The sequence below is a fragment of the Dermacentor andersoni genome, chromosome 9 (assembly GCF_023375885.2).
Source record: "Dermacentor andersoni chromosome 9, qqDerAnde1_hic_scaffold, whole genome shotgun sequence".
Classification (NCBI taxonomy): Eukaryota; Metazoa; Arthropoda; class Arachnida; order Ixodida; family Ixodidae; genus Dermacentor; species Dermacentor andersoni.
The window spans coordinates 100,994,435-101,066,523 of NC_092822.1; the positions used below are offsets into that span (position 1 = coordinate 100,994,435).

A 72,089-nucleotide genomic window follows, 5' to 3' on the forward strand; every position below is an offset into this window, starting at 1 on the left:
AATCCTCCACAAAGAAAGCAACAAAATCCCATTAAAGAAAGGTGTCAGACAGGGAGATACGATATCTCCAATGCTATTCACAGCATGTTTACAGGAAGTATTCAGAGACCTGGAGTGGGAAGAATTGGGGATAGAAGTTGATGGAGAATACCTTAGCAACTTGCGTTTCACTGATAATATTGCCTTGCTTAGTAACTCAGGAGAACAATTGCAATACATGCTCACTGACCTGGAGAGGCAAAGCAGAAGGGTGGGTCTGAAAATTAATCTACAGAAAACTAAAGTAATGTTTAACAGTCTCGGAAGAGAACAGCAGTTTACAATAGGTAGCGAGGCACTGGAAGTGGTAAGGGAATACATCTACTTAGGGCAGGTAGTGACCACGGACCCGGATCATGAGACTGAAATAACCAGAAGAATAAGAATGGGCTGGGGTGCGTTTGGCAGGCATTCTCAAATCATGAACAGCAGGTTGCCGCTATCCCTCAAGAGGAAAGTGTATAACAGCTGTGTCTTACCAGTACTCACGTACGGGGCAGAAACCTGGAGGCTTACGAAAAGGGTTCTGCTGAAATTGAGGACGACGCAACGAGCTATGGAAAGAAGAATGATAGGTGTAACGTTAAGGGATAAGAAAAGAGCAGATTGGGTGAGGGAACAAACCCGGGTAAATGACATCTTAGTTGAAATCAAGAAAAAGAAATGGGCATGGGCCGGACATGTAATGAGGAGGGAAGATAACCGATGGTCATTAAGGGTTACGGACTGGATTCCAAGGGAAGGGAAGCGTAGTAGGGGGCGGCAGAAAGTTAGGTGGGCGGATGACATTAAGACGTTTGCAGGGACAACATGGCCACAATTAGTACATGACCGGGGTAGCTGGAGAAGTATGGGAGAGGCCTTTGCCCTGCAGTGGGCGTAACTAGGCTGATGATGATGATTGCGGTGTAGCAAGCTACAAAAGAAACGCTGCATAATTGGGATTTTCAAGATTATCTTTCTCGCAATACACTAATATTTCGCGGTGAAGCCTAAGCAATGTACTGCGGTGAAGCATACTAAAAGTGAAAAGGGGTCACTGTCACTGGACATAATAAGAGTTGTTTAATTATACACTCGCGCACCCGCCGCCTCTAATTAAGTGGTCATACCATGCTGGCTGGTAGCGGCCCCCAGTGGCGTAGCAACAGGGGGGGCCGGGGGGCCGTGGGCCCCGGGTGCAAGGGATCAGCGGGGGGGGGGGGGGGGGGGTGTCATACGCCTGAAGACGTCCCTCTTTCCGCCGGCTTGACTGGGCGCAAATGGCAAAGAATGCTCCGGTATCCAGTAGCCCGAGCTAACGTACCCGATGCGTTGCGCCGAAGAATTGTCGGCTGCAGCTCTATTAACACCCCACGAAATAATTGCACGAATGTGCGGGCCAAAAAATGTAATTCGCAAAATGGTCGCTAAACTATTCGCCTTAGCGGAACGTTTCATGTGGGGTGCGCTCATGCCGTGCCTTCATGCTGGGAGGAGTGGCTAAACATACAGTGAGGCATAGTAGGGCGTTAATGCTCTTCGGTCCCTTCCGTTCAGAACGCACAGCGAAGACGAACAAAGACAGTAGCAAGTGGGCATTCAACGAGCGCGCCCGGCGCTCGTGTTTAAGGTGAAGCGTTCGTTGAGAGCGACGTTGCATAAGTGCGGCCGTCAAAAGTCGCGAATGGGATTCTCTGGATCGTCTTCAGACTCGGTGCGGCCAAAGAGTTTGGCCGCATGTGACTCGACAGGCTATAGTCGCGGGCGCCGCGATGTTCAGCTCGCTTTTACTTCTCCTCTCCCGCTCGCTCCGAGAAGCCGCTGCGAAACCTGCCGTTATGTTTCACGTTTTCCTTCTTACCCTCGAACGTTTAAGAAAACTGTTGTGTTGTGTGACTTTATGTCACAAGTACAGAGTCTGTGTCAGCTGCACAAAATTTTTCAAAAAAAAAAACGTGAATTTTCTAAGGATATTTACCAATATTCTATGAAGTTATGTGTCTTTGTGATTACTAGGAATTCGGTAGCGTGAAAAATATGGCAGATAAGTAATAACCATATCCTTAATAATCCATCAATTAGTACTTATAGAGGAAGCACTTCAATTCCAGAATTGAGGACTCAAAGTCAGATAATTAACTCAACAAAAGCTTCTTAAACAAAATCGTTTTGGGTGCTACAAGCTACAGTACCGTGGCACTGCAGGCGGCGCCCAGTATGGCAGTAGCGAAAGAAATATGAAATAGTGGACCAGTGAGGTTGATCCATCAACCCTCTCCATTGCGAGTGCAGACCAACAGGTTTCGCTTGCACGGGCTTCACTGCGGTCTTTTTTTTCCTTTTTTTTTTAATGGTGACGCCAAGAATCGACGCGAAGCGTGCTCTATACTGTTCCCAATCTTTTGGTGGTACCGCAGCTCGGATAATCACGTTTGTCCGTATAGCAACAAATAAAAACAAGGCTTTATTGATCAGAATGAAGAGAACTCGTAATTGTCATAACATTGGCGCCCGCGCAGCAGGGAGCCAGGTGGCGTTTTCCGTTTTTCTAATATGGTGGGCAGATCAGCGTCACTCAGACACAATTTAATTTTCGTTTTCGTTCAGGGCTACCCACAGCCAAAATACTGCGGGCCATAGTACCTACGACGATTTTTGTGAAGTTGTTGTTGGGCAAGATATGAATGTCGGCCTTCAATTTTGCAAATGAAATGTTGCCGCTAAAATTGGTAGTTAAAACATGGTTAAAACTTTGTAAATTTTTTTTTTACTTGTGACGTGACCCGTATTTTCTACGATGCCGCATTTGTATTGGCTGCCAAGCCTTACAGTTTGACAAGATGTGCACATGCGCTTATCACAAGTTATCAGTGCAGCACCCTGTGTTATTTGGCGCAGAAAAAAACAGCGTGTACTGGCCTCGAGCTGCACCACTGGAAAATCTGGCGCCACCGTAGGCGTGACGTGCTATTAGGGATCACGTGGACATAGCGGCCGCGTCGGCTGCTTCGGGAGCGCCGAAGCGAGCGGAAAACGAGAGTTTAAAGTTCCCTCGTACGCTGCGGTCCTCATTTAGTGGCGAGATTTTCCCGCTTCGAGTGTCTCCTTTACAACGCTTGAAAGCACTACAATAGGTAGTGGCTGCCTTTGAAGGCGCGCAACATGGTAAGCTACTGCTCGGTGCCGCAGTTCCAAACGTACGCAACGGAGCCCGGTGTCAGCTTTATTCACAAGTAGCCGCAGGACAAGAAGCTGCGTGAACCTTGGCTCGCGAAACTTAGAACCGGAAAACAGTCATCGGCTACAACTCGGGTATGCAGCAAGCACAGACGCGAGGAAGATTTCTGCTACGGCGCCGGGACTGCGATGTTCGGAAAACGCGCACTGAGAAGCTCGCCCGAGTCCGCTGCCCGACTATAATGTCATGACGGTTTGGTCTATGAACTTGTCGATGCTATAGATACTTGCAAGTTCACTGGAGGGGAAAGGGAGTGGTAAGGAGCACATTAAAAAAGAAGCATGGCATATGGTCATGTTTGTGTTATGAAGTAATGCACTGGATTACAAAAAAATAAGCAGCGGGAAATCGCACCCTGAGAACACTGATAAACATATAGTGCGACGCAACTCGAGAAATAATATTGAAACGTCCAAGAATTTAGAAAACAAAAAAGATTGAATCGTCGCGACGGCGATTCAATCAGTCCCCGTAGGCGTCGAAGTCTCTACAATGAATATTTTTGAACAGCTCTGATAGCACCCACGCAACAATGGTTGCTTGTATACTGTCAAATGCTCATATTCTGCGGCCTAAAGCTCATGGCAAGGTGCGAAAACGCGCACGCGGCGAAAGCGAAACAGTACGCGGACGAGCATGCAGACGCGCAGTCGGTCGCTGCGAAGCTGTGTGATCGCTGCATTCAGGCTTCATTCTATTACGCTCCATTTAGTTATACAAACACTATAAGAACATATTTCACATAGTTTGCTCTCAGCGTTTGCCTATCTTTCACGCAAGAAGACGGTTCGGGAGACTACATCGCGGCGACCGTGCACAGTGGCGTTCACTGTACGTATTCGGTAAAAAGATAGCGTCTGTAAACGATTCTGTGCTTTCAGTTTGCTCAAGATTATTATTTAGACAGTAAAAAACTTGTCTCGTTTCAAAAGTATTTACAAAAATGTCCGGGAGAGCTCCCGCGTGGCGTTTTCAGTGGGCGCTGACAGCAAACCCTATGAGGAGCGCGCCGCGTGATCCCTCATACTACGCCAGCGAGGCGCTTCCGATAGATGGCGACTCCGTAACTCCTCGCCGCCAATACCTACTGCATTCGCGATCTCTGGGAAAGAAAGCGAAGGAGAGGGGGACCCGGGGGACGTGCGTGGTATCCAAAGCGGCTGTACTGGTGCTGAAACCAGGAAACTGTCGATATCCTCGCCTTCCTCGACTACACCCGGGGGGGGGGGGGGGGGGGGTGACAGAAGACCTATGGGCCCCGGGTGCCAGATGACCTAGCTACGCCACTGGCGGCCCCCTCCCACTTTTAGTATGCTTCACCGCGTAACTAAAATGTATTGCGGCGAAGAAGCCGTACATTTGTATTGAGTGAATAAACTAATGGTTTTTACAACAGTACAGAAATAAACGCGCACCATGCATCAGTCTACCACACGGAAGAGCGTCGCAACATACGGTAGCTGATTCCCACACGCCGCCTAGCCCACTTATCAGTCTTAAAGGGTATTATGGGTAAATCAAAATTTCAGACACACATATGTGTTTGTTTACGTTCGCACTCTTTGCGTAATAAGACTCCCAGAACTTCCACAACAGAAAGCAATTTACAACACACAAACGCAAAGAACACAGACATATGTCTTGTTTTCAACTCGGCCGTCATGCAAATGACATAGCGCGGAAAAACGTGAACATGCTGTGTGTTAGCGTCGTAAACTTCATACTAGGCAAGGAGCTAGCACACCACAATCCCGCGACAGCCGCTAATGAGACCAAGACGGGAGCACATGCCTGTGAACGCGCAAACGGAGCCCCTAAGCCACTCAGCTCCTCCGCCACCCCCGCTGCACGGCTGCACCACTCGTTTCAAGCACAGCACACCAAACACACATTCAGCGCTGAACAGTGGGCGGTCGACGCAGTTGCATTTACATGACTTGCAGCGAGCAGCACATCCCTCGATGTCTGTTAAGCAAAGTCGGACACGGCGACGCCACATCGCAGTTCGCAGAACTTCGCCACTTCGATATTTCAATTGTCACCACCGCCGGGTTCTCAAGAAAGCACGGGTCACACAACGCAGATTCTGTACTGCCAGAGCTCACCGAGGCCAAAGCCGCACTGCCGCACCGCCACTACTCACGGCTTTCCGCGAAGTAACACAGAACCTACAACTGCTACAACCAACACACAAGCAACGCACGCACAATCACATCAGCAATGTTGAACAACGCGCGGTCGAGAGAACGATCGCGCCGAGGACGAACACGCCACGGCGTCGCTCGGCGCCAGCATCACGCCTTCTCAAAAATCCCTAAAAGATGCTGTCCCTAGGCACCTAGGATCAGGTCACGTGAGGGATTTTTGTACGACAAATACGCCGCGCGAAGCGGTTGCTCGCATGGAGTTCGACTTCTGGGTGACGAGCGAATGCGACAGCCATTTTCATCGCGTCGCTTGTCGCGGAAGAAATCGCTTGCATAGGGTTTATACTTAAAGCGCGTTAACAATGAAAATGTCCACATGTTATCAAAGCGTTTGCTAAAGTGATTGTACCCGTACATGCACGATACAGCTATTAGAAATGGCAGTGATTTCCGCTGGGGACCCACACCACCCACACATTCAAAGGTAATGGCAAAAGCAAAGAGCATTCAACAGGTCGGTTCGTTCACTTCGAAACCCAATAGTGGCGGCGCGGTGGGGCCACTGGCATCGGCACCATCAAATGGCGCGGGCAACGGACGCGGCTTGTTTACGATGTGGCTTGTTTTCTGTGCCAGTTTAAACATTTCACAGCAAGCTTGGAGCTCAGAAATATGCGGTTTTGCTTTGAAGTTCTCGGAAACTGGTAAGTGTCTTTCGCTTCCAGTTGTTTTCTCACTGTCAGTGCGCCTAAACATAATCCCATTGCCGTGACCTCGGTGATGTGCCACTGATGCACTCTCTGGAAACCAAGTTCTTTCGTACGTATGGTTGCAGAATACAGTAGTGTCGGAGCAACTTGGCCTACCTACTCGTTAGAGGCAGGACCAAGCTAAATAACAGTAACAATAAAAAAGACAGCTCTTCGCCGAACAAGTAAAATGCCGAAAGCTTGTTATTGCGCGAAGTTGTGAGCGCCTCAGAAAGCTGATATGCGGCGGTGCTTCTGTATTTGGCTGATTTGACAATGTGCAGTTTGCGCACGCCGTATACTTGGTAACCTGAAATTATCACCTCACTGCAAAGGTTCGCTTAACATCTTTTTGTTGTTGCTGGTGTTTAACACTGCTTTTAACACTGTTGCTGGTGTATCGACGTGTTGTATACACGACCAGACACCGTTCGAGAGCGTAATGTTGCCGCTGTTCGCCGTAAATGAGTGATATACTTACTTCTAAGTTCTTTATTAATGCGCCAAGAGAGCGTTAAGAAATTTTACTAATTGAACGATAACAGTGGTCTGATCCTCTCTGTAAAACACCCGATATTTATTTGCTACACTGGTGTTCTGGCTGTAATACACAATCTTCGTTACTGTTGGTCTACGATTTCCAACTTTGCGGTCATATGTTTTAACGATACACTTAATTTCTTCATTCGTTTTGCCATATCGATATTGGCTCGGACGTTGCCGTTGTCACACGGGCGCTCTCGAAGGCGATCGAGCCCATTTGATAATGAATTTCTTCCTTGCGCAAGTGGAGGAAGAGAACTAGTCGCGATCGCGAAATACCGATCTGGATCGGGCTCGATCGTGATCGAAAGGGCGCCGTGTGGCACCGGTATAACGTTGGCGTCGCTCTTTGTTGGGCTGAGGGATCAAGAACGGAAAACGAAACAGAATGTTACAAATATTTGGGTTCTAAACCATCTTTTCATCCTGTTCGTTGCGACGTGGTTCGGTTACATTGAACACTATATTTCTAAGCGTGGCACAAATGTCACAAGCCTTTGCTTGCCTCACTGTCACGGAAGTATGGACGCACTTTCCCGGTGGCACTATGCAGGTTTGCTCGATTTGGACTTGGGGATCCGCTTATGCATTATTTCATTTCCATCTAGCAATTAGTAACAGCCGAAATTCTATAAGAGCTATTTCTACCAGAAATAAATGTATATGGTATTACTGGTAAATATGGCTACAGTGTACACGCAAGCACAATCTCACGAATGCCATGCAATTGGGCCAAGAATGTTCCCATTCCTAGGTACGTGCCATCAGTGTTCAGTGGCGAAGCAAGGATCTGGGTCAGCTATCTAAACCCAAGGTTGAACTAACATTGCCATAAAATCATATGCATGATAAGCTTAGCATCGCATCCCGGAAATGTATACAGGTTGCTACAAGAACAGAGCCAGGATATGTATGATTAATACTTAGTATAAAGAGCATTCAGTGCACTTTTGTTTCATGCTTACATTGAAGTGCTGCATATTAAATTTAAGATTCTTGCCTTTATGATCTAACTGTTCTGGAAAAGGAAATCACACAGATTTTGATAGAAGCTAACAAAAGAAAAGAGAACTGTGGAAGACTTACTTTTGCACCATTGTTGGTGCTTGGCTTTATTAAAATATGTCTGAATACATGTTCATTTAAATTTATGTCTTGATCAGCTTGTATTCCTGAAATAAGTTGTAATGGAAAGTATCTGTTATCATTTCTTCAGTGTGTCTTTTCGCAGTATGTACATGTATTTGCTATACTTTTAGTTGCCTAAGTATTTGTTATAATAACCATTACAACTTAGTGGCTGAGTTGAATGGTTACAAGGAAAGCATGTGGAACTTCTTGCATAGCATTTCTCCTTCACACTGTTTTGTCACTTCAGTAACAATGCAGTATGCATTTTGGCCCTACTCGGGTACTGTTGCAAGCCTTAACCTGTCTCCTTATTCTCTTCTGTTTTGTCTTGTCCTGTCTTGCCCACAGATTTTTCGAAGGTGAAAATTTTGCTGATCTGATGCACATTTTGGAATCTAAGTGAAGCAAAGCTTTAGGAAAGTGGTTAATTAACTTTTATGCAACTAAATCTGGTTCATACATTTACGTTTACTTCTATTCAATGCAACACATTTCGCAGTGTTTATGCACTGCACAGGTCACAACTTTAATCTCATGCAATGTATTTGTTTAGGTTTGTATTAACTGTGCAACATTACAGGGACTAAGAAAAGAACAGACAACACTTCTTGTGTTGTATATTCTCTTCGCAGTTAATACGAACAATTACCAACTCGCCCAGCTTTCAGTACTTGTGCTATTTGTTTAGGCACTACACTGCTTACAAGCTGTGCCGAAATACAGACACCAGAACGGTGATACACATCCGGAAACATTGATGCAAAAATGTCATGTGGATGAAAGCAATGTTAGATGCTTGTAGAAGAAAGAATGGTAATGACAGGTATATCCCTAGCAAAAATCCTAATAAAAGAACTAATAGCCTATGAGGTTATTGACACTAATGCAGTCTATTAGGTCTATTAGTGTATTAGTCTAACAGATCTGTTGGTGTATTGGTCTGTTAGTCCAATAGGCCTATTAGGGTATTAGTCGAATAAGTCTTTTGGTGTGTTGGTCTAATACGTTTATTGGCGTGAAAGAAAAGGTAGCAATGCACCAGATACAGAATGAAAAACAGGCATAGGTGCTAAAATTCCTAGAAGCATTTATCAGCATAGCATGTATATTTACAGATTCCTCTTTGGAGCCCCGCAGGGGCGTCTGCGTCAGCAGGCGTTTGGTGTGTTGTGACACGTACCCGAGCACACGAGGGTTGGACCCTCCCGCATCTTTCCCCGTACGCGGCTTAGCCGTGTCCGGGGAAAGGGGGATCCTGGAGGTTGAGCCAATGTCGGGTGTTCGGACCTATAAGGCCCCCCGGCGGAGGCAACACACCTCTTTGGCCTCTGCTTCACGTAGACGGCACCCCCGGACCGACCCTCCCAGGGGACATCGGTAGTTGCCTTTTCCTGTCTCTCTCTCCCTACAACCTTCGTCTTTCCCTTACTTTCCACCATTCCTGTCTTCTGGCTTCCTTTTCCAATTTTTCCAGGGAGTGGTTATAGTGGTAATGTACAGCTGGTGTTTGCAGGCCATGTTTCACCGGCCCTGCAGCATCCACTTGTAGGACTCCACGATGGGTGGCTGGCTTTACTGCCGAAATTACAATTTCCTATGGCTACTTCCTTTCCCCCACTATCTGATTGCTCCCTGAAGAGGGGCGCACCGATGATGTCTTAGAATTTTTTGCCCGTCAAAAAGAAACTTTCCCTCGCTTCCATGTCATCCACTCCAAACAACCCGACAAACCCATGCGAACAATCTCACCATTCCTCGTATCTAAGTCTCTCACCCAAGTTTTTGGTACAGGTTACAAAGCATCCAGAATGGTAAGCGGTGATCTCCTCTTGGAGCTCCGCAACCAGAAGCAATATGAAAAGCTACCCGATCTTGTATCATTTGGCGACGCCAAAGTAACAGTAACTCCGCATCGTACTATGAATATCACCCGTGGTGTAGTCTACGATGATGATCTCTTGGAGCTGACTGAAGCAGAACTCCTGGAGGGCTTCAGTGAGCAGAACGTCATCATCGTTGAACGAATTAAGATGAGGCGTGACAATAAGGAAATACAGACAAAACACCTGATACTTACTTTTGGCACAAGTGTTCTGCCCGAGTCCATCGAGGCCAGGTATATCAAGCTCCGTGTTCGGCCATACATCCCTAATCCCCTGTGATGCTTCAAATGCCAGCGTTTCGGTCACAGTTCACAGAGCTGCCGAGGCCGCCAAACCTGCGCGAAATGCAGTGCTCATGAGCACACTTCTGAATCTTGTGTAAACTCTCTCCGCTGTGTAAGCTGTGATGGGGAGCATGCTGCATACTCACGGTCGTGCCCATCGTGGAAGAAAGAAAAGGAAATAGTTACCATTAAAGTAAAAGAAAACAAGTTTCAAAGAGGCACGCAGGCGGGTATCCTTCCTGCCAAAAAACACCTTTGCCGATGTGGCGCGTCAGGGGGCAGCGCCATAACGGTTTCCGGGGCTGTCCAACCCACACCCAGTGAGGTGGCATTGATGCCATCCACCCCCCCGGCGGCTGCAGCTAGCACTGCTACGCCAGCCCAGCAGACGGGGCCATCTACCCCGAAGGTGGGTGCAGCCGAGGCTGCCCCAACCTCCCCGGCCCCTTCCAGCGCTGGCAAAAGCTGGCGCAGCGAAATCCCTCAGGGAGCCCCATCGACCTCCAAGCTGGTAGGCGCAAGGGTCTTGCCTTCGGAGGCAGGACTCACTCGGAAAACTTCTCGCACGCAAGAGCACGTGTCCGGCGCCTCACAAGAGGCAGTGGACACTACACCTATCCTTAACGCGCCAAGCGCCTAAGGAGCGGCGAGGCTCCCTCGAACGAAGGGCAAAACCCCCATTACAGGGCCTCGAAAGAGCTCTGTAATCTAAGGCATCACTTCTGTTTCCATACACACAGCACTAATTTACTTTAAATATGGATACACAAATTATTCAATGGAATGTCAGAGGTCTTCTTAGAAATCTTGACGATGTGTAAGAACTTATCCACAAACACAATCCAAAAGTGCTGTGTTTACATGAAACACACTTAAAAACGAAACACAAAAGCTTTCTCCTACAGTATGTTACATTTCGCAAAGATCGCAATGATGCTGTCACATCATCGGGCGGCATTGCCATTGTTATTCATAAAAGCATAGCGTGTCAACGTTTGCAGGTACAAACGTCCCTCGAAGCAGGGGCGATTCGAGCTGTTCTCCTAAACAAACTCATCACCATTTGCTCGCTTTACATATCCCCGCATTACCAATTAAACAAACATGAATTTCAGTCCTTTATAGATCAATTGCCAGAACCTTATGTTGTTCTTGGCGATTTCAATGCAGACAGTAGCTTGTTGGGAGACTCTCGTAACGATGCGCAAGGTCGTCTCGTTTAAAAGTTCTTTTTTTCTTCCGGTGCATGTCTGCTGAATAAGAAGGCACCCACATATTACTGTCTTGCAAACAGAACCTTTTCTTCAATTGATCTTAGCCTAGTTTCCCCATGTATACTGCCTGAACTCGAATGGGAAGTTATCAACAATCCTTACGGGAGCGACCACTTCCCCCTACTGCTAAGATCATCTAAAGAAAACGAATATCCACCACAAACTCCTAGGTGGAAGATTGAGACAGCTGATTGGGAGAAATTTTGAACTCTTACTAGTATCTCTTGGGCTGACATGTCTTCATTTGAAGTTGATGCTGCAGTGGAGTTTTTGCAGCCTTCATAATAGATGCCGCATCTAAATGCATATCAGAAGTAAATGGCTTGGCGTGCAAACGGCGTGTCCCGTGGTGGAACGACGATTTTAGGATCGCACGGAAAAAACAGAACAAAGCTTGGGGGTTGCTACGCGCCCCTCCCGCTGCGGAGAATCTTGTTAACTTTAAGAAAGTAAAGTCCCAAGGCAGGAGAACCCTCCAATAGGCCAGAAGAGAAAGTTGGCAGAAGCTTTCATCAAGTATAAACTCATTTGCAGATGAGGCCAAAGTCTGGAACAGGTTTAAGGACGGGTCTTTAGACCCAAAATACCTTAAAAAAACTAATTTTGGAAAATAGCATTTCTCTAATCTACATCTATTATTCTCCCTATCTGCCAAGTTTCCAGTCTCCTAAGGTCATATTTCAGCCATACGAACAACCTAAAAACAGATAGGTCTCCTGATTTTTGCGTGTGTCGACGCTAAAACGACACACATTCAATGACGTCGCGCTCATGTACAAGTGCCTTGAGGGCGGCCATCTTGGTCTCATTTGAAAGAACGCGGTTTCGGCTTCAAATATCGCGCGCTGCCACTTTGTTAGGCTTGCTGGTTCAATACGAAAACTGGCAGCAAAAATAGATGAAACGTGCATTCTCATTCGCTGTCGCCTGCACGTGACGAGATAACGCCACGTGATTGGCTGGGCGCACTCCCGAGCTATCTGCTAGCCGCAGCAGAGGCGCGGGCGAGACGAATGTTCGATACGACTGTTGTGTGAGTACGCACGACGATGCCTCCTCCGCACCGAAAGTTTGACTCTAAGCACAAGTATGGAAAGAAAAGGAAGAAGTCCATGCTCAACAACTTCAAAAAATGCCCCACCGCATCATGCGCAAGTCGTTGACGACGAACGACCAACGGCGTCAAGCGACGAAACTAATGGAGCTGACCGAGTGCTTGGTGTAAGTGGTGCGACAACGAGTAGGTGCGACGAAAACGCCAGCCGCATCCATCGTGACACCGTTAGGCTGACGGCTTCAGATTTGGAGCTAATCGACAGGACATCCGACGAGAAACTACAAGAGCTCACGTCAACTGCAGCAGTGAACCATAATTCGGAGATCTTGTCCGCTAGCGATGTCGCCGCCGGCCCACTTGACGATACTGTTTTCACCGTGGTGTTCCTGGAATCGGTGAACGCACTGCTGGAGCATATGAACTGTAATACATGCGGCGGTAGCGCGAAAATCAGCCGGAAGGAGCGCGAATATGGCCTTGCAATAAGTCTGGTGCTCATATGCTCGAAATGCAGCGACAAAGCATCAGCGTGGAGCTCGCCGCGTGTGAATGGGACTCAGAAAGTGAATCTGTTTACCATTAATATTCTGGCTGCGCACGCGATGCAAAGCACCGGCAATCGGCATACTGCATTCAATGATATTTTCGCAACAATGAATATATCGCACCGCGGGCTGCATACGAAAACGTGGCAGGGGTATGTCAAAATGAAGTTGACACCTGCCGCGACCCATGCAGCTGAGACGATTACAAGAGAAGGTGCGAAGCCAGTCCGGCAGCTTTACAGCCAATTAAACTTCGGCAACCCAGGCAACGTTGCTGTATCGTACGACGGGTCTTGGATGACTTGCGGGCACAGTTCGCACATTGGTGTTCGGTGCCGTCATCGAACTTTTTACGGGACTTGTCCTGGACTACGTTGTGCTGAGCAACTTTTGTGCCGGTTGTCAGCGTGGACCAAAAGTTGGTGACCCTTCATATGATGAATGGAAAGCCAGTAATGAGTGTCAGAAAAATACGGATAAGAAGGCTGGTGAAATGAAGGTGGAGGCTGGCCTCATTTTATTCAAAAGATCGCTGGAAAAGTACGGGCTAAGATAACACAGCTGTGCTGACAGATGGTGACAGCCGTACTTTCTTGGCCCTAAAGGAGGCCAAAGTATATGGCTTTATAGAAGTTGACCAAGAGGATTGTGTCAACCATGTCCATAAGAGGATGGGGACAGCCCTACGTAATGCCCTGTCAAAGCACAAGGGGCCTGGCTCAGAGCCACTTGGTGGAAGAGGAAGGTTGACTGGAGATTTGGTCAACAAATTGAGCTCTTATTATGGATGGGCTCTGAAATCCCACACTGGTGACATTGAAGCCATGGAGAAGGCCATGATGGCAAGCTACTATCACGTAACATCAAATGATGTCATCTCGAATCACAGCCTTTGTCCAGAACGTTCCGATTCCTGGTGCCGGCAAAATGCTGCAAAGGCCAAACGTCAACCTGTGCCGAAGCACCGCTACAATTTACCTACTCCTGTAAGCAAGGCGTTACTGCCAATCTACCAACGGCTCTCTGACAAGATGCTGCTTGAACGTTGCCAGCGAGGCAAAACACAAAACAACAACGAAAGCCTGCACTCGCTAATATGGGCGCTCGCACCGAAGGAGCGGCACGCGTCACTCTTCAGCGTTGAGGCTGCAGTGGCGGATGCAGTGATGAAATTCAATGCTGGCTACAGGAGAACCTCGGCAAGCATTTTGCAAGAACTCTCGATGAACCCTGGCGAAAAGTGTATGCATCGCATGGAGGAAAAAGAGCAGCACCGATCAGCCACATCTGAACACAAGCGTGCATCGCAGAAAATGTGCAGTGCTTATTCAAAAAGCACCACAGAGGTACTAATGCCCAAACTGACTATGCCGCAGAGCCTACTAATGTTTTGGGAATGTGTATGTGCACACATTTGTTACTCATCACAATTAAATGTGACATTTATTTGTTTTCTTGATTTTCTCGAAATACTAATTTTGCACACCCAGCAAGACATTTACTGTGATATATCAGTAGCTATCATAGATACAATATTAATTTTTTTGTAGCATGAAGCTAGATGTTTGGAGCACCAAACATAGAAAGCAGTCTTTCAAGTTTCTTTGTTTAAAGTTTTTAAAATTTGTCTTTTGTGTGACTAATGCATGGCCATGTTCAAAACAATGGAGTTCAGTGCACTATAAAGTAGGAAATATTGATCCAATCATAAAAGTTCTTTCAATGTTGGGAAGCTTGTGCTTTCTGCTATTGGACCATATGTCAGTTGTCTATTTTTGTGCAGCGGTTATTTGTCTATTGTAAGAACAAAAGACATTGTAAAAGACATTGTTTTCTTAATTAGGTAACAAAATAATGAACCTACAGAAAAAATAACTGCATTTTTAGAATCAGGAGAAGAAACTAAATAAGCGTGCCAGTTTTTATCAAGTTTGGTTCATAAGTAAGTAATGATAACTTTTAATCACCACATCCCCCCTTAATAGGATTAAAGGGTGACAGACATATTCCCTCCCTTTGGTAAACACACAAGGCGATACCCTGCAAGACCAGGCAGATTCACTTGGGGAGCATTTTGAGAGCGTGTCAAGTTCAACGAATTATTCAAAATCTTTTCTCAAATACAAACAAACAGAAGAATGTAAGCCAATAATAAGAAAATCGAGACAGAATGAACCCTATAACCGGCCTTTCAGTATCGCCGAGTTGAGAGCTGCATTGAACACATGCAAGAGCACTGCACCGGGACCTGACAGAGTCATGTATGACATGATCAGAAACCTGCATACTGACACACAAGTTACACTACTCACACTTTTCAACACTATTTGGGCTGCAGGATACCTCCCATCCACATGGAAAGAAGCGATTGTGGTTCCTGTTCTTAAGCAGGGTAAAAACCCTTCCTCGGCTGCAAGTTACCGTCCGATAGCTCTTACAAATTGTCTCTGTAAGCTTTTCGAAAACATGGTTAATCGTAGACTCATACATTTCCTTGAACTCGCCAATATGCTCGATCCCAATCAGTGTGGCTTCAGAGAAGGACGATCGACAACCGATCACCTTGTGTGCATTGAAGGAAATATCCGTGATGCATTTGTTCATAAACAATTTTTCCTACCAATATTCCTCGTCATAGAGAAGGCGTATGACACAGCATGGCGTTACGGGATCTTGTGAGACTTGTCGGGATTGGGCATCCGTGGAAATATGCTGAACACAATTGAAAGCTATTTGTCAAATTGTATCTTCCACGTGAAAATCGGCAACATATTATCGCGACCTTTTATACAAGAAACTGGTGTATCCCAGGGAGGAGTGCTCAGTTGCACTCTTTATCGTCAAGATGAACACACTTCGTTTCTCACTGCCACCAGCTATTTTTTATTCTGTCTATGTAGACGATGTACAAAGAGGTTTCAAATCCTGCAACCTTACAGTGTGTGAAAGACAGGTACAGCAGAGCCTAAACAAGGTGTCCAAGTGGGCAGACCAAAATGGATTTAAAATCGATCCGCACAGAAGTTCTTGTGTTCTCTTCACAAGAAGGAGAGGCCAGGTACCTGATCCCTGTGTAGAACTGGGTGGACAACAAATTCCCTTGAACAAAGAGCACAAATTTCTAGGTGTTATTCTCGACTCCATGCTCACTTTCATTTCACACATAAAATGTCTTAAAGAAAAGTCTAAAAACCATGAACTTACTTAAAGTTCTATCCCACACTGCATGGGGTAGCTACAGGAGGTGCCTGTTGAATCTTTACAGGAGCCTAGTTTGATCACGATTAGATTATGGTGCTGTAGTATATCACTCTGCTGCACCGAGCGCGCTAAAGATGTTAGACCCTGTTCATCATCTGGGTATCCGCCTGGCCACTGGCGCATTTAGAACAAGCCCGGTCGAAAGTTGCAGAGTCAGACGAGTGGTCACTACATTTTCAGAGAATGTACATCAGCTTTACCTATTTTCTCAATGTGCGCTCCAATAAAGAACATCCGTGTTTCAAAACTGTTGACTTGACGTGTGAAACACTTTTCTGTAATAAACCCTCTATGAGACTTCCTTTCTCAATGCATGCAAGAGAACTTAGCACGGAAATGGATGTCCCAGTTCTCGAACATCGCCTAATGCCTCCAGCTAAGCTATTACCGCCCTGAGAGTGGCAGGTGATAGACTGTGACGTATCCTTTGTAGAGGTCACAAAGCACGCACCTGACCTCGAAATCGCTATGCATTTCCGTGAACTTCAATCGAAGTACAGCTGCTCCGAATTCTACACAGACGCGTCAAAATCACATGCTGGTGTATCTTGTGCTGCTGTTGATCCCTCTGTCTCTAAATCTGACTTATTGAACCCGCAAACAAATATCTTCACTGCAGAAGCCTATGCAGTACTGTCTGCAGTAAAACATACAGAAATTAAAACTCAACAGAGCAATTGTATACACAGACTCGCTAAGTCTCGTAAAAGCATTAATTTCGTTACAAAAGCATAAAAATCCTGTTTTCATTGAACTTTACTCCCTCTTATGCAGTGTTTATCTATCACATATACATGTAGTAATATGCTGGGTACCTGGCCATAGAGGTATCGAAGGTAATGTACTGGCTGATAAAATGGCCACATCAGTCACATCACTAAACACTTTTCCTGCAGCTGCTGTCCCTGTCACAGATCTGAAGCTTTTCTTGTGCAAGTAACTGCAACAACACTGGCAATGCATGTGGAACGCAGAAATAAATAATAAACTGCACGTTATAAAGCCACAGTTAGGTTTTTGGCCCTCCCCTCCAAAATCACGGCGAACAGATGTCCTATTTTTCCACCTCCGAATAGGGCACACATTTGGTACTCACAATTTTCTGCTTACTGGAAATGAACCGCCAACCTGTGGTCGATGTGGTGAGAGGCTGACCGTCCTCCACGTCCTCTTAGAGTGTCACAAAGCCGAATCTGAAAGAAAGAAACATTGTTCTCTTGCATATCGTTATTGCATACCTCTTCACCCAGCTATGTTTCTTGGTAAAGAACCATTTTTCAACACCAAAGTATTCCTCAATTTTTAAATGAGTTTGTCCTACATGTTATGAGCCCAATAAATTCGTAGCGCATCCTCTTCCCAGAGGATGCCGCTGTGATAGTTGTCTTATATAGCACATGCCTCGAGGCCCTTGCGTCTCAAGGGCTCTAACGAGGCCATGGTGCTCTAGTGAAATTTAGAAACTTATGCATTTTTTATATTGTATCATTATTTTGAAAGGCACCTTAATGCTCATAGTACACGTCATTTGTCATCGCCATAATTTTATTACACTTACAGTTTACGCACTTTACAGTGACTATATTTTAGGCCCCTTTACAGCCACGTCACATCAACTTCATAGAACCCATCACTCCACTGCGAAATCACTAACACTTGCATGGCGCTCTTTGGCCATACCTGGCCCTTGTGCCAATAAAAACCACACATTCATTCATTCCTTTTTCGAGATCTTCTTCAGGTCAGCAATCTTGATTGCGAGAGCTTTAAGTTCACCACCTTGACCAGAGGACGTCCTTTTGAGGGAGAGGTTAAGCAAACCTGGGCAGAAACATACGTATAGCAAAATTTAAAGTAGGGTTGCTTGTCCTACCACTAAATGTTTAGGCTGGGAATATATGCTTCTAAATTGAAGTAATGTGCCCTCACAATTACCAAACTAGCTTTAAAACAAAGTGTGATATGCTTAGCTCGAAATGTTTATCATAATAAAAAATGATGCAACCTGACACGACAAAACAATTAAAAGCCCACAAAATCAACATAAAATATTCTGTGCATTACATCAAAGCTGTAGGCAGATAAGGAACAACTCTAGGCAGAACTCTTGCACAGCATGGTCAGAAACAAGCATGTTATTGCTGCAGTGCACACAACAGTCGACCCAATGACACTGTACTGAACAAATCTGCCGTTAGAATAAAAAAAAAACTTTATACTGTACTATAGAAGAAATAAGTAGAATAATTACTTCCAAATGGTAGAATCAATGTTGGGGAAAACTCTTCATGTCGATGCACGCTGATAGATCCACAAAGCCGCGAAGCAAAGGGGTAAAAACAGTAGCCTTCCATTGTTTTGAAGTCACACAGCATTGATAGATGGAACTATCAAAATATAGTACTTCACGAATAAGATTGCAGAGGTGCCGTGCCAATACCTCAGATTCTTTAAAAACACATCGTTCATTCACTAAAAATCATGCATGCCTCGCCTTGCCTTGACATGGCAGCCGCCAATGCACATGTGCTGTGCGCAACTACAGCTAACTACGGTCGCAGTTTTGCATTCTCGCCCACCGTGTTACCTTTGCTGCAATACTGTTCTTTGGTGTCAGTAAATATTACGGCCTTTTATATGCATTATAAAGTTATCAATTTGGGTTGCAAGTTTAACACTACTATATGTGCACTTTGACAAAATATTTGGGGCTAACGAAACTTCAGCGGTAAACAAATGTTGCCGCTATTGCACCATCGTTCGTAAGCTCACCGGGCACCATGACTCTGCCTTGCAGATTATGGCTGGTTGTTCATTGTGCTCTTTTTTTTTGGGGGGGGGGGGGAAAGTATTAGATGTGCTATGAACACTAGCTGTTTCCTCAACCACTTATCGTGACGAGACTGAAGAGAGGCCTAGTTATGCAATGTCGTCAGTGAATCAAAATTGGCACAACCATGCAGTCGCGTGTCGCTTTCGTGTATGTCGCTGAGAGACAGGTGCCAGCTTCACTAGCTTAGTGCGCTGAAACTAATACAAACATGCGAATGCAGTGTGCTGCACATTTGTTCAGCGGAATTTTTAACGATTGAACAAATAATTAAAAACGCCTCTCTATGCAAGCAAGCAGTCCCCTATATAGTCTTAATTTTTCATAAACTTTCACCCTCACATTGAACAAGCAGCAAACAGGAGCAACAGAATCCAACAATGCATGTTGTATAACAGACCAACAATCTGTACAAGGTCAGTAGGACGTAGTCTAATAGAGAAACTGATAGACAAGCAACACTTTTGTAAAAGATTAATATCTCTAATACACAGCACCTGTAGAAAAAGAGGAATAAACGAAGGCAAGCGGGCCCTGCGAGAGAAGTTGGAATGATGAATAGCTCTCTGTCTGGTTTCTTTGCGTCTCGTTAGTATTCTACATTTTGGTGCCGGAAGCCTCTGTGCAGACTCATTTCTTTTATTGCACATCTCCAGGGACCTTCTACTCCACCGCTTCGCACTGTGGGTGCTGAGGACTGACTGGATAACGCATTATTCATGATCAGCCGGAGACCAGACCTTTATATCAAGAGCTAATCAGATGGATTCTCTCAAGACCAAGCGCTCGGCTCGATGAGCATAGAATACAAAGATTCTGCAGGAAGCTCGGTTGCTACTGACAGATCCTACCGTGGACAAGCCCAAGCTTTCAGGTATTTTTTACCATCTATTTGCTAGCAACAACGAACCCTCAAAGCTTAACAATGCACTCGAAGAGCACATTGCCGATGATGAGCTCAAAGCAGAATACATAACTACTGCAGAGTATAACGATCAAGCTATCAGCATGCTTGCTGAGATTCGCTGCAAGATCGTCACTTTGGAATGCATCGACAGTACAGCAGAGTCTGCTCCTCCGAATGCAACCCTGACAGTTCCTGATGCTATTGGCCCAAGGCTTCCAAATCTTGATATGCCAACATTTAGAGGTGACATTCACAAATGGGCAGCCTTCTGGAAGCAGTTCGAACAGACTGTTCATTTGAACGACGCTTTGCCAAAATAACAAAGTTTTTTGTTTATGGCATTATCTTGCGGGGGAAGTGGCAGCCATCATCGCCGGTTTACTGACTTCCAAAACTCACTACGCAGAGGCTGTAGAACTTCTCAAAGAACATTTTGGCAATCGTAAAAGGATAGAGCAGCACCATTTGTCAGCACTTCGCAATCTACCTCATGAGAGTAGGGAGGCGACATACGAGGCTTCTGGCAACATTATGATGCTGTGCAACTAAACATCCACTGTCTGACTGCATTGAACGTACCTGTTCTCAGTTTTTCTGCAATGCTGATTGATATTCTACTGAACGCATTACCATATGAGATCCTTCTAGCATGTACGCGAGGAAAGAGGAGCCAGACTTTAATGTTGAATTCCAATGGCGGAGTCGGAGCAGCCGACAAACTCCGCGAGCAAGCACTCGACTCTGGCGTAGAGGAATGCCTCCAAATCCGCGAGTGGAACACAACCTGCGCCACCGGAGCAAGGCGGAAGCGGAACTTCTATCGCCGAGTTACCCAGGATCCCTTGCATGTTGTCATTTCCTTCCGCTGTTTGCTCCCAGCACCACCGCACCGGTCACTTGTCTCTTCAGCGCCGTTCACTTGTTGTTTATTTAAAAGTGCGGAATGGACATCTCGTCTAACGTGCAGCAGCTTTTGCTTCCTCGCGAGTCGCGACCGATGGCGCCTCCCAACAGACAAACGTGGTAAAGGAAATACGTCACGCCGAGTTCCGGTCCACTCTGCCGATTTTGGCGGAGCATCTTTTTCTGCTCCACAGAGTGACTCCCGCTCTGAATCCACTCCGACTCTCTCATTGGAACACTACTGTCGGCCTCGCTCTGTCATTGGAATAAACTTGCTCCGAAACAAGCAGAAAAACTTGCTTCAACTCCGCCATTGGGATTCAGTATAAGAGAACATGGGTCTGATACGAACCTCTCGGAGCCAGCACTGGCAGCTGCAATATCAGAAGCAGATTTAATAACACTGCTCCTGTTCATACATATTTAGTTAGAAAGTTGAGAACAGTGCAGCCAATCGTCACAATGACTTGTTGATGACTGTGCTAAGAGAGATCTCTAGGTAGCAGCATTACTTCTGTACTGCACAGTGTGTCATACAGCTGGTGCGAGTATTTTTCCTGTCAATCAAAGAAGCATGGCGCATGCGCCTGTGATTCCAGCCTCTCTCTTGTTTCTAAAATAGAGAAACTAGCCAAGGACAACCGCTGTTATAGATGTACATCACGAGGCCACCAGGCATGGTCATGCCACGTCAAACTCACGTGCTCAGCTTGTGATGAAAGACACGTCTAAGTATGTGTGACCCTAACTACAGAAAGGAAGACACTACAGCAAAAAACTTCGCGGCTAGCAGAGGCTTCAGGTAGCACAGCAGGGATAGTTTCGTCGAAATCAGTAATGCTATGTGACAGAGATTCTATAAATGTTTGCGCAAAGATGGACAGAGATGTGTACCTGGAGACTTTTCGCACCTTTGTCATTAAAAATAACAAGTCAAGATACATCAGAGGGATTCTGGATGGAGGCAGTCAGAGATCATCACACAAGACCTCACTCTAAAACTGCAACTGCATGTACTGGGAGGAACCCGAATTGCATTCATGTTTGGGAATGCATCCCCAAGTGCTGCTGAAGTATGAAACATTGAAGTACCAGTGCAAAGCCAACACTGTTCTGGCATCCATATCGTTCAAGAAATAGTGGTTCCAGTTGTCTATCACGACATTGCCCCGCCAAAAGCTGATAACTTCATTCAGAAGTTGAGATTTGAAGGAAAATGTCTTGGTGATGAAAATAAATTTCTTGAAGCGGAAACAGAAAACGGCCTCAACTTGTTGATTGGAGCAGACCATCTTTGGAAAATCATGACGGGAGAAATTGTAAGGAGCATACAAATTCCAGGATTGGTCACAATCAACAAGGTGTTGGCATGGACACTGCAAAGGCCCCGTCTCCACAAAGCCTTTTTTGACTGCAACACTAACCTGACGGTCTGCGTTCTGCGAGTGGAAACGATTTGTAAGGATGAAATAACCTCACAGATTCTCCAGTCATTCTGGCAGCTGGAAGCAATGGGTATTGCAGATTCTAGTGAATGTGCCTCACATGAGTCCGTTGCACATTTCCAAGGGAGAATTTGCAAGAAAAATGGCCAATACACTGTGGCTCTGCCTTGGAAGGACGATTAGAAACAGCTACTTGGAAGCAACCATGATACTGTGTTCACATGTCTACAAAAACTGGCTAGGAGGCTATCAATGAATGAAGAATTATTGGAGCGATACAACACTGTCATCTGGCAATACCTTGAGCTAGGTCGTGCTGAAGTGGTACCTAAGAATGTTCCTATTGATCGGGCCACCTATTATATGCCACATCAAGGAGTTATAAGAAAGGAATTGCTGACCACTCAGCTCCGGGTCGTGTTTGATGCATCATCACACGCTCAAGGCTTCCCATGTCTCAACGACTGCCTGGATAAAGGGTTCAACCTAAATCTAGAGTTGCCACAAGTACTACTTTGCTTTTGATGGTTCCCGATCACCATCAACTCTGATATAGAGAAGACATTCTTACAAATCGAGATACAGGAGACCGACCTAGATGCATTCTGGTTTCTCTAGTTTGATGCCATTCCGGTCAGCTAAAACGGTAATATTGTTGAATGGCGCATGACCCGGGTACCATTTGGATCAACATCAGGCCCTTTCTTGCTCATGGCAACCATTCATCACCACTTGGACAATGCTTGTGAGGATAAAGCGCTCACTTCTGAAGAAGGCCTTTTATGTAGACGATTTACTGGTGGGTATGGAGACATTCAAAGAAGGTCTGAGCATCTATGAGCGATCGAAGGCAATGTTGAGAGATGTAATAGTGAAGCTCAGAAAATGGAAGACCAATAATCAGCAACTACAAAACATTTTCGACAACCAGGAGGAGCAAGTGGAAGGTGCATCAAGGGAATCAACTACTGTTTTGGGAATGCAATAAGATACAGAAACTGATTACTTCGAATTGTCTTCCAAATCTGTGGCCCGGTATTTAGCCTCAGCTCAGCCCGACAAAAAATGTACACTACTAAAGACTGCTTCGTGAATTTTTGGCCCTCTTGGTATTCTGTCATGTTTCACCGTCACTGCAAAGCTTTTGTTTCAATGCTTGTGGGTTTTAGGCCAGTCCTGGGATGACGAGTTACCAGAGGAGATCACAACATCATGGACAGCATGGTGCACAGACATAATCCAGCTTGGCTTCATCAATGCCCCGCACTGCCTGAGAGATGGGCTATATGGAGCAGCCGAGAAGGCACAACTGCATATATTCGTTAATGGCAGCCTGAAGGCTTATGGAGCATGTGCTTATTTGAGAGGAGTTGATGGTGGCGGAAATTCAGCTACAGCACTAATAGTAGCGAAATGTCTAGTAGCACCTACACAGACTTTAACATTGCCGAAGCTCAAGCTTTAGCTTGAGCCTGAGCTCTAGCTTGAAAAAATGCCAAGCGTAATTACTGCAAAAATAAAATTTAAAAAATGGAAGTGATACCAGACGAAACTGGCAGGTTATTAAAGAATTCTTAAACATCAGTACAACTAAAAATCACATATCGTGTGTGAACCACGATTGTGCTAGTATTACTGACCCTCAAGATATAGCTAACGTTTTCAGTGACCATTTTAGTATTGCAGACGGTAGTCAGCCTGATTCAACATTGCTTAGTTTTCCGCGCCGTTCGCATCCGTTTTACCTGTTCCCCACAACATCGCTAGAAGTATGTAACATTATCAATTCTTTTAAAACAACCGGTCCGGACCTCGACTTGATATGCCCCTCTAGCATTAAGCTTGTGTCTAATGAAATCTCACCTGCGTTAGCCCATATAGGAAACAGATTATTTATAGATGGCATCTTTCCTAATCGTTTCAAGACAGGTAAAATAATCCCAGTATTTAAGAAAGGTGGCCATAAGTGCATGAGTAATTATCGTCCTATCTGCATTTTGTCTTTCTTTAGTAAGGTCATCGAAAAACTAATACATAATCGCTTAACTAAATACTTATCCAAATTTAATCTTTTAACTCCTGATCAATTTGGTTTTCGTGACAATTTTTCAACTGAATTACCGCTTATTACTTTTACTGAGAGGGTTAAATTAGCCATCGATCAAGGCCTCTTAGTCAGTGCTCTCTTTGTTGATTTCACTAAGGTGTTTGATACAATTAACCATTGTATTCTTTTAAGTAAACTTTAATCGTATGGCATTTCTGAGCCGCCTTTACAAATAATTCGCAACTACCTAATTGACCAACAATATATAGTCGAAGTTAATGGTGTCTTCTCCTCATCAAAAACTGTAAATACAGGCGTCCCTCAGGGATCAATACTTGGGCCACTTTTATTTCTCATATTCATTAATGACTTGCCAGAAATATTAACACATGCGCACTGCCTTCTTTATGCTGATGACACCACTGTTTTCGCATCAGATAAAAATTTATTCGCATTGCTAGATAAACTTAATGCTGACCTAGTGAATGTTCATTCATGGTGCGTAAAAAACAAGCGAACCATTAACCCATCTGAGACAACATTTATGGTATTCCATTCTTCAAAAACTTTGCATATTAACTCTATTGTAGTGTCTCTAAATAATAATGTATTTGCAAGATCCGCGTCTACTAAATTTCTTGGTGTAATGCTAGATGAGAACCTAAAGTTCCAGTGCCATATTCAATCACTTATTCAAAAAATCTTATTTGGTATTCACATCATCATAAAAACTTGCTCTTTTTTTCAGCAAACCATTCTCATGTCTTTATATTACGCGTATATACACAGTCATCTCTCATACTGCCTGCCATCTTGGGGTAATACATATGCCACACATATTCATCAGCTAGAAGTTTTGCAAAAGCAGGCATTACGATTAATTGCATTCCAATCGCATACATCTGCATCTGCTCTCATATTCCGTTCCCTAAATGTTTTACCTTTATGCATGTTATTCAACCATGAGCTGTCACTACTTATGTTTCGTCTTATAAATACTGAGTTTAATATTCCAGGTTTTACTCGCTGTAGCCTCATCAATTATAACAACACAAGATTTTCAGCACAACTCAATCTTCTCCTTCCAAAAGCAAGAACTAATTATGGGAAATTTACCGTCGCCTTTAAAGGCATTTCTGTTTGGAATTCAATACCATCTGATATGAAGACATCTACATTATTATCATTCAAGCGTAGAACAAAGGAGCATTTCATGAACACTTTATCTGACGGGTAGTATAATTTAACGAACCTAGAATTAATTATTTTGTTTGCTTTACCATTACGCAATGTACTGTTCAGTTACCAAGTTACTGAATTTTGCCTATAATTGATACTTCTCGTTGTTAGCTTTACGTGCCATTTATCCTCGTTTGAATTTTTCTGTTATTTTGAAGATTTCAATTATTTGTCTTCTTTTTAACTGTGAATATACTTGTGATATTTTTAATAGATTTTTTTCTTTCTTACCTTTTATTTCCGATGATGATGTAGAAATTGTATAAATATGACATGACTCACTGTTTGCCACGATCCTACTATCCCCTTTTCATGTCTTGTTAGGAGGTCCCCCTGACAGTTTTTACTTCGGTACCTCCGAATGTGTACTTATACCCATCTTGTATTTGATTTCGTCAAAAATAAATATTGTTTGATTGATTGATTGATTGATTGATTGATTGATTGATTGATTGATTATGGCCGCTGTTGTGACTTTGGGGCAGAGGACGAAAGACGGACTCTTTCCACAGACGAAAAAGAAACGAAAAACTTTATACAATATTTACAGATAGTGGATGATAGCGTACAGGTAGCAGTAAGAGCGTATCAGACCAACTGGGCAGCTGGAAGCAACTCTCTCTTCTCACAATGGGCCGGTTCTCCCTTAAGTCCCTTCGGCGACCCCTCGTCGGCAGTTTCGGCGAGTTCTCGTCAGCAAGAACCAGGTGGGGCAGGGTGATGACGTCGCCCGCATCGAATTGTTGATTCGTCGCGGAGATGGCTGGGTGCTTCTTGAAGTCGCCTCCAGTGTCGAATTCTTGATTCGTCGTAGAGATGGCTGGGCGCTTCCTGAAGTCTCCTTCGTTGTCGAATTCTTGATTCGTAGCGGAGAAGTGGAGCTCCTGTTGCCTCATGGTAGCCACATGGTGCATGTACTACAGTAGCTCCCGTCGCCTTGTGGTCGCCACGTGGTGCTCGTAGTATGGCACAACACCGTGGTAGTAGGAGCCAGATCAGAAAAATACATCCGCTCATCGTGGGATTCGACCCATTTTCTCTGCGTCATGTGGACAGACTCAAAGATTGCACTATCCGGGGTGACCATGACAAGCTGGGTCTGTTTGTAAAGCATAGAGTAACTGAAATCGCAGGAGTTGCTGATCCACTGCTCTGGCACTGCTGCCAATGATAAGACAACCAGCCAGATTCATTGATTCATTGAGTCGGTAAAGACTCTATGTGCATGTCGCAGTTGGTGGAGCAGACCTGAATGGTCCTCCCAGCCAAGATCAACTTGGCCTGCAAAATTAGATGTGAGCACACAGATCAATGAAGAGCCAGACTGTGCCACGCAACACATACTAGTTCAAACACCGAGAAAAGTGGACACCCTGATTGACTTAAGGAAGTTTAGCAACCTGCATAAGCTCCTGCACGTCACCACCTGGGTATTTCGATTGGTGGATTGATGCCCTTGTACTCAAACGTCGCTCTGTAAAACTATTTCGAAAGAGTAGCTAAACAAGGCTGAAATGTTCTGGATCGGTCATGTTCAGCTCGAAGTATTTGTGAATGACATTGAACACCTTCGGCTTAGAGACACTGTTAAGAAACACTCCGTACTATGCGATCTCCATCCTTACCTGGATCAAAGTGGGCACCTTTGATTTGGTGGCTGACTTGAAAGAATGGGCGCTACAAATGGCGAAAAGCATCCTGTTATTCTATTGCAAAGGCATCTCTTCACAACCTTGGTTGTTACAGAGGCACACTGCAAGCTTTACATAGAGGTGTGAGAAGCATTATGATGTATATTCGGCAGAGTTACTGAATTATACATGCTCGACAAGAAGTTAAACGAATCACTAATGCTTGCTTTCTGTGCAAAAGATATAGTGTGAAACCTGTCAATGTGCAATGTGCACCAATTCCTGAAGACAGGTCTTTCACATCATGGCTGTTTGAAGTGGTGGGACTAGTCTTTGCGGGCCCACTATATGGAAAGCAACATGAGCCAGATGAGGTTACATCCAAGGCTTATATTCTGCTGTTCACTTGTGCGACCATGAAAGCGGTACACCTTGAAATTACGAGTTGAATCTCTACAAGCTGCTTCTTGCTAGCGTTCCGTAGGTTTCTGGCTTGTAGAGGCATGCCTGTAACACTGTATTCTAATAACACTCTTGCATTTCAGAGAGCATCGGGACATTTGGAACACCATGAAGAGCTGTCTGTTTACATCTTTGGTCTTGACACATCACATAGAGGGGAAGTTTATTATGCCTAGTGCGCCCTGGTTGGGAGAGACTTATCCGATCAGTCAAGCCATCTTTACGCAATGTGCTGGGAAAGAGCAAGTTCAACAGCGAACAGAGGCTGTGCTGCTGGAGGTAAAAGCAGTTATCAATTCAAGACCCCTAACCTATATGTATACGGATGCTAAGAGCCCTCTCCACTATGTACTGGTCATTTACTGGTTGGACGTTCATTTTTTGCCCCGCATGAGCGAAGCAACAGTGACTACGAAGCTCGAAGTGCTCAGGTGACTCGACGTCACAGAAAGTAGCTGCAATACCGCAAGAAGCTGGTCGACCACCTGTGGATCCGATGGAAGAAAGAGTACCTCTTCATGCTGCGGGCACTTCAACCCATCGTACCCTTGTAGCAGTCTACAAGTAGATGAGGTGGTCCTCATCGAGGAGCCTAACATCCCTGGAGGTATTTGGCCACCTGGGCGAGTTGTGGGCATCTTTTTTGGTCAAGATGGAATAATCCGAGCCTGCCGTGGGAAAGCGCAAAATGGCAAGATTATAAGAAGGCCAGTGCAGAAATTGTACAAGGTTGAATTGACAATGCTACTGGGGTGTGGGAGTATGTAGAAAGAGAGGAATAAACGGAGGCAGGCGGTCACTGCGAAAGAAGTTGGAACGATGATTAGCTCTCTGTCTGGTTTCTTCACGTCTCGTTAGTATTCTATTTGTCTTATTGGTAAATCAGTACAACTAATAGAAATTTCAATTGCTCAAATACAAAACTTATACATCTAATACGAAACTGTATTAGACTAATACAAACTGCTGTTAGAATTTTTTCCAGGGTAGTTGTCTCTGCACAGAAGTATGGCACATATCTAAACATTTATTATTTTCAATACTGCTGCTCTCAATTGAGAGCATAGCATGTGGGCATAACAGGGCATAAAAAGGGAAAAACATAGGTCATTAATGGGCAAATATAAAGTTAAATCAAATCGGTTGAACCAAAATGCACAACAAATAATAGTATTTTGTAACTAGGTAAATGAATACTTCCCCTATAAGACATTGCGTACCTAATTAAAGATGGAACATTTTGACACAAATTTGCTTTGGCGCTATACGCTTCATTTACAGAAGGCAGAGCTTTCAGATGGAATGTACATGGCAATTTCAGATTGCACAAATTAGCAAAAAAGAAAAGACAAGAAAAAAAGTTGAGGGCAAGGTACTGTACAGAAAGAAAAGTTGAAGATTTAAAGAAAACTCAAAATTACGGTTAAACCCATCTTACACCGACTGTAAACGTTAGTCAGGGTGTGTACCAACCGGGAAAACGGGGAAAACCGGGAATGCTCAGGGATTTTGAATAGTCTGGAAATGCTCGGAGGAAACTCGGGGAATTTGTGCTTCCATCAGGGAAAATTAGCTGTAATATTATTGAAAGCGAACGAAAGTCGTAGTAGTGCTGGCTCGAGTAACAGAGGGATCGTAACGAATCGTATTTTGACGCCGTGTCGCCGGCTGTAGGAGTTTTTAGTGTACAATCAACGACCTACTTTCCGGACGCCTGATAATTCGGGCGGCTTCGCGGAACCACCACGTACCCCACAGAGTCAATGTATAAGAACGTCTGAAATTTCGGACGCAAGAACGCTTCGCCGTCCGACTTTCCGGACATGTTGCCGTGACCGCAGGTCCGAAACGGCATTAAAGCCACCACTGCCGCCGTTTTGATTACCTCGCCGCCTGGAACCGGCGCTCTCACCCGCAGATACGCTGGCAGCCGTAGCCACTACCGTCACTACCACTAAGCACCTAGCGTCAAACGCTAGGTGCTTCGACGTTCTTGCCGTTCAGCGTTGTGTTTTTCATTGAAATAATTCAATGCTGTTAGCATTGGCACCGACTCCGCCTTTGTGGTCTTCGCGATTGACTTCGAAGCTCGGAAAGTACGGCGCGTGGCATAATGCCCGGTTCCGAAAGTCAGCTTCGCCTCAGTGCAGTAGTGTTAGGCGGTGAAGCATACTTGAAAGTATTGCGGTGAAGCATAACAAACTTGAGAAGGGACAATTGCCACGGGACAGTTTGTATTCCTCAATTATGCACGCGTCAACCTGCCATCTCATGTCACAGTACGAGCACTGATATGCCTAATAAGTGTACTGGCAGGCCTTTTCGAATGTGCCTGTGGCGTTTTGAGCCCTTAAGGGCAGTAAAAGCAACGCATTCATTTTTTCCAAGTGCCCGATTTTTCAGACATTTTCATGGCATCTAGGGAGTCCGAAAAATCGGACGTTGACTGTAAGAGTGACCAAGATGATCCTTCCAATGGTTCATGGGATGAACGCGCGGTGGAAGAAGGACGAGAACAGAAAGGACCTATGCAATGAGAAATGAACTGGAAAAGAAGCATGCCACCACTTCTTTCAAGGTTGAGCTAAAAGAAACAAAGTTTTGGCTGACGCCGAGATGCAGGTGTCCCTCATCCAAACCAAAATAGACTCTTTCAAACAGTGAAAGGCAACGCTGAAGCGTTGCGCGCGGGCTGAGAGTATGTCGGGACAGTTCAGGTTGACCGACCAGCTGTTGAACGAGAATCTCACTTGTGACAAAGTTCAAGCCTCATACCAATGAACTTGCTATCAGTTGATAGAAATAGCTCACATCCACTTCAGTCACACCGTCCACATTTGTGGATGTGGCCTATTTTTGCCATTTCTGTGCAGTGTTAGCAAGGAATAGAGGACAAACATTAACCTTACGGTAAATTGAACATTATGATAACCTAAATTACTTCCATTTTACTTCTGATGATTTGTATCATTACAGACCACTGCTTTGGTGAAGGCACTACCGTGTTTTACATGACGTTTGACGTGGAGCATGTCGGTAGCAACCTCGAAATATATCTTTTTCCTTCTTTGAAATGCTTGAGGCCAATGAATGACTTGTGCATGTAATTCGAGCAGGGGATTTAATCCTTTTTATGAAGAAACGTAGCATGACTGACTTTACAATACTCAATTATTTAGTTACTTTGTAATTATAATGACTCATCATGAAATGCTCCGTCATTCTTTTGCTTTCACTGGAGTCTCAAGTAACATCTATGTTTCATGCATGTATCGACAGCCAATCAATTCCAGACTGAAGGGGATATTCGAAAATATTTATTTCTGCATGCATCTCCTTTTTATTCTTATTTGATAATGTTCAATTCGATTTGCGATGAGTTTTGCAATTTTTTTTTTAAATATTTTATTCGCTGTGCACTTTACTAACCCCTCCCTTCTGATTTATTTTTGAATAAAATAAATGCTTCTTCCTAGATTAAGTCATTTTGTTTATTTATTTAGCATGCTTACTAGAGAGTGACAGCATCGGGCAACATGGTGTCAGCCTGTCTTGGCATAAAACAAGGTTCTATGTCACTCAGGGAATTTTGCAAGGGCACTCAAGGAAAACCTGGAAAACTCAGGGAATTTGGAAATGTCAACTTGGTAGACACCCTGTTAATGCTATTAATACCTATGCCATATGGGCACAGAAAATGACATTAACTTGTTTAAGCCTTAAATTTTAATGTCATTTGCTGGTTGCCATATAGACATGCTTAGTGGCATTATAACTTGTTTCCATTTGCGGCATTTTGTGTACTCATATCTGACTTGACCATCAAATGCATACTCTCATTCTCTGTGTCTGCACATTCTGATGATACTGAAGGAATTTGTTGTGAAAAATTATTAATATATCCTTGACTTTTTTTAAAAATAGCTCTTTTTTCATGATGTAGTGCTTTCTCACAACCATCACAACTCACTTGGCCATTGGATGCGTACTCTTGTTCCCAGTTTTGCCACAGTTGCCGTGGTCCCCACATTCTTACGACGATAATGAACAAACTTGTAGAGAAAAACAACTAATATGTTGTTCGTTTTTCTTTTTAAAGCAGCTGTTTTCACTTTTGTCTAGGTCAGTAGGCCATTTTGCCGCCTCGAAAAATGTCGCTGTTCATGTTGTTCCCAGTCAAAAACAAAGCAAGAGCGCAGCATTTGCTTATCTACCGTTCTGCAACCTGTGCTGCAACAGCAACCTGTGTAGTTGGCAGCTCTCTCAAGCTGTCATTCGTGCACATTTTTTTTGAAGCAATGGGGAGACACAAGGACTGTGCGAACTGGAGCGACAACAAAACGGAAGCGCTCGTCAATTTATTGGAGAAAAACCTAGGCCAACTTTGAGGCCACGAGTGCAACGGTAAAGTGTATGCGGCAATTACTGCAGCACTGCCAGAGTTGGGCTTCAATAGAACAAAAGCCCAAGTTCATTCAAAAATTGAAAACCTGCACTCAAAGTATGGGTAAGTTATTTTTTGGCAAACTTCTGCTTCTTGTGTTTGCAATAACGATGCATTGTAATCTGCATGTCGATGCCAGCACAACATAAAAAGGGCTTTTGTATGAGTGTGCACCAGTGTTATTTGCTGGCTTTGAGTTCTGCTGAAGTTTGTTAGACAACTTGAATTGCGAAAGCAGGTAGCAGCGCATGCATTAACCATGCCTGCCCACAGGCCCTGCTTGGACGGTAACAATAATTGTCAGTACTCTCATCAGCAACTGCATGAGAATTTCAACTGAAGTGCTCATTCTGTCTTTATGTCCTCCCTTCTCGGTGATCATGTTTTTGGCGAATAAACCGTTATTAATAGTCTGACATGCACCAACTAGCCCAGCAACAAGTGCTACTAGAGAATTTTGACATTAAGCTGCCAGTTAATTTAAAAACGCTAGAAATGAGTGCCATTATTGTGTGTAGGTGAAGTTGGTGTGTAATTAATAATATCCTGTGGTTGCAGAGACTACATTCAGAAGAAAACCACGGGCCAGGGTGGGTCCCATGTAAATTTTATAAGATCCATAGTTTCCTGAAATCCCTTCGGTCAAACTACATTGAGCTGGTCATCAAGATCAGCTGCCAGACACCAACAGTTTCTCAAGTGAGTGCATTGGTAACTATGTCAATTTTCTTGCATACATGCACAGGGAAATTTCTCCAGAAAGTTTCAGTTTATGCAAAATTTCAGTGTTATTTTTGCTTTCATGCTCATAGTTTAAGCTCTTTTAAAACAAAAACAAATTTGTCTTCTCTGATGTCAATGATTCTGTCTCGTCAGTGATTTCTGCTTTCATGATACTATGCAGATAATTCGCAGCATGGAAATTGGCGACAGTGTGCCTGCAGCAGATTTGTCTAGTCAATACGACATTGACTGGGACGTAACAGGAGAGCCGGAGAAGCCACCCGTAACAATAACAGAGGAGTCATCCACAAGCCACCCCTCATCACGTAGAAATTCGACTATCAAAGACAGTGAATGTGCTATCTTGCCAGAGCCTGGATGGTAGTCACCAGCAGACAGACAAAAGCGAAAAGCGAAAAGCGAAAGTGCAATGCCACTAGAAATATGGAAACCAGCGACCTTACGGCAGAGCAACAGGCTCTGAGGGCAATATAGGATCTGTCCCTCGAAGAAGATAAAGGTCGACAGGAGTGGGAGCTTTGTATACAAGAAGAAGCCAGAAAAAGGGAGCAACAGCTCATTGATGTATTGAGAAGCTTTTCTTCCTCTAAAAAAATAAGGTTTTTTAGGCTGTCCCTTCACAATTCCCGCTCATAAAGCATCTTCACTCATAACACTGTGATGTTTTATTATTAAAGCATGTGATATTTTTCATTGATTTCTTAGACTTCTTTCGAACATACAAAACACAAACATTACAACACTCATCACTGTAATACATCATTTCCTTCATCTCCTGTGGGTGAAAATGGGCAAAAAAAATTTCACAGACGATTGCGATACTCCCTAATGTGATATTTGAGCACAACTCTAAACGTGTCTTCATTTCGTGATATACTGGCTGGCGCAGGCCATCTGTCCCGTGCAGCACATTGCAAATGGAGTGAAGTGTGGCGCGATTGTCTCACTAGTCGGGATATCGCGAGAGGCAGCATGTGGGTGTCACGTGGGTGTGATTCACAGCAGCCACCACAGACAGACCTGTGCTCATGCAGCACTTTGTTTCCATATGTGATATCGGCGGGCATGCTTGTCGCATGGCATTGATAAACAGAGGATGAGGCTTTACTCTGGGACCATCTCGTAGCGCTCATCGCAGGAGAGCACGTCTTGCGCTGCACTACATTATTCTTCTTGTGCTTTCGCCATACCCTTCTCTTCCGATTTCCATCTCATGGTTACGCTGCACCCTCCTCATCCACTTTCCTCCTCACACTCTCCTACCATTGCTGTCTTTCATTTCCCGCTGTGCTCCACATTTGCTCTTTCATCCTTTGCTGTGCTAATTCTCTCAGTTACGCCAAGGGATGCTGACGCTAGATGCAGGAGCAATTTAGAGCAGTGCTCTAGAACTCAAGATGCTGAACAGCTAGAACAATGTTTCATCATCATCAGCCTGTTCTATGTCCACTGCAGGATGAAGGCCTCTCCCTGCGATCTCCAATTACCCCTATCCTGCACCAACCGATTCCTACTAGCGCCTGCGAATTTCCTAATTTCATCATTCCACCTAGTCTTTTGTCCTCCTCGATTACCTTTTCCTTCTCTTGGTACCCATTTTGTAACCCTAATGGTCCAGCGGTTATCTAACCGGCGCATTACATGACCTGCCCAGCTCCATTTTTTCCTCTTGATGTCAACTAGAATATCATCTATACCTGTTTGCTCTCTGATCCAAACCACTCTCTTTCTGTCTCAACCTAGATGCATAGCAATCTTCGTTCCATCGCTTATTGCACGGTCCTCAACCTGTTCTCAAGCTTCTTTGTCAGTCTCCAAGTTTCTGCCCCATATGTCAGCACTGGTAAAATGCACGGATTGTACACCTTCCTTTTCAATGATAATGGTAAGCTTCTAGTCAGGAGCTGTACTCTTGTTCCTTTGCTTTGCTATTTATCATTATCTTTGTCTTCTGCATATTAATCTTCAACCCCACTCTTACACTCTTCCTGTTAAGGTCCTCAATCATTTGTTGTAACTCGTCTGCATTGCTGCTGGATAGAACAATGTCATCGGCAGACCGAAGGTTGCTGAGATATTCGCCGTCGATATCTACTCCTAAGCCTTCCCAGTTTAATAGCTTGAATACTTCTTCCAAGCACGCAGTGAATAGCATTGGAGAGATTGTGTCTCCCTGTCTCACCCCTTTCTTTATAGGCATCTTCCTGCTTTTCTTAAGTAGAATTGAGGTAGCTGTAGAACCTCTGTAGATATTTTCCAAAGTATTTACGTAATCATTCGGAACTCCTTGATTACGTAATGCCTCTATGACTGCTGGTATCTCTATAGAATCAGATGCTTTTTCATAATCTATGAAAGCCATATAAAGAGGCTTATTGTACTCTGCGGATTTCTCGATAACCTGATTGATAACATGGATGTGATCCATTGTAGAGTATCCCTTCCTGAAGCCAGCCTGTTGCCTTGGTTGACTAAAGTCCAGTGTTGCCCTTATTCTGTGGGAGATTATTTTGGTAAATGTTTTATATAATAGTCGGAGTGGGCTAATGAGCCTATAATTTTTCAATTCTTTAACGTCTCCCTTTTTGGGGATTAGTATAATGTTTGCATTCTTCCAGTTTTCTGGGACCCTTGCAGTCAATAGACACTTCGTATAAAGAGCCGCCAGTTTTCCAAGCATTATTTCTCCTCTATCTTTGATTAAATCGACTGTTATTCTGTCTTCTCCTGCCGCTCTTCCTCATTTCATGTCTTGCAAGGCCTTTCTCACCTCATCGCTAGTTATAAGAGGAGTTCCTGTATCCTCTTCATTACTGTTTCTGATTGAGGTATCCTGGCTCCTCTCAGTACTGTACAGGTCAGTATAGAGTTCTTCTGCTGCTTTTACTATATCTTCGAGATAGCTGACGATATTACCTTGCTTATCTTTCAGTGCATGCATCTTGGTTTGTCCTATTCCAAGTTTCTTTCTCACCGATTTCATGCTGCATCCATTTTTTATGGCTCCTTCAGTCTTTCTCACGTTATAGTTTTGAATATCCCTTATTTTTGCCTTGCTGATCAGTTTTGACAGTTCCGCGAATTCTATCCTATCTCTTGAGTTAGACACATTCATTTTTTGTCGTTACTTTATTAGGTCCTTTGTTACTTGGGAGAGCTTGCCTACTGGTTGCTTTGGTGCCTTGCCTCCCACTTCTATTGCGGCCTCTGAAGCCAACCTAGCTACGGTTTCATTCATTACCTCTATGTCATCATCATCTCTCTGTTCTAAGGCTGTATATTTGTTTGCAAGTACCAGCCTGAATTTGTCTGCTTTTACCCTTACTGCCTCTCGGTTGACCTGTTTCTTCTTGACCAATTTAGCTCTTTCTCTCTTCAAATTGAGGTGAATCCTAGCCATCACTAACCTATGATCACTGCACTTTACCCTACCTATCACTTCTACATCGTGTACTATGCTGGGATCAGTAGAAAGTAAGAAGTCAATTTCATTTCTTGTTTCACCATTAGGGCTTTTCCAGGTCCACTTTCTGTTGCTACGCTTCCTGAAAAAGGTGTTCATTATTCGAAGCTTATTCCTTTCTGCGAATTCTACCAGCATCTTTCCTCTAGTGTTCCTAGAATTGACGCCGTAGTTACGAATTGCTTGTTCACCAGCCTGCTTTTCCCCCCACTTTTGCATTGAAGTCGCCCATTTCTACAGTATATTGAGCTTGCACTTTTCTCGTTGCTAATTTGACATCTTAATAAAACTGATCTACTTCATCCTCGTGACTGGATGTTGGAGCGTAGGCTTGAACTATCTTTATTATTAAGTTTGATTACGACTACAGCTACCCTCTCGTTAAGGCTGTAGAATTCGTCAGTGTTGCCCGCTATGCCCTTACGGATTAGGAATCCTACCCTGTATTGCTTCTTATCTAGGAGACCTCTATAGCAAAGGACATGTCCATTATTCAGCCATGTATAAGCCTCACCATTTCTTCTGATCTCACTGAAGCTGATGATATCCCAAACAATGTCTGATAATTCATCAAAGAGCCCTGCTAAGCTAGGCTCACTCAAGAGGGTTCGGGTGTTAAATGTTGCAAGGGTCAGTTTCCATTGGCGGCCTGTCCAAAAGATGGCAAAAAGGCCATTTAGAAGAATTCATTCTAGCCTGCAAGTGAACAAGGATTAAAAAACATGGCATTATTTGATTGTTTACTGATTTTCCTTAAAGCATATTTTGCAAAAGCAGCCCTAGCACCCATTCATTGCTAGCTTGAGCTTGTGTGGTGTGCTGTGGCTGCTCGTACTGCACATCTGTAGCAGCTCTTTCCTGCTCCCACTGCAATTCTGTCTAGTCTCTTAACCCTTCACAAACATTGTAGATCACACAGCATGTGTTTATCTCCATTGTTGCTGTAGGAATGGTGCATTCTATGTGCTTTTAAGGTGAAGCATACCCTAGCCTTCAAACGACCAAAAGTGTTTTCAGCAGTCCATCTGGTTTTGAAAGGGTATTTAAAGCACCCTCATGTGTGCGAGGTGAAGCATTTGCATATGGTTTTTGCAGGTTTGCACTGAGGGCGAATGTCTGGCCGTAGGGTGGGATAGGCGGCACTTGCACTCCTTGAATAAGAGTTGTTGGCCTGCTGAAAAGCTTACCTTCGATGAGTGTGCGTAAGTTTGAGCGGTTGTAGACATTCGAGTCATGGCACCGCCCTAGTGACCCTGATAACATAGCGGAAGCGATAGTTGTGGTCAACCCGTGCTAGTAGTAGTAACCTGCAAGAGAAATGGACGTGATTTAATTCTGTCAAAAGGGCAGGGAATTTGGCTGTGTTGAGCATAAATATTGACAAACAGTGAAAGCACACCTATTTGTCTTAATAAATATAGCTGGCAACTGCTTGCCATTAATGGTGTATCTTGCACAAGAACTTTAATAATGCAAGCTATTGTAGTACTGTACATGGTATGCATGAGCTTAAATATGCAATGAGGTATTTATACCGCAGAACAGCTATAATTACATTATGAGAACAGACCAGTGAACTTGTTGGAACTTGTTGGAGATCGTAAGTCATAAAAAGTGGCAACATGGATACGGTATTTTTACCTAGCAGTCTTCGTAGTTGTGATAATCGCTGGCATGATCCTTCGGAGAGGACACTGGGAAGTGGGAGCCATCATCATCATCATCATCAGCCTAGTTGCGCCCACTGCAGGGCAAAGGCCTCTCCCATACTTCTCCAACTACCCCGGTCATGTACTAATTGTGGCCATGTTGTCCCTGCAAACGTCTTAATGTCATCCGCCCACCTAACTTTCTGCCGTCCCCTGCTACGCTTCCCTTCCCTTGGAATCCAGTCCGTAATTCTTAGTGACCATCGGTTATCTTCCCTCCTTATTACATGTCCGGCCCATGCCCATTTCTTTTTCTTGATTTCAACTAAGATGTCGTTTACCCGCGTTTGTTGCCTCACCCAATCTGCTCTTTTCTTATCCCTTAACGTTACACCCATCATTCTTCTTTCCATAGCTCGTTGCGTCGCCCTCAATTTCAGCAGAACCCTTTTCGTAAGCCTCCAGGTTTCTGCCCCATATGTGAGTACAGGTAACACACAGCTGTTGTACACTTTCTTTTTGAGGGATAGTGGCAACCTGCTGTTCATGATTTGAGAATGCCTGCCAAACGCACCCCAACCCATTCTTATTCTTCTGGTTATTTCAGTCTCATGATCCGGATCCGTGGTCACTACCTGCCCTAAGTAGATGTATTCCCTTACCACTTCCAGTGCTTCGCTACCTATCGTAAACTGCTGTTCTCTTCCGAGACTGTTAAACAATACTTTAGTTTTCTGCAGATTAATTTTCAGACCCACCCTTCTGCTTTGCCTCTCCAGGTCAGTGAGCATGCATTGCAATTGGTCTCCTGAGTTACTAAGCAAGGCAATATCATCAGCGAATCGCAAGTTGCTAAGGTATTCTCCGTCAACTTTTATCCCCACTTCTTCCCACTCCAGGCCTCTGAATACCTCCTGTAAACATGCTGTGAATAGCATTGGAGATATCGTATCTCCCTGTCTGACGCCTTTCTTTATAGGGATTTTGTTGCTTTCATTGTGGAGGACTACGGTGGCTGTGGAGCCGCTATAGATATCTTCCAGTATTTTTACATATGGCTCATCTACACCCTGATTCCGTAATGCCTCCATGACTGCTGAGGTTTCGACTGAATCAAACGCTTTCTCGTAATCAATGAAAGCTATATATAAGGGTTGGTTATATTCTGCACATTTCTCTATCACTTGATTGATAGTGTGAATATGGTCTATTGTTGAGCAGCCTTTACGGAATCCTGCCTGGTCCTTTGGTTGACAGAAGTCTAAGGTGTTCCTGATTCTATTTGCGATTACCTTAGTAAATACTTTGTAGGCAACGGACAGTAAGCTGATCGGTCTATAATTTTTCAAGTCTTTGGCGTCCCCTTTCTTATGGATTAGGATTATGTTAGCGTTCTTCCAAGATTCCGGTACGCTCGAGGTTATGAGGCATTGCGTATACAGGGTGGCCAGTTTCTCTAGAACAATCTGACCACCATCCTTCAACAAATCTGCTGTTACCTGATCCTCCCCAGCTGCCTTCCCCCTTTGCATAGCTCCTAAGGCTTTCTTTACTTCTTCTGGCGTTACCTGTGGGATTTCGAATTCCTCTAGGCTATTCTCTCTTCCACTATCGTCGTGGGTGCCACTGGTACTGTATAAATCTCTATAAAACTCTTCAGCCACTTGAATTATCTCATCCATATTAGTAACGATATTGCCGGCTTTGTCTCTTAACGCACACATCTGATTCTTGCCTATTCCTAGTTTCTTCTTCACTGTTTTTAGGCTTCCTCCGTTCCTGAGAGCCTGTTCAATTCTATCCATATTATAGTTCCTGATGTCTGCTGTCTTACGCTTGTTGATTAACTTAGAAAGTTCTGCCAGTTCTATTCTAGCTGTAGGATTAGAGGCTTTCATACATTGGCGTTTCTTGATCAGATCTTTCGTCTCCTGCGATAGCTTACTGGTTTCCTGTCTAACGGCGTTACCACCGACTTCTATTGCGCACTCCTTAATGATGCCCATGAGATTGTCGTTCATTGCTTCAACACTAAGGTCCTCTGCCTGAGTTAAAGCCGAATACCTGTTCTGTAGTTTGATCCGGAATTCCTCTAGTTTCCCTCTTACCGCTAACTCATTGATTGGCTTCTTGTGTACCAGTTTCTTTCGTTCCCTCCTCAAGTCTAGGCTAATTCGAGTTCTTACCATCCTGTGGTCACTGCAGCGTACCTTGCCGAGCACGTCTACATCTTGAATGATGCCATGGTTCGCGCAGAGTATGAAGTCGATTTCATTTCTAGTCTCATCATTCGGGCTCCTCCACGTCCACTTTCGACTAACCCGCTTGCGGAAAAAGGTATTCATTATCCGCATATTATTCTGTTCTGCAAACTCTACTAATAATTCTCCTCTGCTATTCCTAGAGCCTATGCCATATTCCCCCACTGACTTGTCTCCAGCCTGCTTCTTGCCTACCCTGGCATTGAAGTCGCCCATCAGTATAGTGTATTTTGTTTTGACTTTACCCATCGCCGATTCTACGTCTTCATAAAAGCTTTCGACTTCCTGGTCATCATGACTAGATGTAGGAGCGTAGACCTGTACAACCTTCATTTTGTACCTCTTATTAAGTTTCACAACAAGACATGCCACCCTCTCGTTAATGCTATAGAATTCCTGTATGTTACCAGCTATTTCCTTATTAATCAGGAATCCGACTCCTAGTTCTCGTCTCTCCGCTAAGCCCCGGTAACACAGTACATGCCCGCTTTTTAGCACTGTATATGCTTCTTTTGTCCTCCTAACCTCACTGAGCCCTATTACATCCCATTTACTACCCTCTAATTCCTCCAATAACACTGCTAGACTCGCCTCACTAGATAGCGTTCTAACGTTAAACGTTGCCAGGTTCAGATTCCAATGGCGGCCTGTCTGGAGCCAGGTATTCTTAGCACCCTCTGCAGCGTCACAGATCTGACCGCCGCCGTGGTCAGTTGCTTCGCGGCTGCTGGGGACTGAGGGCCGGGGTTCGATTGTTGTATTCATATAGGAGGTTGTGGCCAAGTACTGCACCAGGGTGGCCAATCCTGCTCTGGTGAGAGAGTGCGTTACCGGTTCTGATCACCATGATCAGGCCGCACTCCAGGCCTGTTTGTGCAATTTTCTCAGCACACGTTTTTTTTTTTTTTTTGTATTTTCCGGTGGAGAATTGCGCGGCACCGGAATTTGGATCACGGTCCTCTTGCACTGGAGACGGATACTCTACCGTCCCCGTAGGAGTTAAATTAAAAATTAATTTATGGGGTTTTACGTGACAAAACCACTTTCTGATTATGCACGCCGTAGTGGAGGACTCCAAAAATTTCGACCACCTGGGGTTCTTTGTTAGTTAGTTGTATTTGAGGGTAGTTTAGTTTCAATTATTGCAATGTGTCATGTCCATAGCAACCAATGACAGGCTTGCTTAAATGGTTGTTACCATCATGGAGCTGGACAACACCAGATAAAATGACCAAGCCGTGCCACTGTTTCGTTCTTTTGCTGGTCGCTTAACACCCATCATGGCTCCATTTTTGAGTTCAGGGCTCTAGAAGTGCCTGGCGGAAAGTAACTTTCATCTGTTTGCTTTAACTGGATGAGTATATTTGGCTGAAGTTAGACACTGCTAATCATCATGCCAGAAGGTGATCGACATCATTACAAAGGAAAGTCTACTTAGAAAAATGACCTCAAGAGCTTGAAGCATGCGTCCATCCCAGCAGCTGCTTACTGCAAGAAATTGCAGCTAAGGAGGTTTCAGTTTTCTCCAGTATATGTACAAGATTAAGGTGTGTTTCACCCTCCTTGAATTTGGCATTCTGCATACTTGAAATTCTTGAATAGTCCTTGAATTTTGAATTAAATATTTCATACAAGCCCTGCATTCCAATCCAGTGTGATTCTGAAATCCCTTGAAACTAATGAAAACATGTGTCAGAACATGTGCCAAAGTCTAAAGAATCACTGTTGACGCTTTTCTTGTCAAAGGTGTGGCCATGGCTTGCAGAGCTGCCATGGTCAACTCACTTGTGTGCAATGCAGGCCCAAGACCACCCCTCAGAACATTGTTCTGGTGCACCTCATTGTCTGAATGGTGATGATGACCACCCAGCATAATCACAGTTTTGTGCAACCTAGAAAGGGGAAAAAATAATTTCACTCAGTCAGAAAAAACATGTTTCACAAAGAAGCTCCAAAACAGTGTTCAGCTTTTCACAACACATTTCATGCTGATGCGGTTCATCAGGGGGCTGTCAAGCAACCCGTCAACTGTGGCACCCCCCATGGTGGCAGTAGCTAAGTGTACTCCACGCACTTAGCGACAGAACTTGGTGACTCCAGGGTCACCAGGCCACAAGACCTTTTCTCACCACGTGAGGACTGAAGCTCGAACAGCCTGAAAGTGTACCTCCAGCCCCTCCCACGATGCAATGCACACAACTTCGGTGCTTTTGGTGCTAATGGAGCGGCACGGGTTCACTTAACGAGTGTAATATTATTAAGAGTCCAGACAAGGACCCTTGAGCATGAATTCTAATTTTTTCATCATACACAGTTCACACTTTTTATAAAACAGTTAAACTTCAATATAACGAAATTCTCAATATAACGAAGTATTTAACTTTTCATAACCTCTTGTCCATAGAACACCATGCAATTAGAACCTCAATTTAGTGAAGTGTGGTTGTATGCGATTTCAATATAACAAAATTTTGCTTCGGCAGCAAAGGAATGCCGAGACAGTAAATGAAAACTTCCGCAGGTGCAGTTGGTCAAATGATTGAATTGCAAGTGCTTGCTTGCAAACACACCTCTCAAACCATGCATGGCGTGACAAGAGCAACTGCCGATGTGAAGCCACATCATGTTCAGTATAAAGTCCAAGTGCATTAAGATGCTATAACACCCCGTGCACTTGGTGTTTTAAATGCGAATGAAAGAGTGCGAGGGTGCGAAGGAAAGATGATGACTTCACGCATGAGTGCCGCCTTTGCGTGCGAGCAAAGGGAAAGAGGGGAGCTCACTCGCAGTAATGTGATCAAGCGTGCTTTAGGGGTGGGGGGGGGAGTAAGTTGGCGCTTTGCGATTTCTGGTGCACGTCTTGGTCGTGGCTGCACATCGCTGTAAGCGCGGCTGAGCACATACTGCGCATGGCTGTGAGCACAGCTGCGCGCATACGCAGCCGCGTACCCTGCTTTAGAGGTAATCTGCAGTGTGTACGAAGAGTGAGCGTGCCAAGTCAATGTTGCATGATGTAAGCTGTCTTCTTGCATGGCTAGTATTGAAGGTGGCGTAATCTGGAGCTTTGGTGACCCATTGGAGCGAGAGGCACACGAAGCATTCGCTCCTCGTTGCCAGCGTTTTTCATGATAGCGTCATCCCAGTATGAGTGACGCTATCAGCCGCAGTGCAGAGAGCACGCAAAAGAGTGGCTGGCTTCGCTTAATTCGTACCGCCTGTGTGAAGATATCATCAACATGATGTGAAACTGCACCATTTGTCACCAAGCCCTGAATTCGTCAAAAAGAATTATTTTCTCGTTCAAATTTCCTTTTCTCAATTGCCCGATAATTAAAAAAATTCTGCGACCCCTTTCTCTGTAAGAAAAATAGATCAGCGACTGTACTTATTTGCATAAAAAGTGCACTTTCAGCACAAAGAAATTTCGATATAAGGAAGCAAATTGCCGATTTTACCTACTTCTTTATGTCAAGGTTTAATTCTATTACAATGGTGTTGCAGATAATGCATTGGAATGCCAAGGTGCTCATCTGCAATCGGCATATCACAACATAATCTGCAATCTACACATCAGCCAAGGTGTTCAGGGTCCAGGAGACAGTTCAATTCCAAACAGCTGAATTTTCTCTGGCACTACAACATGACAGTGCTGTTGCCTGATTCGGTGGGGTGGCAATTATTGTTGACAAGTCTGCTGCTTGTCAACATAGAGCCCTTCAGATGCCACTCGAAGCAGTGTATGTGTCAGCAAATCTCTCTAACAAGTTAGTAACCATTTGCTTTATTTACATGCAACCTAATTATCAGCTCAGCAAAACAGAATTCTATAGCCTCATTGACGATCTCCTGGAAGCTTACATTACCACTAGTAATTTTAATGCCTATAGCACTTTCTTGGAAGACTCCCGGCGCGACATGAGAGTCAGGCTAATTGAAAACTTATTTGTACCCTCTTGTGCGTACCTTTTTAATAAAAATGTGCCCGCCTATTACAGTGTCCAACATAGTTCACATTCTTCAATAGATTTAGCATTTGGCTCTGCACTCTTCTTTCCAAATTTAGAATGGAGCGTTATAAAATATGCCTTTGTAAGTGACCACTTCCCTGTAACATTAAAACTAATACAGCAACATGGATTTCCACAACATACCCCTTTATGGAAACTAGCCATGTTTGGCTGGGATCATTTTAAAGAATCAAGTTGCTTATCATCAGATTTTATCAGTGATTTTAATATTGGCAACTCGCTAGTGTACCTTACTGCTTCTGTCATCGACAAAGCAAACATATGCATTCCACAAATAAGTGGTAGCTCGTGCAAAAGATGAGTCCTTTGGTGGAATGGCAACTGCAAGCAGGTGCAAAAGAAACAACAAAGCATGTGGCATACTTTGTCTATCCTCAAGTACTGAAAATCTGATTGAATTCAAATGTATTAAATCCTAGGGAAGATGGATGCAATGGCAAGCTAGGAAGGTCAGCTGGGAGATGTTCCTCTCGAGCATCAACTCGTACACACAGAAGATGAAAGTATGGAATGGCCTAAGGATGCTTAAAGGGCCCCTAAACCACCCACACTCTTAAGCAAAATTACACCCTTTGGGGCGTATCTTGCCACAAAAATAATCGTGTCTGTCTTGTCCGCATTTTCTTTCTTTAACGCTGCAAGCTCAGAACAGCATGCATGTTATCAGCATGACAGAGCATTCTCAACAAGAAAGTAGCGAGCACAGCATTTTCAAGAAGGGAAATGGAAGCAAGACAGATGACAATTATTGTTGTGTGGAAAGATATGACCCAAAGGGTGTACATTTGTTCAAGAGTGCAGAGGTAGAAATTTAGTTGTGGTGTTGCTGTTGTGCACGAGTCTGCAATCAACATGTAGCCGTGAGAATTTTTCGAAATGGTGCCGCAATAGTGGAGTTGTGCATATGATGATTGAAACACGACCCTCACTCTTTTCGCTCTTTCCTTCACTATGCTCTGTTCATCGGTTGGTCTCTCCAAGTGCTTCTCCAAATGTCACATGACGTATGTCATCGCCAATGCGCTTTTCAAAATCGTCCGCTTGCGGTTATTGTGACTCCGCACTTCTCAACTACCCACTGTTGCTGCCGTGCCAGTCCATGCTCCTGTGAAGCATGCTGCTGTGGACCCTGTGTTGCATGCATGTGTGTTGCACACTAGGCATAGCGCAGCGCATCTTCATGAGGCGGCGGGTATTGCGTTATTTCATTTCTCGAGTCGGCGCTTTTGCAGCCAAGCACTGCACACGGATGCCTTCTAGCCATCGCGAAACACTGCCAGGCTCCGTTTACGCAGAATCAGACCACTAAGCGCGACCGTAGTGAAACGCAAGTGAGTTGGCACTTGCGTTGCAGGCTGTAGTTACCGATTGGCAAGTGCGCACAAGCGAGCAACACAGCGAGGGAGAGCAGGGAATCTGCGCACCTGCTAGCACCGTAAGTTGTAGGTTCTTGTTTGACTAATTGACAGTGTCTGCTCTTGGTGACATCACCAGATGCATCCTGGTGATGTCACAACAAGCACTGGGGATACTGGAAAGGCCTGGAGAGGAGCACAGGATTTTTTTTGTTATCTTGTGGTGCACCTGTGGCATGTAGCGTTGCCACATTTGGTATTGTTGATAGTGACAGCATTCTGAACTCGATGCGTGTGTTCAGTTGAAATGTTTTAAAAATATGGAGGTGGCTTGGGGGCACTTTAAGGGGCAACAAATCCACCCATTGCGCCTGCTGAATGAAGAGGGAAACAAATTGGAAGACCAGGCTGACACTCTTGAACATTTCGAGTGCTAGTTCAGCTTGATCCATTATTTGGAGGCATTTGAAGATGGAAACAAATTGGAAGACCATGCTGATAGTCTTGGTGAACATTTCGAGCATGTTTCCAGTTCGATCCATTATTCAGAGGCGTTTCTGCAATACAAAGAAATAGGATGTAAGCCACGTAATTGTAAATGTAGCCCAAGTGACCCTGAAGCCGTCCTTTCACCTTTACATAGCTGAGAGCTTCCATGACCACATGCCGGTGCTTTGCGCCTGGTCCTGATAGATTTATGTATGATATGGTTAAACACCTTCAGACAGACACACAAATCACTCTACTCACACTAATGCTATCTGGGCAGCTGGACATCTTCAATCTGCATGGAAAGAAAGTGTTGTCATCACTGGTTATTAAATGAGACATACTGTGAGCGGTTAGTTCAAAATTGCTCAAGCCATTTTAGGATATCAGGATTCAAATGCAAACAAGAAAGTTTTAGTAATAGGCGTTGATGAGCAATTTTGCCAAACGCTTTCGTGTAATCCAAAAATATGGCATCTGTTTGTATGTTATGGTCAATATTAGCATGAACGTCATGAAGAAATAGTGCAAGCTAGGTCTCGCAAGAACAGCCCCTGCGGAACCCGTGCTGTGAAGGATGAAAGAAGTTGTTGGCATCTAGAAATTTCATAATATGAGAGTAGATTACGTGCTCCATGATCTTGCAGGGAACACTTGTCAATGAGATGGGGCGGTAATTTATGGGAGAATTTTTGTTGCCAGATTTGTAGACTGGAGTAACCTTCCCCATCTTCCACTCGTCTGGCATGGTGCCTGTGGAAAGTGACTGTGAAAATAATAAATAGAGAAACTCTGCTGAAATGTGTTTAGTCTTTTTTAGTAGTCTAGAGTTAATGTCATCGATGCCAGATGATGAAGACAACTTAATATTTTCTATCACAGGTAAAAGCCCATGTAATGTGAATGTGATGGCTGACATGTTGCATTGTATGTTTGTGGTTAGTGGGGAAGGAAGTGTGTCCATTTCATTAGTGGAGACTGAAGAAAATGCGTTGTTGAACATATTAGTGCAGGTTAAATCTGTCACTGATTCACCCAGCTCGTTAGTAAGATTATTGATACGCGCTTCTTTGGGATTTATCACGTGCCAGAATTTTCATGGATTAGTAAGTAAAATATTTGGCAGGTCATAGTGAAAAAAGGTTCGCTTGGCATTGCGAATTCCGATTAAGTACGCAGCTTTGGCAACGTAATATTTCTCTCACACAACTGAGCTTGCCTTAACTTTAGCATGGCGATAAAGGCGCTTTTTGTTTTCTAGTCGTTTTAAGGATCTCGTAAACCATGGTTTTTGTCGAATGGATCGAATGGTTATCCTTGGAATAAATTGGTCCTTTAGTTCACATAGTTTGTTTTTAAGCAACAGCCAGTTATCATAAATCGAATGGTTATTAAATTCATCTGCAAAGGTAGAAAAGAATGCGTTTAATTCAGTATTTATAACCTCATAGTTACCTTTGTCATATAAACAAATTGTCTTCTCGTGCATGTCGCGTGGTGGGGGAGCAAAAGTGAAGGCAGCATGAATAACTTTGTGATCACTAATCTCACGAAAATATGTAAGGGATGTTAAGCTTTCAGGATTACTGGTTAGTATAAGATCTAAAATATTGGCAGATGTCCCCTACACATGGGTTCGCCCCAGTACTAGCTGTGTTAAATCGTAATTTAAACACACTTCTATAAAGTCGCTCGCTTCAGTTTGATTTGTTAGTAAAGCAGTGCCATTGTGCCAGGTAATGTCGGGAAAATTAGTCTCCAAAAATTAGAATAATAGCATTGGGATGCTTTGAAGTAATTTCATTTAATATGTTGTTTAAGAGATTAGAAAAGACCGGTTGATGGTGAGGAGCTCGATAACAGACGCCTAGCAGTACTGTTTGTGGAGAACATTGACATTTTAACCACAGTGTTTCCAAGTGGCTGTCAATTTTAACTCGTGTGCACGGCAATTATTGGTTCATGGCAATCGGAACACTTCCGCCACGTGCGTCTCTCCGATTGCATCGATAAACGTCGAAGTTGGGAAGATCGGCCAGGACTTCTTGTCACTGATTTCTTTTGTAAGCCACGTTTCTGTTAGTATCAGTAAGTTACTGGCGGATGATGACATAAGATTTGATATGTGTTCACGCTTTGGCCGAATGCTGCGTATGTTCGTGAAAATTACTGAAAAAGACAGATTATTACATGGGATGGGAGGGTGAGTTCTTATATTCATGGGATAATGCGATTGCTATGCTGTTTCTTTGACGGTCTGTGATGTCTCGTCAAATATGTACCTATGTGCAATGTTTTGTAACACAATGAAAAGAGAGCAGATTTTGCTTTTGCAAAAGCAACAAGGTGCCTGCGGGCGTTCTGTACAGCCTTAGAAAAATCTTCGCCGACACTGTGTTCAGTGCCTTTGAACTTATGGCCATTTGATAAGACAGTCTCTTTTCTCTTAAAGTACGTAAATTTAACAATTATAGGGCGACGGCGCCCAGCGGCGTGCCTCCCGAGACGATTTGCTCGTTCAGTTTCTTTTGTATCTATGTTAATGTTAAGGTGCTGAGAGCACAGCTGGATTATGGCTTCCTCAGACTGGGCGAACGTTTCCGAGGGATTAGTATCAGGAACACCATAAAAGATTAGGTTATTTCTACGTGATCAGTTTTCAGTGTCATCCATACGCCGTTCCAAGCAAGTAGTCAGGTCAGTAATTTTAGTAGTTTCTGCTTTTTTGGCTTCGATTTTATTTCGCAACGAGATGATGCTTTGGAAAAGTTTTTCGACTACTGTCACTTGGGAAGTCAAATCGGACACCATCTTATTCGTTGCCAGTAGTTGGTTCTTAATGCCTTTCATTTCTGTGATTATTTCTTTTTGGCCGGCTGATAGTTTTTGCAGCTCTTTTAATACAAGGTCAGCACTATTGGGACCCAGGTTAGACTTGATGTCTCCTGACAAGAGAAGCAAGGACCGAATGGCACAAACACTCTCAACAGCAATAGCGACACAGCACCGGGGGCTCGGCAGCTGCACCAAAAGATAATTGCTAGACTTCTTTGCAAAAAGAGAATGCTTGTTACCAACCTGCATGGCGAAGAGTAACGGGTTAGTTGTGTGCATTGTGGTACAGCAACCAAGCCCACAGAGCGGTGTCGACAATCGCGGCTTCTTTATACTTGGCGGGAACCCTTGTCTCAGTGCCGATGGGACCTTGCACAGGGAATCCAGCATCCAGATTTCGCATGATGGCGCTGACACTGATGAGGTTGCACAGTCGATTCCCATGGCGTAGGGACAAGATGGTGTACAAGTTGACCACGTGCCGGTTTCATTGATGAGGGGCAGCAGCGCACATTGCACTGGCGTGTTGACAACCGGAGTTATCCGTAATGACAGCTGCTCATGGGTGACGATAGCTACGAGCACCTGCGTGGCGAAGAGCAACGGGTTAGTTGTCTGCATTGTGGTACAGCAACCGAGCCCACCTACATGATTCAGTGTGTCTTGACCACCTGGTCTCAGAGAGTCTTTTCAAAACGAGCTGCTGGCCAGTTCCGCCCATGATGTCCAAAAGATACCTCCATCGCTTAGGTGAGGCAGCAAAGAACACCTACAGTCTCTGAACACAACAGTCTCTTAGTTGGCGCTACACGCGCCAACTAAGTTCAGTGAATGACCAGAACACGGGATGTAGACTGCCAATTCGTTCAGGTGTTTGATTTGAGCTTGCACTCCTTTGTATTTTCCTGACGTATTACTCGCATTATCATAAGCTTGGCCCCTACAATCATCAATTGAGATGCCATTGGTCGTCAAGAGGGAGCATCATGGTATCGAAAAGATACAAGGTGGTATGCGATTCAATTGGAACAAATTGAAGAAAACGTTCACACACTTTCCCATTTAACTAGTATTGTAAAACAACTGACAGCTGATCAACGTGAGTAAGGTCTGGAGTCGAATCAACAATTAAAGAGAAGTATTTTGCGCATTTCACTTCGTCAATGAGATGTTCCTTGACAGCCTTTGCCATGTGCTCGATAAATTCATCACAAATGGTTTTTGACAGATACGAAGAGTGTCCTTTTCCTTTGTTCCCGTAGCGTTTTATGTACTCCTCTAGAAAGGGATCAAGCTAGGCAATAGCCTCAAGCACTCCCATATAATTGCCATTTCTCGGTGAACCAAAAATCTCCTCACTGCCCCTAAACGCTCGGCTGCGCTCAGCTAGAAGCTTAACTACAATGACTACGTGCTTCGACACTTCTTTCCAGGAAGCAGTCTCAGTGACAAGATGCTTAACCAGCTCCTTGTCATTTGTGCTGCTCGAGTTAGAGCAGGCGAGCCATGCTGCCACGTAGTTCCGATGCTCGACACTATTTTCATGTGCGCAAAGCTTTTCTTCTGCTCTTTTCCAATCAAAAAGGCCGTGCTTGGTGAAAGCACTGGGGTTGCTTGAAATCAAAAATAGTTTGCTCATGAAACAGTAAACGGAACCTTTGGACTCCGAGTACATTAACCAGTGTTGCTCGTACACCTCCCCATTTACCGCCTTTCGCACGAAAAGATGAGGTGACATATAGCGTTTCTGAGTTTTTGTATTGCATTTCAGAAGACGTAAAATTTTCTGCCCGATTTTGAAAATACAATGGTCCTTTATCAAGGCAGACACTCCGAATGCTGCCAGTAATAACGTCCAGCCACTTAGCAGGGTCACTTCGGAGAATCTCACAATGTACCTCTTGCTGCGAGGGTGTCTGTACTTCTCTGTTGCCGCAACGAGAAGCCATATCATTCGTCCTCTCGAGGCACTCTTTGTGGGTGGGAACATGGTTATTTGAAGCCCAACTAACAGGAAACAAGTTAGTCGGTTCTTGGAGTGTTGTTTCCTGGCGCTCGTCAGTAGAAGGAGGCTCATCGGGGAGGCTTGGCACCTGTTGATCAGCAGTAGTAGAAATTGGACGTGGCGGACCAGACAGCTGGAGCTCTGTGGCAGGGGCCCAGCCGAGTAGCATAGACATTGCTGACTCAGGAACAGGACAGGGCTCAGTTAGCGTCGGTTGCTCAGAAATATGGACGAGCGAGGTTGGCACCGTTTTCACAGGATCCAGACAACCAAGATGAGTCAAACCTTGCTTCTTGCCAGGAAACCGTGGTGATGGAGTTGGCAAGTCCTCCACAGAAGCATAGTCGGCACTATTGGGAGTTTGACACGGACTCTGGGTAGAGCGATCATACAGCTCCGTGGAAGCTGCATTCAGTAGGTACTTTGCCATCTTTGGTAGCTTCTTTTCATGCTCTTCTCTTTCTAACTTTGCCTTTCGTTTAGATGCACCATTTTGATGCTTCCGACCAAGCATTCTCGCATGAATGGATGTTAACTGTTCACCGGGCACTTCGTCAGTCCGACGCGACCGCAGGTGTTCAACGGTGGCTGTCCCGATGACTGGCGCACGCTGCCTGGATGGTCTGTGGCTGGCCGAGAATGGTGTGTCCTCCTGGAGCTCCTCAGCGGGTGGGCTTATGCAAGCTTAACCAGCTGCTTGGGGCTGAATCGCAGCCCGTGATCAACTTCCTTTCATAGACACATGCCGCATCTGTCGGTTACTAGCGCCAAAGCAAGCGTTCACGTACGCATAGAGTTCCTCATACAAATTCCCTCCTTCTCTGTAGAAACTCACTCCTCCCGTTCCGGTCTCGTCTTCCTATTGGCTAGGAGCAATCGTCTGTTCTGGGAGGTTTTCGATTTTTCTTTCGCCCCATCGATTCCGAGCGCGAAAACGAAGGGGAGAGAGCGACTCCTAGCGTGGGCGAAGTTACGCATCCTCCGTTGCCTCTGAGTCATCTTTTTCTACAACCGGAAAGTTCGGCGGCCAGTCTAACCTACTTTTTGCATTGAGCATGCGCGAGGGTGCGCAGCCACTAGGCAGGAATGGGCCCTGGAGACAGGCCTTTGTGTCCAGCTCTCCAACTTCCCCCTTCACTCTTCCACAACCATAGCCCAAACAGTGAACATTCCATGCCCCACGGCACGTGGACAAAATCACGTGTGACATCTTCTGTCCACTCGTCCACGAGGGGCAAGGGAGATTTAGGTCCTCATCCCACATTATATGTTTTAGGTGTTTCCCCCTTGCCCCTCCTCTCCAGGCAGCACTGGACAGATGGACTGACAGGAAGCCACGAAAACTCTTCCAAGCAAATGCACCTCGCTTCATGAGAAAGAGGGCCCTGCCGGGGTGGTGGGGGATTCCTGTTTTTGCAGCTCGACAAGCTCTCCCCAAATGATCAGGCTAAACACATGCTGTTACATTAGGCGGGGCCCTGTCTGCTCGTTCTGGTTTTCTCGCTTCATACATGTCGCTCGAAGTTCCATTGCCAATGGTTCCATATACTGAGCAGGGTAGAATAAATGGGCCCCCTTCTCCTACTGTTCGAGGTGAGGCCCTGGGCTGCAGCCCCCTTGGCCTCCCCCTTAATCCAGCGCTGCCGAGGAGGTAAGGGGAATGACGACAATGGCACGAGCAAGATGTCATGATGATGATGGTATGAAAACAGGTACACAATAATGTCTGTGTGACAACGATGCAAAGGCGATCGCATGACAACAGTGCCATAATCACGATTAAAAGATGACAACCTGATCAGGATAGAATGATCAACAAAAAATGACGTCGATGGATGAAGGTGGTGTGACGGCACGATGACAATGGGATGGCGATACTGAAAGGCTGATGATTTGGAAATGACAGCGGGACAACAATGGTGTGACGAGAGCCCAATGAAAGTACAATGTCAAAGTTAATATGATAACGATGGAACAACCACGACAGCAACGTGACAGCGATATGACAATGAATGCATGATGACGACTGTATAATGATGATGCAGTGACGGTGATGGCATGACAGCAGCTTGATGTCAGTGGAATAGTTAGTGATGACAGTGGCGTGATGCTCACTGTATCACGAAACCTGTATGACAACAATGGCATGATAATGATGGCCCGACAAGTCAGATGACAAAGCTGGAGTGACAATGGCACAAGTACTACACCATTACGATGACAGTCTGCAATGGAGGCATGATAGTGATTGTCTAATGACGCCATGAAAAAGGCAGTATAATCACAATTGAATGATGACAGTGTGGTTACAATACATTGAAGTCGATAGAACGACAAAAGTGGCATGATGACAATGGAATGATCGTTCTGAAGCATTGCCAATGACAAAACAACAGCGCGACGATGACGGAATGAGGGCAACTGTATGATGACAATGGCATGACAATGACGGTATGATGTATGTTGGATGACAAAGCTGAAATGACAACGATGTAACAGTAACGAAAGCATCACAGCCCTGAGCACATACCTAGTGACCCAGGCTATTAAACAACTCTGACCATTGGGTTGGAGTAGAAGGCGTAACAACAACAGCTTGACAAGAGTTGGATCACTAAGCTGGGATGATGTCGATTGAACAACTACTCTGGCATCACTATGGTGATGTGACAACGAATGCAAGACTGTGTGGCAACAATGGCGTGACGAGTGTTAGATGACAAAGTTAAAATGACTGCGATTTGACACCACAGTGGCATCACGACTACGAGCTCATACTTAGTCGCCTGTGCTATCAGAAAAATTAGGCCACTGAGTCAAGGTAGACGGTGTAACGACGACAGCTTGATGGGAGTAGGATATCATGAAGCTGAAAGATGACAATAGAACACCCATGATGGCATCGCAACCAGCACATACCTAGTGGCACAAAAAGATAGACTTGGGCCATTGGGTCAGCATAACAGGATAGATAGATAGATAGATAGGCGGACGGACACAGACGGATGGACGGACCAACAGACAGACAGCCAGATAGGCAGGGACAAAATGGCTGAAGTAGGCAAAGGATGCTATACGCATTAATAGCACAACTTCCGGCAGCCTTTTTTAAGCTGTCGCTTGCTACTGGAGAGATACCGAATGACTGAAGTAAGGCACACAATACGCCGATCCATGCAAAAGGCAATTACTTGTTGCTATCAAACTGTCGACCCATTTCCATTGTTATTAATTAGCTTTTAAAACACATAATCATGACATACATTCATGATTTTCTGACTGAACGGAACATCCTATCACCATTCTACCTAGAGCTATTGCACATTGGAACGGTCTCCCGGATCACGTTGCATCTATCTCCTATCCTGAAACATTCTGTAAAAACCTGAGTTCGTTGCGTGTTAATATTGTATAATGATGTGGCACTGTGTTATTTTTCTGTCATGTAATTACTGTTGCCCCCCTTATTCAGTGCCTGTCAATGGGCCTGTAAGGTATATTGTAAGTAAATAAATATATATCAACACAGGTTTCAGAAACAAATGTCATTGATTATGCAACTTGAGTCAACTGTGCATGAACTTGCATGAGTTCTTGAACGAAACAGCTTGACGTCTTGTTCCTTGATTTTTTGGAGGTATTTGACAAGGTGTCTTAAAATTGTCTGGTTGGCTACCGTACATAGGGGTTGGGAACAGGTGAATATAAAGACAAGAAAAAAGACATGAATGTGTGCTATCACAGCCCTGCCCCCTTGTGTTGTGTCAGGGAATTTTAACTAATGTTAAATGTTCTGAGGGACTGCAGTAAAACACGTTGTGGGGCTAGTTGGTGCATAGCTTTCAATAGATTAAGCGCCAAAAGTGACGGCACACAAGAAGAAATACAGACAGAATACAGACTGGGCGATGTATTAATGAACGCCTGCGTGAGCATAAGCTATCATTGAAAAATGGATATGGTTCAAACTTGCCGCTTCATTGCAAGGCCTGCGGAAATGAGGATGAACGGGTATGTGAAGCGAGGCTTCATGATACGACAATCATGTATAAAAGTAAAGATTCTGTTGCGCGGGAATTGTTGGAGGCCAACGAGATTAAGAAAAGAGGGGACAACTGTATCAGTACCCCGTCTTTGAATATATACTCGAATGAAAGTATGTTTTTAGATAAGTTTTAGATTTAGATTAAGCATGATTCCCTCTATCTTCAGTGTTCTCGCACGTGCGCATTCACATATTTAGTGTCCCTCCTTTTTTTTCGTTCCCCTCTCCTCATGGCTATATAATCAGCCACCTGTCATTTCAATAAGCAGTTGCAAGTAGCGCCTTGTCCTGTCTGTATTTCTTCTTGTGTGCCGTCACTTTTGGCGCTTAATCTATTGAAAGGATTCTGAGGGACCATTTGGAGTTAGATATTTCATGTGTGGCTCCGGGCCTCTTGGTGTTTGACAACTTTTTTGTTTATTACATTGAAAGCACAGTACCGAGTGCTTTTGCTTACAGCCTCATTGGAATGTGATCTCTATTTAATGTTGGAAAATATTTTGATAAACATAGGGCTGGTTTATACACAGCCACGTCATTATGATTGCTGATTGGTTTTATTTTTTTATTTTTAGGACTGGTGCTGTTCAACTGCCTGACCTCAACCATGTGGAAAATACCTGGGCGACAAAACAAAGTCTGTGGAATAAACACGCTTTACCATGGACAGGACAGAACTGAGCAGTCTTTCTATGGCACTGGTTCTGACTTACGTCACCTCAGATAAGCCTCTAAGCGTGCAATTGTATCCAGTGATGTACATAATATTGCAATGCTTCCAAAAGGCCTAGATTTTGTTGGTGGAAAGCATTGATGCTAAGCAGTGTTGTGAGCATGGCATGAATTTGCCTAATCATTGTTATACTTGACTGCATGACGACTTGTTAGTGTCACAATTAGGAGCACTCAGTGGTGGTCCAGCTGCGCAATTTGCGCCATTTTGTTACAATTCGACATGCCTGCACTTGGCTGCACCCACTCAAGTGCATTTGCACCAACTGCACAAAAGTGTGGTATTTTCGAGTTTTCACAGCAGTCCAATGTTTTCAGTAGGGTTACGCAATTAGGCTTCGCTCACACTTGGTCTTAGAGCAGGCGTAAGCGGAAAAAACTTAACAAAATCTGCCCGCCTAGGCGGAAATACAGGCAGAAAATCAGGCGGCGAAGCGGAAAGCCGTTCCGCTTCACCGGAAGCTGCACTAGCATGTAAACATCCGATCGTATATTTAACATTTTCCGTTGTTCATTGTCTATATTGAGCAAAAGCAACTAGCTAAAACTATCGAAACTGTCTTTTTTATCTTCCTTAGTAGGCGAAAGTTAAAAACGACATGCGCAGTTCCACGAAATGAAAGCTTTTAGTTACTGATGGGTCAATGAATGAACGTATGTCTTGAAATAGTGTTATGAACAGCGCCACCACGCGAACAGACGTACGCAAACTAGATGGATGTGGGCGAAAGCAGCAGTGGTTTCCGCTGCAGTGGCAAAACAAATGTGAACATCTTGTGCATGCGCGGAAAAGATTTTCCGGCCGCTTTGGCTTTTCCGCCCGCTTGCCGTTTCTGCAGTGTGAACGTAGCCTTACAGTCAACCACCGATTTTCCGGTCGCCCAGTTTTTCGGACATGCCAAATAACTCGGACGCTTTCGCAGCACTCCCATGGTACCCCACAGAGTCAATGTATAAGAACGTCTGAAAATCTGGACGCAAAAACCCTTCGCCGTTCCATTTTTCGGACTTCTTGCCATGACCGCAGGTCCGAAACGGCATTGATCGAAGTCACGACCACCGCTATTTTGATTATCTTGCCGCGTCGAACAGGCGCTCTCGCACACAGATCCGCTGGCAGCCGTAGCCACCACCATAGCAATGCTAGGGCCTAGCCACTTCGACGTTCGCTACCAAGCTTCTTGCTCTTTAGTGCAGTGTTTTTCATTAAAAGAATCGGCTGCTGTTAGCAATGGCGCCGACTCCGCCTTTGTAATCCTCACCAGTGGCTTCAAAGCTCGGAAAGCACGACGCTTTAATTAATGCCGGTTCCCGAAAGTCAGCATCTCAATACAGCAGTGCTATGCAGTGAAGCATACGGGAAGCTGTCTTGCGGTGAATGATATTAAGAGTGGGAAGGGGCAATTATCATGGGACACAGTATGTAATTCCTTACCTATACACGCGTGCACCCGCCGTCTCCTTTAACAATACGAGTACCTATACGCCTAATAAGTGTACTGCCAGGCTTTAAGAGCTATGTCGGACGTGCCTGTGACGATTTGAGCCCTTGGGGGCAGTAAGGCATGGATTCGGACTTTTTTGCGGCCCCTAGGGAGTCCGAAAATTGGACATTGATTGTAGTCAAACATACGAACAGATTTGTGAACATAAAAATAATTTAGTTTGCGACACAGAATCAGTTTGTTTAACAAAAACGGGGATAATTACATGATAAGTATATACAGAATGAGGTCCCGTAGTTAGAAACTGAAATGGGACCTCCTGTGCATGATGACGAGGATTAATAATACAGACAATAATGGCAACATGAAAAATTTACGATAATAAAAGTCTTTAGGTGACAAGGCATAAATCAACAGAAAAGCAAGAGTAGTTTGCATAAACTTAATCAAGGTGTGACGAGTGGACGACGAAGTAGAAGAGTGCGTGGTGGTGCGCTGCGGGCAGCACGCGAGTAGAGCGCAAGCTGGTGTTCGGAATTCGATGGCTCGGCAGAACGACCATGGGATGGCGACGACCTGGTGGGACCTGCTCCAGAAGCGATTGAGTTGGCTACCGGTCCGTCTCAATTGCACAGCTGGGCAGCCGAAGCACGAGCCGCTAACAGTCCGCTTGGGCAACCGCCCGAGGCTCCTGGGGACCAGGGAACGATGTCGGCGGCTAACGGTCTGCACTGGTGGCCATGCCTGGGGTCCCGCCTGAGAACCGCCACCAAAACGGAACCGTGCTGCAGTTTGCATGGCCGCCAGCAGTGCCTCCGGTCCTGTTACGCTGGCAGGAACCAGCAAAGCTCACCGCCAACGCGTCTGTCATGCTCCTCAAGCCCAGAGTGGTGAGCATCTTCTTTGCTGTCTTTCCCGGTGCCGGGGCGTGCAGCTCCACTAGACGACACGTCTGTGGTCATTCGGAGTACCCTGAGGACACGACATGAGTACCATGGGACTGCGCATGAGTTAGGCACCCATTTGGTGAGAGTGGGCACTTCGTGACATTGAACTTTGCCACGTAGACACAGACGACTAGAATAGACCTGCGAAGTGTGCTATAGACTTGTGCTGTATGTACTCTTTTGTTTTGTGTACATGTAAATGTTCTGCACACCCTGGTGAGGGATATAGACAATGTCTGTTCTCGAGGCCTTTCTCGCTGTATGTTGAGCCCTGGGCCCACGAACCCCAGTGTGTATCACATCTGGTGAGCCCACCAGGAGTGGCTTATACCACCCACAGCCAATGCTCACGCATGGAGAGGAGACATGGAAATTGACAAGCTATACAACCTCGGCCTTGAACTTGGTCTCAGAGATGAGTTAACACAATGGGTAGAGGAGGAACATTGGATAATGCACAATGACCAAGAGCAGGAGCGTGCAGCTGCACGAGAGATAGCAGAGCAGCAGCTGAGACTGCTAGAGCAGGAACAAAAGGTTCTTGAGTTAAAGCTGAGGCTGTACGGGAAGAGCAGTAGTTCACATGCCGCTAATCAGTTAGTTGCTGCTAGCATGGGCGTGATGCTGATCACAAATGTATGTAGTCCGCCCACGAAACAAGGAACAGTGCAGGCTAGGGATCACGAACACCTAGTACAAAGTGTTGGATACACACAGGAACGCATGCAAAGCCGTGAGCTCTGCCTTAAGCTGACTTGGGGGAAAAACTAGATAATGCAATGACAATCAAGAGACGCATGTCTGTAGGCATCAGGATGGTCTTGTTAACCCAAGTGAATATTTGGATCAAGCATATGTATACGAAGCCTCCGTGCCCGAAAGCATCTCAGATATGTGCATGCAAAGAGCCGCAGCAACCACAAGGGTTGGTAGTAATGAGACAATACAGAAAGCTTCGGTCTTCCGTTGTAGCTAGCCAGTGCAAGGCATGCAAGGAAAAGGCAAGACATACATCTCATGCTCCGGAAGCTTGTGTGGTGAGCTACGAAGCTTGAACATAGCAGTGATGCAACAAAGGAGAAAAGGAGCCACATGAGCAGTGGTCCCATGTAAGGGCACGATCACTGAAAAAAGCAGCCTCCATCTTCATTTGACATGTTGCCAAAGGTAAGAGCCTGCCTTTGAAAGACAAAAATCTTTCAAAAGGGTATAGAAATGTGGTATGTTATGGGCTGTAAGATGGTCCTCCACTCAAAGAGAAATATTGAGCATCAAGGGTGTGTCTTTATTGTAAGTCTCAAGAAACCATCACAGCACACAGATGCTGCTAGAAAAGAGGAGCGGTGGATTTGCTCCACCTCTTGTAAGAAGAGAGAAAAAAAGAACACGTTGAGCAGCCGATGTGATACAATGTGTAAGCAGTGATTACATTGGTTGTTGCTTCCTGATGACAGCCTGCACAACGTTTGTATGCTGATTGCAAGCCAACTCACGTGTGTAGTGGTGTGTTTGGTAGGACCTTCATTTCTTTTATACTTACTGCAACCAGTGTTTCAAAGAAAACGCATATAAACTACTGACTACTGAATCCTTGGTGACTGTCGTGGGCAATCTGAATAAGGACAGCACCCTGTCTTGCCAACTTGAAGTTCAGTGCATTTCTCAATACACTGTGTGTTTCGATGAAAAAAAAAAAAAGTTGACTAATAGCCAAAGAAAGCTGTGCACAATGACAACTTTCTTTCGTTGTTGTACATTAGTTCGTTTTGTGTTATGTGCTACATTTTTTGCCATTGTGCCATGTGCAACTACAAACTTTACGGCACAACGTACTGGAAGTGGGGGGGAGTTGACGAGTGGACGACAAAGTAGAAGGGAGCGCGGTGGTGCGCGGCACGTGAGGAGAGAGGGAGCTGGGGTTCAGAATTGGACGGTTTGTCACAATGGTCACGGGACGGCGATGACCTTGTGGGACCTGCTCCAGCAGCGATTAAGTCAGCTGTTGGTCCGTCTCGATTGCACAGCCGGGCAGCCCAAGCACGAGCAACTAACGGTTCACTCGAGCAACCGTCCGAGGCTCCTGGGGACCAGGGAATGACTCCAACAGCTAACGGTCCGCACTGGTGGCCGTGCCTATGATCCCACCTGAAATCCACCGCCGAAACCGAACCATGCTGCAGTTCGCGTGGCTGCCAGCAGTGCTTCCGGTCCTGTTACGCTGGCAGGAAGCAGCAAAGCTCGCCACTAACGGGCCTGTCACACTCCTCGAGCCCAGAGTGGTGAGCGTCTTCTTCGCCCTCTTTCCTGGTGTCAGGGCGTGGCAGCTCCACTAGACGGCACGGCTGTGGTCATTTGGAGTACCCTGACGACACCGCCGTGGGATTGCGCGTGAGTTAGTCGCCCGCTGGGTGAGAACGGACACTTTGCGACAGCGAATTTTGCCGTGTAGACATGGACGACTAAAATGTATTCTTTTGTGTACATGTAAATGTTCTGCGCACCATGGCTTAAAAGGGATATAGACAATCTCAGTTCTCCAGGTGTTTCTCGCTTTGTGTTGAGCCCTGGGCCCATGAACTTCTGTGTGTATCACACAAAGCTTAGGATTAGTCAATAATAAAGAAAACGACAAGTGCTTTTCGAAAAAAAAATGTAAAAAGAAAATGTGGGTGCCAAATAGAAACAAAGCTAAAGTTAAAAATACAACACATACTACACACAAAAAGGAAAGTCGGAGGAGGTTAAAAGAAAGTGCTGGAGTTCTGTATGCAATCTGTGAGCTTTGAGCAGTTTTATCTACTTGTTCTATTTTTCGCATATTACGTGAAATACTTGACCGAGGTCGATGCATTGCACGCAGCCTTACCAGGGCGCTCAGTTGGTTTCGGGACAAAAGGAAATTTGGGGAGTTTTTACGTGGGGAATCTGATTGTAAGGCATGCCTGTCTTGGTACAAGGGTCGTCAGGGTCATCAGCTCCAATCGAAACTATTCCTATGCACAACACCAACAAAGGGAATGGAAACAAAAGCAGGGCCTATGTGTGAAGATATAGGACTGAGTAGCCACTGGAAGGCACGCAGATCACAGCGCATACACGTGTTCATGCATGCAGATTGACGCATTTGCTCATGCAGTTCGGAACTTTCTGTCAATCTGCAGACATCTATGCACGATTGCAGTAGTTGCCGGTTTCAACAGTTGCTGAAAACACATATGCATGATCTCAGAACCGATCGCCGGTTAGCCACTCGTATGAGCATATTAGCGGCAACCTTTCCACGACGGCTTGTGGAAAGCTTGCTGGTCAGATCAGTAAACAGCTCATTTTCACCATGCCACACTGCCTCTAATTGGTAGTGCTTCGAAAGTTCGGTAGGGTATCAGTGGAAAAAGTTATGGTACTGCGCCAAATCGACTGTTATCTATTCACAGAGGCTACACGACACATGGGAAGCCGACAACCTGCTTCACAATGAAAATAAGTCTACGGTATGGTACGAACATTCTTCTCCACCGCCATCACCATCTTTGCGACACACCGTATAGAGGCATGTCATCTTGGCGCCAGTCATAGATGCGTAGTCTCTTGTCAAGCTTCTAGCATTGTTATTAGCCGTAATACACATTTTGTTTAATGCGGTAAAGCTTATAAATTGAAGCACATCAGTCATTTGTAATGCACATGAGACATTCGCCATCACTTTTGTCTTGTTCCTGACGGTGCAAGTTGTTCTAGCACGTTTGTAATTTTATGTCTCTGTCGACTTTGTGTCTTGCTTCAGTGTTGAGTAGCACACACTGTTGCACAGTGCTAAGGAGCTTCGCCAAATGGTTACAGGTTATTGCTGTACTACTCCATGTCTTCCAAAAATTCTACTTTTTCTGCTTCAAAACTGCTCCAAATAGCTGGTGTAGCTGCTCCTAAACTGCTTTCCTGCTCCAAGAATTGCTCCAAATCCTAAACTGGCTCGACCACCACTGAGCACTAGCATGTATGAAAGTTGCCTGCCGGCTTTTCAATTGCACTACAAGAAGTTTTTTTAATGTTGCAGAGGCCACTTGCACTTTGGGGGCAGCAGTGAAATGGCAAGCCTTTTACCATTTCCCTCTGAGATACTGGTTTTCACAATTTGCCAAGAAAATTTAACGCATAGAATTATGGCTCATGCATGCAGTCCTTTTGTGATAAAGTGTGTCAGTTTGCTTTTATTGGATTCGTAGCGTGTTACCTAGCCTATTCATTCAGGCACTTGCAAATGTGTCCAGTGTAGGACTTGCCACAAGTCACTCTTGTGGTGTACTTGGTACTATACAAGGCATGTCATTGTCTTTTTTGGCACATTCTGGAGGGCAGTGTTCAGCCAGTTTAAAAGGGACCCAGAAAGTGATAGGTTCATCATAGCTACCTGCCAGCTGCTTTAAGGATATATAGCTTTAGGCACAAATTGGGCCACTGTAGGTTTTGCTGTTCTTGTCATCCTTGCCCTTGCTGGAATCCTTAAGCCTTTGATTTCTTGTAGGGCAGCTTCCACCAATGATGTTACTAATATTTATTTTATTTATTTTATTTGTAATACTGCCACTATCAATTGAGAGCATAGCACGTGGGCATTATAAAGAATTACATATTGATAATCATGCTTTAAAGAAAAAAAGTCTACATATTGATAAGTAAAGGCAAGGCGCAGAAGACCAGGACTCAAGAAGAACACAAACGACAGGACTGGCGCCGGTCCTGTCGTTTGTGTTCTTCTTGAGTCCTGGTCTTCTGCGCCTTGCCTTTACTAATTCAAGCATGAACCAGCTAGCCCAAGCAAGAGTTTTACTTGAGCATATTGATAACATGTGCACTGTACACACACAAGAAAAATTAAGCACATGTGCCGGGGTAGGATTACAGCAATAAGTGTGGTCTAAGCAATTTTTAATGCAAAGAACATCAACATTATATAAGTTAACAGTGTACAATCATGTATATTGTGCATACACCAGAAAAAAGAATCTTAAGAAGGAAAAAAAAGGGAACTTCTAGACAACATTTGAAGTAATGATCATACACAAAAAGAAATTTGCTGACGACTATGATACTCCCTAATGCGAATGTCAAACGTAGCTGTTAAGGTATTTTTAATTCACAATATATTATGGCAAAGAATTTGATTCTGATGGACAAGATGCTCTCGGCAGCGGCGCTGAGCCTCTGCTTGGGCCGCTCGTTTAGCAGCAGCAGCAGACGAAGCATTCCCACCGCTTGTGTCGCTCATTGTTCAGAAAGAAAGTGTGAACGTAGGAACGCGTGGCTCGTACGGAGCACATTCTCTGGCGGTGGCAGCGCCACAGCCGATCAAACGCATGCGCTGTGGGTCCAAAGCCCACATTAGTGCTTTGTTTCCGCACTGGCCGCATGCTTGCTTGTGACGTCACTCCGTTTTTGTCCTCCCTTTTTGCCACACTTTCCTCTGCTTTCCGCCTTCTGGTTGCACTGCACCATCCTCTCCACTTTGCCCCTTGCGTTTTTCATTTCCCCACTGTGCTCTGCAGTCGCTTTCATTTTTTGCTGTGCCCATTCGCTCGGTTACGCCGAGGCCAACGCCAATGCTCGCTGCAGGAATGGGCGCCTAAGAGCTGCGGTTTAAAAATTTGCATTTTGAAAACACGTCTGCTGTTCACATGAAATGAAGCGCAGCCACCGAGGAAGGATTATAAACAGTTTGCCATGCAAGTGAAGCAGCTTGCCAAGCAAAGAGAATCGACATGGTATGAATCATGCACAATGTGCAAACACCAGAAAATAATACTAAGAAAAACAGCAAATCAAAACAAAGTACAACCAGGCACAGGATCACATTAATTACAAAAATGGGAATGAAATAAAGAAATGAACTAGTGATAGCACAAAAACAAAGTGATGTGCTGCTGCGTAAGCAATTTTTTTTCTATAAAGAAAAAAAAATGGTGCTCATTGATCACTCACCACCAACAAGTATTAGGGTAAGTTAATACATTTGTATAGACCGTCTTTTCATGGGCGGCACCATGTTGCTACGCAGTAGCGCCATCTATGGGCAGTCGGCATGCTGGCTTGGGTGAGCGCTCTGTCTTTTATGTCAAGTATATGCTCAGCGCTGGTTTTGTTGTCTGTTTTCACGCTCACGTGGTCTATTTAGTGTGACATGGCATCTTCTATGTGGAAAACAGTTCTGTTAGACGTACTGAAGTGGTTTAAGTTGGCATGGAAAGTTCCACCATACTGACGTAAATCATCCAATTGACTTCAGTGTGGCGAGCTATCCGGTTGGCTGCCCAGGCCGCGTGATCGATAATTTTTTTAACTTTATGGTAAAGAAATGATGTTCATAATAGTTGGAATGTTAGTTCATTTGTTTTCATAAAAAGAAAGTAACGTAAAGAGAATGCACAACAACAATTTTTCAGTACACTTAAGCACTTCCGGCACACAGCAAGTGCCGTCTGCTTGTGTTACAACGTGCTCCGTCTTTGACGAGAGCTCCATCGTCGGTCTGTCTTTTCATGAGCACGATGAACCACCGTTGTTGCGCTGTGGGCTGCTGAAGTAGCGACTGGAAATACGTCAAGTTGCGGCATCGTGTCGCTCTGCAAGGCAGCAGACGAGTGGAGTGGCGGCAGCGCATTGGATTATTGGTATCTGATCAGCGCCAGGATTTAAATAGTAAAAAGTGCACACCGTACAACTTGACTGCTTTTTTGTTTTTCCTGTTACAAGCTAGACAGCTCCGAGAAGACAGACACGTATCGAATAGAGAAAGTCAATTTCTGTATTTACGCTTACCAGTGATCATTGTCGTCGTCGGGGCCGTCAGGGGAATTTGGTGAGTCTGGTGGTGGCGAATCGTTGCTGCCGTCGTCAGCGTGGAGCGGATTGCGAAAAGGTGTGTCGCTGTATGAGTCAAAACCCATCTCCTCGCTCATCCGGCGCAACCACTCCTCAATGTCCGGGTCCATGACGCGAATGACCATCAACAGAACGATTGCAATGCACGGTGCTTGGATAGCTCTCACTGGTGATTGACTGCGAAGCGGCTAGCGGAGAGTTTTCATGCGGGCGAGGGCGGGCTCCAAAACAACCAGAAGTGGACGATGTGATGTCGCATCGTGACGCAGAACCAGTGAAGGCAGAGCTTAGCCCCGATCGCTCAGCGAATGAGTTGAGGAAGAAAAGCATGGCTAGGGAGGAGGGTAACTTGTAATAGCTTCTAGCTCCCTTAATATGTAACGCCTCACTTAAATTGTGGTGCGAATGTTCTACTTAAGGTGTACCCATCGTGCCTACAACCCCCGCAGGGGCGTCTGCGTCAGCAGGCGTTTGGTGTGTTGCGACACCACGGACCCGAGCACACGAGGGTTCGACCCTCCCGCGTGTAGCCGCGCGCGGCTTAGCCGTGTCTGGGGAAAGGGGGATCCTGGAGGTTGAGCTGATGCCGGGTGTTTGGACCTTTAAGGCCCCCCGGTGGAGGCAACACACCTCTTTGGCCTCTGCTTCACATAGACGGCACCCCCGGACTGACCCACCCGGGGGAAATCGGCAGTCGCCTTTTCCTGTCCTCCTCTCCAATCTTCGTCTTTCTCTCTCGCCTTTTTCATCTTTCCGGTCTTCTCATCACTTGTCCTCACTTCCTAGTTTCCCGGCGGCAAGGGTTAACCTTGTGTAGCTAGCCAGCCTTGGTTATGCTGTATTTGGTTATAGCAGCGATGTACGGCTGGCGTTGGCAGGGTTCCTCTAGCAGGAACTCCTGTCACGTCCCCCTGTTGGGCTCCATGGTGGGTGGTCGGCATCGCGGCCGAAAGCCCAACTGTACTTATGGAAAACGCTTTTCCTAAACTCCCTGATCGCCCTCAGAAACGAGGGCGCACCAAAGAGGTCTTTCAGTTTTTCGGACGCCAAGTCCACAACTTTCCTCGTTTTCATGTGCTCCACGCAGAAAAACCAGCTAAACAAGTGCGAACAATCTCCCCGTTCCTTGTATCTAAGTCTCTTACCGAAGTTTTTGGACCAGGATATAAGGTGTCGAGGATGGCCAGCGGTGACCTCCTCTTGGAGCTCCGCGATCAGAAGCAATTTGAGAAACTGCCTCAGCTAGTATCATTTGGGGAGACCCAAATAGTTGTAACCCCGCACCGCACGATGAATACCTCCCGCGGCGTTGTCTCGGACGATGATTTGCTGGAGCTCACTGAGGCTGAGCTGTTGGAGGGCTTCAGCGAACAGAATGTTATAAATGTCAAAAGAATTAAGATTAGGCGAGATGGTAAAGAAATTGCAACGAAACACCTAATACTCACCTTCAATTCAAGCGTCCTGCCCGAGTCAATCGAGGCCGGGTACATCAAGCTCCGCGTAAGACCGTACGTGCCAAATCCCCTCCGATGTTTCAAGTGCCAGCGTTTTGGCCACAGTTCGCAGAGCTGCCGAGGCCGCCAAACTTGTGTGAAATGCAGCGCGCATGAACACTCCTCTAAAGCTTGTGAGAATTCTCTCCACTGTGTAAATTGTGATGGGGAGCACACCGCATACTCGCGGTCGTGCCCATCCTGGAAGAAAGAAAAAGAAATAGTGACGATCAAAGTGAAAGAAAATATCTCATTCAAGGAGGCACGCAGGCGGGTAGCATACCTGCCAAAGAAAATCTTTGCCGAAGTGGCGCTTCAGGGGGCAGCGTCACAACGGCCTCCGGCGGCTGTCCGACCCACAAACAGTGAGTCGGCAGTTACGCCATCTGCCCCCACGGCAGTTGCAGCTAGCGCTGCTCCGCCAACCCAGCAGACGGGGCCATCGACCCCGAAGGTGGGCGCAGCCGATGCTGCTCCAACCTCCCCGGCCCCTTCCAGCGCTGGCAACAGCCGGCGCAGCCAAATTCCGCAGGGTGCCTCATCGACCTCCGGGCTGGTGGGCGCAGGGGTCTTGCCCTCCAAGGCAGGACTCTCTCTTGTAACTTCTCGCTCTCAAGAGCACGTGTCCGGCGCCTCACAAGAGGCAATGGACACTACACCTGTCCTCAAGGCGCACCAAACGCCTCAGGAGCGGCGAGGCTCACTCGAACGCCCCAGAAAGGGCAGAACCCCCGTTACAGGGCCTCGAAAGAGCTCTGTAATCTAAGGCATCACTTCCGTTTCCGTACACACAGCACTAATTTACTCTAAATATCGATACACAAATTATTCAATGGAACGTCAGAGGTCTTCTTAGAAACCTGGATGACGTACAAGAACTCATACACAAACACAATCCAAAAGTGCTGTGTTTACAGGAAACACACCTAAAATCAAAACACACAAACTTTCTCCGACAGTATATAACTTTTCGCAAAGATCGCGATGATGCTATCGCATCATCGGGAGGTGTAGCTATTGTTATCCACAAAAGCATTGCATGTCAACATTTACAGCTCCAAACGCCTCTTGAAGCAGTGGCAGTTCGAGCTGTCCTCCTAAACAAACTCATCAGCATTAGCTCGCTTTACGTATCCCCACACTACAAATTAAACAAACATGAATTCCAGTCATTTATAGACGAATTGCCAGAACCTTATGTTGTTCTTGGCGATTTCAATGCGCACAGCTCCCTGTGGGGCGACTGTCGTATAGATGCGCGAGGTCGTCTTGTTGAACAGTTCCTTTTTTCTTCTGGTGCGTGCCTTTTGAATAAGAAGAAAACCACTTATTACTGTCTTGCAAATAATACCTTTTCTTCAATTGATCTCAGCATAGTTTCCCCGTCTATACTGCCTGAACTGGAGTGGGAAGTTGCGAACAATCCTTACGGAAGCGACCACTTCCCCATACTATTGTCACGTGGTGGTGACGTTGAAGAAAGAACACAGTAGCAATACTGTGAACAAGAAAACTAACTTTTATTGGGCGAACCTGTGCCCACAAAACAGGCTACACTTATAGCGCAACGATAGCGGCGAACACGCTCGGCGATCGTCGAAAATCTGCTCAGCGGGTCAAGCGCGTCGGCTTTTATAGAGCAGTCGTCGAATGTTCCAGACTAATCGTTTGGACCCGCGTGCTTTCCACAAAGTTCTACACCATTCGCGCTACGCGATGAAATCAGATAACACAAGGTTCGGCGACAACAGACAGCCGGGTAGAAGCATCGATAACTTTCCAGAAATGTCGGATACATGCAGGCGCGTCCCGCGCTGTGCGATTGCATTTGTTAAGCGGCGAAACGTGGTCGCCCGATAAAGATAAGTACACGTATCAATACCCCCCTCTTAAAAAGCATCGACCCGATGCTGCAAACAAACGAAGGTAATAAACAAAAGCACTCGTAGTAAAGAAAAGAACAAAATGACGAAGTTCGTCAGCGTCCGTAAAAGGGTTTAAGGCGCACCACGTGGACCACTTCAGATCGTGCACGGCGCCGCTGTGAATGCGAAATGCCGTCTGGCACGACCTCATAGTCCAGAGCGCCAATACGTCGGATGACCTTGTAGGGTCCGAAATAGCGTCGGAGTAGCTTCTCACTGAGTCCTCGTCGGCGTATCGGGGTCCAGACCCAAACACGGTCGCCAGGCTGGTACTCGACGAAGCGTCGTCGGAGGTTGTAGTGTCGGCTGTCGGTCCTCTGCTGGCTCTTGATTCGCAGGCAGGCGAGCTGTCGGGCTTCTTCGGCGCGCTGGAGATAGCTAGCGACGTCAACATTCTCTTCGTCAGTTACGTGCGGCAGCATGGCGTCAAGCGTCGTCGTCGGGTTCCTGCCGTAGACCAGCTTGAACGGCGTGATCTGTGTTGTTTCTTGCACCGCCGTGTTGTAAGCGAATGTTACGTACGGCAGGACGGCATCCCACGTCTTGTGTTCGACGTCGACGTACATCGCTAGCATGTCGGCGAGGGTCTTATTCAGCCGTTCCATAAGACCATTCGTCTGCGGATGGTAGGCCGTTGTCCTCCTGTGCCTTGTCTGACTGTAGTTCAGAATGGCTTGAGTGAGCTCCGCTGTAAAGGCCGTTCCTCTGTCGGTGATGAGGACTTCTGGAGCACCATGTCGCAACAGGATGTTCTCGGCGAAAAATTTAGCCACTTCGGCTGCGCTGCCTTTCGGTAGAGCTTTAGTTTCAGCGAAGCGGGTGAGATAGTCTGTCGCCACGACGATCCACTTATTTCCGGTTGTTGACGTCGGAAAGGGTCCCAGCAAGTCCATCCCGATCTGCTGGAATGGTCGGCAAGGAGGCTCGATTGGCTGTAGTAATCCGGCTGGCCTTGTCGGCGGTGTCTTGCGTCGCTGACAGTCTCGGCATGTTCTGACATAACGGGCGACGTCGGCGGTCAGGCGCGGCCAATAATACTTTTCTTGTATCCTCGATAGTGTCCGGGAAAAACCGAGGTGTCCAGCGGTCGGATCGTCATGTAGGGCGTGCAATACTTCTGGACGAAGTCCTGACGGGACAACAAGAAGGTAGTTGGCGCGGACTGGTGAAAAGTTCTTCTTCACGAGGAGATTGTTTTGAAGCGTGAAGGAAGATAATCCGCGCTTATATGCCCTGGGGACAACGTCGGTGTGCCCTTCCAAATATTCCACCAGGCCTTTTAGCTCCGGGTCTGCCCGTTGCTGTTCAGCGAAGTCTTCCGCGCTTATCATGCCAAGGAAGGCGTCATCTTCGTCATCTTGCGGCGGCGGGTCAATGGGGGCGCGTGATAGGCAATCGGCATCGGAGTGTTTTCGTCCTGACTTGTAGGTTACAGTGATGTCGTATTCTTGTAGTCTGAGGCTCCACCGTGCCAGTCGTCCTGAAGGATCCTTTATACTCGCTAGCCAACACAACGCGTGATGGTCACTGACGACTTTGAATGGCCTGCCATAAAGATAAGGGCGAAATTTAGCTGTAGCCCAAACGATGGCGAGGCATTCCTTTTCGGTTGTAGAATAGTTGCCTTCCGCTTTTGACAGCGACCGGCTAGCGTAAGCTATCACCTGTTCGACTCCGTTTCTCCTCTGGACTAGAACGGCACCGAGGCCTAGGCTACTGGCGTCAGTATGGATTTCTGTATCGGCGTACTCGTCGAAGTGCGCAAGTACCGGCGGCGACTGCATGCGTCGTTTGAGTTCTTCAAATGCGTCGGCCTGCGGCGTTTCCCACTTGAACTCAACATCACATTTAGTTAGACGTGTCAACGGCTCGGCGATGCGTGAAAAGTCCTTGACAAAGCGCCTGTAGTAGGCACACATGCCAAGGAATCTACGCACTGCCTTCTTGTCGGTGGGCTGCGGGAACTTTGCGATGGCAGCTGTTTTCTGGGGGTCGGGGCGTACTCCGGATTTACTGATGACGTGGCCTAGGAACAGAAGCTCGTCGTAAGCGAAGCGGCATTTTTCTGGCTTCAGAGTGAGCCCTGATGACTTGATGGCCTCTAGTACTGTGGCAAGCCGCCTAAGGTGATCGTCGAAATTTCCGGCGAATACAACGACGTCATCCAAGTAAACGAGACAGGTCTGCCATTTCAATCCCGCTAAAACCGTGTCCATCACGCGCTGGAACGTTGCAGGCGCCGAGCACAGTCCAAATGGCATAACCTTGAACTCGTAGAGGCCGTCTGGGGTGATGAAGGCGGTCTTTTCGCGATCTCTTTCGTCGACTTCTATTTGCCAATAGCCAGACTTGAGGTCCATCGAGGAGAAGTACTTAGCGTTGCAGAGCCGATCCAATGCGTCGTCTATCCGTGGAAGGGGGTATACGTCCTTCTTCGTGATCTTGTTCAGACGACGATAATCGACGCAGAAACGTAGGGTTCCGTCCTTTTTCTTCACCAGGACAACAGGGGATGCCCATGGGCTTTTCGACGGCTGGATGATGTCGTCGCGCAGCATTTCGTCGACTTGTTCTCTTATAGCTTCGCGTTCTCGCGGCGAAACTCGGTAAGGGCTTTGGCGGAGTGGTCGAGCGTACTCCTCGGTGATTATGCGATGCTTGGCGACTGGTGTTTGTCGAATCCTCGATGTCGTCGAAAAGCAGCTTTTGTATCGTCGGAGCAGACTTCTGAGCTGCTGTTGCTTAATCACTGGGAGACTTGGATTAATGTCGTAGTCTGGTTCAGGAACCATGGTCGTCGGGGTAGATGCGGCGGAATCCGAGAGGACAAACGCATTACTTGTTTCCAGAATTTCCTCGATGTACGCGATCGTCGTGCCCTTGTTGAGGTGCTTGAACTCCTGGCTGAAGTTTGTCAGCAACACTTCAGTTTTCCCTCCATGCAGTCGAGCGATCCCTCTTGCGACGCAAATTTCACGGTCTAGCAGTAGACGTTGGTCGCCTTCGATGACGCCTTCTACGTCAGCAGGTATTTCGGTGCCGACCGAAATAACAATGCTGGAGCGGGGCGGGATGCTCACTTGGTCTTCGAGCACATTCAAGGCGTGGTGACTACGAGGGCTCTCCGGCGGTATCGCTTTATCTTCCGACAGCGTTATTGACTTCGACTTCAGGTTGATGATTGCGCCGTGTTGGTCCAGGAAGTCCATACCGAGAATGACGTCTCGTGAACACTGTTGGAGGATAACGAAGGTGACAGGGTAAGTCCGGTCGTGAATGGTAATTCTTGCCGTGCACATTCCTGTCGGCGTAATCAGGTGTCCTCCAGCGGTCCGAATTTGAGGGCCTTCCCATGCAGTCTTAACCTTCTTCATCTGGACGGCGAAGTGTCCACTCATGACTGAGAAATCGGCGCCTGTGTCGATTAAGGCGGTGACTGCGTGGCCGTCTAGAAGCACGTCGAGGTCGGTGGTTCTTTGTCTTGCGTTGCAGTTGGGTCTTGGCGTCGGATCACGGCTGCGTCGTGTTGAATTGAAGCTAGTACGTCGCGTCGTGAAGTCGTCTTTCGTCGGTGCAGTCTTGGCTTCCTGACTTCGTCGGGACGGCGGCGTGTTTTCATTAGGTCGTCGAGATGGTTTCTTCGTCGTCTTCGTCGGCGGCGGAGGATCTTCGTCAGTTCGACGAACAGCAACCGCACCTCCATCGGTTGCTGCTTTTAGTTTTCCGGATATGGGCTCGCTGACCGGCCCCGGG

At 45.6% G+C, this 72,089-nt stretch overlaps 1 long non-coding RNA gene across 2 annotated transcripts; it reads left to right on the forward strand.

The window, feature by feature from the left end:
• Positions 1-5,689: 5,689 nt before the first annotated feature.
• LOC140213240 (uncharacterized) lies at positions 5,690-55,582 on the forward strand. Of its 2 annotated transcripts, XR_011890188.1 has the most exons (3): positions 5,690-6,110; positions 19,620-19,837; positions 55,491-55,582. It is a non-coding gene; the product is annotated as an uncharacterized lncRNA (long non-coding RNA). The 2 variants fall into 2 exon arrangements; XR_011890187.1 differs by lacking the exon at positions 19,620-19,837.
• Positions 55,583-72,089: the final 16,507 nt, after the last annotated feature.